Source organism: Zingiber officinale, chromosome 9B, assembly GCF_018446385.1.
Source record: "Zingiber officinale cultivar Zhangliang chromosome 9B, Zo_v1.1, whole genome shotgun sequence".
Taxonomy (NCBI): Eukaryota; Viridiplantae; Streptophyta; class Magnoliopsida; order Zingiberales; family Zingiberaceae; genus Zingiber; species Zingiber officinale.
This window is the reverse complement of record NC_056003.1, coordinates 100,133,926-100,206,014: the sequence shown is the minus strand read 5'-3', so window position 1 is coordinate 100,206,014 and position 72,089 is coordinate 100,133,926. Positions and strand designations below refer to the sequence as shown.

At 41.1% G+C, this 72,089-nt stretch overlaps 1 protein-coding gene across 20 annotated transcripts; it reads right to left on the bottom strand.

Moving 5' to 3' along the window:
• Window positions 1-15,279: 15,279 nt before the first annotated feature.
• On the bottom strand, window positions 15,280-23,647 carry LOC122023427 (YTH domain-containing protein ECT2-like). Of its 20 annotated transcripts, none has more exons than XR_006123127.1 (7): window positions 23,148-23,647; window positions 22,957-23,023; window positions 21,857-21,931; window positions 20,595-20,611; window positions 18,801-20,469; window positions 15,625-16,386; window positions 15,280-15,553 (listed from the first exon to the last, which is right to left on the bottom strand). XR_006123127.1 is itself a non-coding variant. In XM_042581532.1 (7 exons), the coding sequence occupies exons 1-4, from the start codon at window positions 23,174-23,176 to the stop codon at window positions 21,214-21,216; spliced, it is 660 nt and encodes a 219-aa protein (XP_042437466.1). In that variant the 5' UTR covers window positions 23,177-23,647; the 3' UTR covers window positions 15,307-15,553; window positions 15,625-16,386; window positions 18,801-18,842; window positions 20,288-21,213. The 20 variants fall into 20 exon arrangements, 9 of the variants coding, with proteins under 9 accessions (XP_042437466.1, XP_042437467.1, XP_042437469.1 ...); XR_006123133.1 differs by having other exon boundaries at window positions 18,801-20,394; XR_006123136.1 differs by having other exon boundaries at window positions 20,288-20,394.
• Window positions 23,648-72,089: the final 48,442 nt, after the last annotated feature.

Sequence of the window (72,089 nt, the reverse complement as noted above, 5' to 3'; positions counted from 1 at the left end):
TCCGATCGACTTTGATCTGTCTTGGTTTATAATCTCCGGTTTTTCTTATGAAGGCCCGTCCGGGTTACTTCATAGAATTTTCCCGATCGACTTTGGTTTATAGTCTCCGAGTCTACCTATGAAGTCCCGTACGGGTTACTTCATAGGATTTCCCCGATCGACTTTGATCTGTCTTGGTTTATAGTCTCCGGTTTTTCTTATGAAGGCCCGTCCGGGTTACTTCATAGAATTTTCCCGATCGACTTTGGTTTATAGTCTCCGAGTCTACCTATGAAGTCCCGTATGGGTTACTTCATAGGATTTCCCCGATCGACTTTGATCTGTCTTGGTTTATAGTCTCCGGTTTTTCTTATGAAGGCCCGTCCGGGTTACTTCATAGAATTTTTCCGATCGACTTTGGTTTATAGTCTCCGAGTCTTCCTATGAAGTCCCGTCCGGGTTACTTCATAGGATTTCCCCGATCGACTTTGATCTGTCTTGGTTTATAGTCTCCGGTTTTTCTTATGAAGGCCCGTCCGGGTTACTTCATAGAATTTTCCCGATCGACTTTGGTTTATAGTCTCCGAGTCTTCCTATGAAGTCCCGTCCGGGTTACTTCATAGGATTTTCCCGATCGACTTTGATTCATACGAAAGTATAATACTTGGGCTAACCTTGTGTTGGCTTGTAATTCCTTGAGGGGAGCTGAATAGGCCTTTAGGATTTCCCCTTATTTTACTGCTTGAGAAATAGAAAGGAGGCTTCTCCTGATACTTATCAATTTGCATGAACCATATTTATTTCCTGTGTCAATATTTATCTTGCCTGACTTTCATCAAAGAGACAAAGTACATAAACTGCAAGTATCTCAATTCGCCTGGGAATTCTAATAACTGTGAACATATTTAAAGTAATATGATCCAATCAGGCTCGATAGGGTTGCAAATGATTAGCGCTCCAAGGGCGTTCCAACATTCTTCCTTCGGCATCTTGGAGATAGTATGAGCCTGACGCGAGCTTTTCTATCACTTTATAAGGCCCTCCCCATTGTGGTGCCAACTTGCTGACATCTCCCACAGGCTTAACTCGTTTCCATACCAAATCCCCTACTTGGAAGAATCTGGGAATGACCCTTTTGTTATAATTCTGTCTCATCCTTTGTCGATATGATATAAGACGAGTAGCAGCTTTATCCCTTATTTCCTCGATCAAGTCCAGCTCCATAAGTCGTCGGCCTCTATTATCCTCATCATACAATTGTCTTCTGTCAGACTCTACTCCTACCTCAATGGGGATTACTGCTTCTCCTCCATAGACTAACTGGAAAGGAGTGATTCCTGTAGCTTCACGAGGCGTAGTACGATATGCCCAGAGAACACTGGGTAACTCATCTACCCAGCTACCTCCGACATGATCTAGCTTAGTTTTCAGTCCTCTAATAATCTCCCTATTAGTTACTTCTGCTTGACCGTTGCTCTGCGGGTAAGCTACAGAGGTGAAAGCCTGGGTAATCCCATAACTCTGACACCAGTCTAGGATTCTATCGCCTTGAAACTGCCTTCCATTATCAGAGACTAATTTATGAGGAATGCCGAACCTGCAGATTATATTTTTCCATAAGAATTTAATAACTGCGTCTTCTGTAATCCTAGCAAGTGGTTCTGCTTCCACCCATTTAGAAAAATAATCCATGGCCACCAACAGGAACCTCCTCTGTGCAGCAGCCATAGGAAATGGGCCTACTATGACTATACCCCATTGATCAAAGGGACACGAGACTATAAAGGTTCTTAATAACTGGGTAGGGTGATGTAATATATTCTGATGCTTTTGACAAGAAATACAAGTTCTTACCAGTTTAGCGGCATCTTCATGTAGAGTGGGACAGAAATATCCTGCTAAGAGGATTTTACGAGCCAAAGATCTTCCTCCTATATGACTACCACAAGAACCCTGATGCACCTCCTGTAAAATAAATTGTGTGTCTTCTGTGCCTACATACTTAAGCAAAGGTCTGGAAAAAGCCCTTTTATATAATTGCTCCCCCACCATAGTATATTGAGCAGCTCGTTTCTTAAATACCCTGGCTTGTTCTGTATCTCTCGGAAGAAGACCTTGCTGTAAATATAATATAATTCGAGCTCGCCAATCACCCTGAATTTCTATATCAGTCTGTCTTTCGATACAGGAAATTAACAGGGTCTGTTCCACTGGTCGATCAAGACTCCATGGCACTACAGCAGAGGCTAGTTTAGCTAATTCATCTGCCACCTGATTCTCCGATCGAGGAATTTTTTGTATGCTCACATCTTGAAATTGAGACTTCAACTTATCGAATGCCTCAGCATATAACTTAAGCCTGTCATTATTGATTTCAAAATTACCTGATAATTGTTGAGCTGCTAGCTGAGAATCAGAATATATAAGGACTCGAGCTGCTCCTACATGTCGAGCAGCCTGTAAGCCAGCTATTAGAGCTTCATATTCAGCCTCATTGTTGGTAGCTCTGTAATTTAATCTAATGGAGAGTTGAAGTCTGTCTTCTCTTGGGGATATAAGAAGAATACCAATTCCACTGTCTTGTCTAGTTGCAGAGCCATCCACATAAACTTTCCAAGTATCTTCTTCTCTGGGCCTTGAACCTCTATGATGAAATCTGCTAGAGCTTGTGCCTTGATGGCCGAGCGGGGTTGATATTGGATGTCATATTCCCCAAGCTCGGTTGTCCATTTGACTAACCGTCCTGATGCCTCTGGGTTGAGCAATACCCGTCCGAGAGTGCTATTGGTTAAGACAATAATCTCATGTGCTAAGAAATATGGGCGCAACCTCCGAGCAGTCAATATTAGAGCATAAGCCAGTTTTTCTAGTGTAGTGTACCTACATTCCACTCCTTTTAATAAATGACTAGAAAAATATACAGGTTGTTGCTTTTTTCCTTCCTGTCTGACTAATACAGAGCCTACGACGTTTTCATTAGCCGACAAATACACCCACAGAGTCTCTCCTGCTATAGGTTTAGCCAACACAGGGAGGGTAGCTAAATAATCTTTCAACTCCTGAAAAGCCTTATCACATTCTTCATTCCATTGAAACTTATTAGCCTTTCTGAGTATTTTAAAGAAATGAAAACTGCGATCGACTGATCTAGAAATAAATCTAGACAAGGCTGTGATTCGGCCTGTCAATCTTTGAGCTTCTCTCAGGTTGCGGGGTGGCTCCATGCTCTGCAGTGCTTTGACCTTGCTCGGGTTGGCCTCTATCCCCCGTTCGGACACCATATATCCCAGGAATTTTCCTCCCTTCGCGCCGAACAAGCATTTGCTTGGGTTCAACTTGAGCCCATACTGTCTTAATGTCTTGCAAGTCTCCTCTATATCCCTGCACAGATCAGCAGCTTGAAGAGACTTAATTAAGATGTCATCAACATATACTTCCATATTCCTACCAATCTGCTTCTGAAAGACCTTATTCATAAGCCTTTGATAGGTTGCTCCTGCATTCTTTAGTCCAAAGGGCATAACATTATAACAATAAGTGCCTTCAGATGTTATAAAACTAACCTTTTCTTGATCCTCTTTGGCCAAGGGGACTTGATGATAACCTTGATATGCATCCAGCATGGAAATATATTCGCATCCGGCAGTAGAATCAACCAGTTGATCAATCCTGGGTAAGGGATAGTAATCCTTCGGGCAAGCTTTGTTGAGATCTCGAAAGTCAATGCACACTCGCCATTTATTCCCAGGTTTAGAGACTAACACCACATTAGCCAACCAGCTTGGGAATTGCACTTCCCTAATGTATCCGGCCTCCATAAGCTTGGTTATTTCTTCCTTGATAATCTGATTTTGCTCCATACTGAAACTCCTCTTCCTTTGCATGACCGGGCGGGCATCCGGAAAGACATGCAAGGAATGTTCCATAACAGCAGGAGAAATGCCCGAAACTTCTTTGGGAGTCCAGGCAAATACATCATTATTCTTCTTCAAACATTGCACCAACTCAGCTTTAAGATCGTGATCCGGATCACTGCAACGTAGGTGGTAGCTTCCGCCCAATTTGGATTTGAACTTCTTCCTTTTCTTCATAAACCAGGACGGGCTGCTTTTCGCGAATGGCATTAACTTCCATTATTTGCATCTTCCGAGCGGTGTTGGCCTCAGTTCGAATGATTTCTACGTAACATTTTCGGGCTGTCTTTTGATCACCCCGTAGACAGAAAGTAGAAACGACCGCCCTGAACTCGTTCAAGGCAGGCCGACCCAATATCACATTATAAGAAGATGGAGCATCTACTACCATAAAATAGGATCTCCTAGTTCTCATCAGGGGTTCCTCTCCTAGAGAAATGGCCAATTTTATTTGACCCAAAGGTTGCACCTCATTGCCTGTGAATCCATACAGAGGAGTTGCAATCGGTTGAAGTTCACTGGGGTCAATTTGTAACTGATCAAAAGCCTTTTTGAATATAATGTTGACTGAGCTGCCAGTGTCTATGAAGGTACGAGCGATAGCGTAGTTGGCTATCACAGCTTTGATGATCAATGCGTCGTCATGAGGTATTTCTACCCCCTCAAGATCTTTGGGCCCAAAGCTTATTTCAGGACCGGCTACTCGTTCCATGCTGCATCCTACTGCATGAATCTCCAATCTTCGGGCATGTGCTTTTCTAGCTCTGTTAGAATCCCCATTAGTGGGTCCGCCCGTAATCATGTTAATATTACCCTGAGCAGCATTGTTTCTATTCTCTTCCTGACGAGTCATCGTGGTTTCGGAAGGTGCTTTATCTGATACTTGGCTGGTACCAGCTGGGACCGGTATTACTTCTTACCGGGTTTCATCCGGGTGATATTCCGGTTTGAACGGACTTTGCTGCCTGGGGTACTGTTGCCGGTAATAGTTCTGCCTCTGATAGCGCTCTTTATTGACTCGTCTATTTCTCAAAACAAAACAGTCATCAGAGTGATGACTGCTAGTTTTATGATAAGTACACCATCTCCTTGGTGCCTCCGGCTGCATCTCTACATGTTGTACAGCTTGTGGACGATAATCTGGTTGTCGATGAGGTGGATGAGTGGTTCTAGGTCCTCTTGGTGGGGGTACCGGGGTCGGAGCCTTCTCCTTCGCATGAGTAGGAGAAGAGGGAACACCTTCTTTCCTGCGAGCAGCTTGGGCTTCTTCTACGTTAATGAACTCAGTGGCACGTTCAATCAGGGAATCAAAATTAACAGGAGGATTTCTTACCAAATCTTTAAAGAAATTATTATCATTTAAACCCTGAGAGAAAGCACTTACTAATATTTCAGTAGTAGCATTAGGTACATCTATAGCTACCTGATTGAACCTTTTAATATATGCCCGGATGGATTCTTTAGACGTCTGCTTAATTGAAAATAGGCTCCACGGGGTCTTATGATACCTTTTGTTGCTGGAGAAATGATGTAGAAAGACTTTCTTGAAATCTTTAAATTTTCGAATAGAATTTTCAGGTAATCTTTTGAACCAACGCTGTGCTGCTCCCCCAAGAGTAGTGAGAAACATCCGACATTTCACCCCATCGGAGAATTGTTGCAACAAGGCTATATTCTCAAATTTCAACAAGTGATCTTCCGGATCTGTGGTTCCGGTATATTCTCCAATTTGCAGATTCTGATATCGCTTAGGAAGTGGGTCATCTAATACACTTTGTGAGAATGGGGAGATGACCTTTTCTGGTGAACTATCACTAGTTATCATTTTAATCTTACGCTTCTCTCTGTCCGGCGCCTCACCAGAGGACTCTTGGAACACAGGCTTCTTACCCCTTGGATCCAAGGGAGTGCGAAGGAAGGCTCGTGGACGCCTGGTTGGAGAAACAGTAGCTGGAGGAAAATACAAAGGTTCTTCTTCTTCCATCTCCTTTCCTTTCCGATGCTCAGTAGTTGATATCGCCGGATGATGAGCCGTCGGCAGAGTGGCCCCAGTATGAGCTTGCAGTTGTTGTTGCTGTTGTTGTAGGGCTTTCTGAACATGAGAATTAATGAGGAGATCCAAATCTTCGTGGCTGATAGTAAGTAGGTTCGACTTCCCAGCCTCTTCCATCACGTAGTCTCAGATTCAGGCGAAGTTCTCACAGACGGCGCCAAATTTGATCCTGTTTGAGAAGCTGACCGTGAAGGAGATCCGGGAGAAGGAAACCCACTGTACTGATGAAGAATAATGCCGGTGGAACCTCGACCCGAGAAACCCAAAGCGGATCGGAAGAAAACCAGAGTCACCAAAGGAAATCTGATAAGTAGGAAGAAATCCCCATCCAGATAGAAGAAAGTCGAACTATCAAGCTACCGAGGCTCCCTGCGCACAAGAGACCAACCAACACTATCGTCAGTGACCTAAGACCGGGGTGGGAATCCCTGGCTAGGCCCTCCGACGTTCAAGTTAGTGATCTCTCTTGATGTCAAGGAAGGAAGGAGAAAGAAGATGAATAGTAGCCCTAAAATTACGGTTGTGAAAGTACACAATGATGTGAACTTACCTAGCCAACGGAGAGGATTCCCCCTTTTATACCACTTCATGTAACCTCCGTAGCCATGAAGTGGACCCCGGTTTGTTAGAGTCCGTTATGACATCAGCCGCGTACTTGGGGAAGATGATTTTTAAGGAATCTTTTTTGTACCCCAGATGTACCTTCTTTGTCGTTTAGCGCCTGCAAGACAATCAGAAAGCATATTTCCCGCCAAAATATATATTCTATATCATGAATTATTCTATTCGATATGTTCAGGTATGATTCTTCTTCATGTGACTTTTATTTGTATCTTTATTGTGTCAAAAAATAATATTTTATCCAACATGTTTCTGAGGTATTCATTAACCCTTTTGGCCGATATTGGTCTATCTTTGCTCTGGAGTATGTATCGGTCGTTATTGGCTTACCTTTATACGGCAAGCATGTATCGACCGATATTTGTCTACCTTTGTTCTGAAGGTATGTCCCGACCAATAGTGACTTACCTTCATACGGCAAGCATGTATCGACCGATATTGGCCTACCTTTGTTCGGCAGGCATGTATCAGCCGATATTGGTCTATCTTTGCTCTTTTGACTCTTTCTTCCTTTTCTTTCTTCATCTGAAGACCCTTAAAACCTAACCCATATCACATGTGATCCGGCGGTAAGATCGGGGGACCCCCTCTGGAGGGGAGTCAACGCCACGTATAGGTCAAAGGTCAAAAGTCAAAAGAGTCAGCATGAGGTCCGGCCGATCGGAGAAGAGGTGGGTCGACCGGCCGAACAGGTCCGAGCGGGATCAAAGACAGCCCGACGGGGAGTCGGGTTTCCGACGCTCATGGTGGATAGGGTCACCGGGCCGAGCGGGCAGCCCGTTCGGCCGAGACGTAAAGCAACAATGGTGTGAAGGAACAGTCTCAGCCGAGCACGCGATGGAGTGGAATCTTCCCAGTCGGACCAATGCCTGCCGAGCGAATGGACGCTCGGCTCGGGGAAAAAGGAGACAAGGACAAGGAGACATTGGGGAACATCTTCTGACAACAGGCATGTTCGATGACCAAGCCATACGCAGAATCATACGAAGGAAGGTTCTGCTGTCCCATCAGAGAGGTACTCGGATTGTAGCAGTATGGTGTCAGGCATGCTCCTCTGGTAAACCCATGCTGAGGTATGGTAAAGGACACGTGTACGCCTCGACAGGTGTGCACAAGCCTCCCTAGAGCTCTATATAAGAGCCCACAAACTTCACCGGAGGTATGCGATCTCTCATCTTTGGAGCCACTTTATCATTTTCCTCTTGCCTGACTTGAGCGTCGGAGGGTCGTCGCCGGGAACCCCTTCCCGGCTCGACTTCCTTGCAGGTTCGTCGGAGATTGGTGTAGCTGGTCGAAGATAGAGGAGAGCGCCACGTCCCCAGCGCTCGTCGACTCAGCGTTCGGACAGGATCAAATTGGCGCCGTCGGTGGGAACGCACCTGCATCTGAGCGGAAGAGATGGACGAAGCTGGACGACCTCACACCGTAATGCTCTCCCAGGAGGAGCTCGATGCTCTAATCGAGGCAAGAGCAGCTAAGCTTGTGGAGCAACAGAAACAGAAGGCGCAAGCCGAGCGACTGGAGCAACAAGCGACGTCAGCGTCAGGAGGCCGAGCGTGGGGCCGAGATAAGTATCCGATCGGTATCCAAGGAGAAGCACCGCCTTCCCCGATTCCATTTCATCGGGCCCCTTCAAAGTCATCGAAAAGCTCCACTCGGGTGCCTATTATCTGGAGGATGAAGACGGACGGCAACTAGATCGACCATGGAGCGCGAACCACTTCCAGCCTTACCGAGCGGGGTGAAAGGTGCGCCAATGTAATGTATGCTGTATACTTTCCATTCGGATTTTTACTTGAAATGCAGGAGTAAAAAATCGGAGAATTAGCGCAAGTATAGGGCATCGTCAGCTGAATCGGAAGACCGTCGAGCTCCGACGTTAAATATCGAGAGTCTGAGCGGCGACTATAAACCCTCCGCCGGAAGACCGTCGAGCTCCGACGTTAAATATCGAGAGTCGAACCGGCGACTATAAACCCTCCGACCGGAAGACTGTCGAGCTCCGACGTTAAATATCGAGAGTCGAACCGGCGACTATAAACCCTCCGGCCGAAAGACCGTCGAGCTCCGACGTTAAATATAGAGAGTCGGACCGGCGACTATAAACCCTCCAGTCGGAAGATCGTCGAGCTCCGACGTTAAATATCGAGAGTCGGACCGGCGACTATAAACCCTCCGGCCGGAAGACCGTCGAGCTCCGACGTTAAATATCGAGAGTCGGACCGGCGACTATAAACCCTCTGGCCGGAATACTGTCGAGCTCCGACGTTAAATATCGAGGGTCGGACCGGCGACTATAAACCCTCCGGCCGAAAGACCGTCGAGCTCCGACGTTAAATATCGAGAGTCGAACCGGGGACTATAAACCCTCCGGCCGGAAGACCGTCGAGCTCCGACGTTAAATATCGAGAGTCGGACCGGCGACTATAAACCCTCCGGCCGGAAGACCGTCGAGCTCCGACGTTAAATATCAAGAGTCGGACCGGCGACTATAAACCCTCCGGCCGGAAGACCGTCGAGCTCCGACGTTAAATATCAAGGGTCGGACCGGCGACTATAAACCCTCCGGCCGGAATACCGTCGAGCTCCGACGTTAAATATCGAGAGTCGAACATGCGACTATAAACCCTCCGGCCGGAAGACCGTCGAGCTCGGACGTTAAATATCGAGAGTCGGACCGGCGACTATAAACCCTCCGGCCGGAATATCGTCGAGCTTCGACATTAAATATCGAGAGTCGGACCGGCGACTATAAACCCTCCGGCCAGAAGACCGTCGAGCTCTGACGTTAAATATCGAGAGTCGCACCGGCGACTATAAACCCTCCGACCGGAAGACCGTCGAGCTCTGATGTTTAATATCGAGAGTCGCACCAGCGACTATAAACCCTCCGGCCGAAAGACCGTCGAGCTCTGACGTTAAATATCGAGAGTCGGACCGACGACTATAAACCCTCAGGCCGGAAGACCATCGAGCTCTGACGTTAAATATCGAGAGTCGGACCGGCGACTATAAACCCTCCGGCCGGAAGACTGTCGAGCTCCGACGTTAAATATCGAGGGTCGGACCAGCGACTATAAACCCTCCGGCCGGAATACCGTCGAGCTCTGACGTTAAATATCGAGAGTCGAACCGGCGACTATAAACCCTCCGGCCGGAAGACCGTCGAGCTCCGACGTTAAATATCGAGAGTCGGACTGGTGACTATAAACTCTCCAGCCGGAAGACCGTCGAGCTCCGACGTTAAATATCGAGAGTCGGACCGGCGACTATAAACCCTCCGGCCGGAAGACCGTCGAGCTCCGACGTTAAATATCGAGAGTCGCACCAGCGACTATAAACTCTCCGGCCGGAAGACCGTCGAGCTCCGACGTTAAATATCGAGAGTCGAACCGGCGACTATAAACCCTCCGGCCGGAACGATGACGCTTGAAGATAAGCGGCAAGGGAAAGTAGTGACAAGTCATATGCCACCTACGCCCGCTCGGGAGGCCTAGTTGGCGAAGTTGTGTGTCATAGGCCCAGACCAATCACCCACAAGCATGCAAAGTAAAAACAAAGTTGCACAAAGATAAGTTTTTCATTGAAATTAGGGAAATTAAGGCCGAACGACCGAATTACAAAAAAAGGGGAGTTTCTGGCCGAACGGCCGAATTACATAGAGACTTCTATTCTAGAAAATCATAAAGATCCTTCGGGATGGTACTGAGGAGTGTTGCTTGGTCTTGGGCTGGGATGATGGCGGAATCGTAAAGTTTCCCTTTGGAGTTCAGGTAGTTTATCGTGGCAGCCATGGCAAGCTCAAAGGCAGTGTACATCCGTTCGTAAACTTTCTCCAAAAATTCGGCCGAACGGATGTAATTTAGCCTCAAGGCGGCGACCCGACCTGGCTCGGCCTCCTGGTATTCCTTGAGGGCCGCTCGGGAAGCATCGACGGTTGCCTGGTGTTCTTGTAATGCAGTCTCGAGCTTCGTCACCTCATCCGATCGGGCAGCCTTCTCGTTGGCCAGCTGCTCCGTCAGCTCCTTAACCCGTTGCTCCAGGCCCTGAGCCTCGACGTTCTTCTTATCCAGATCGGCAATAGCCGTTTTCTTCCGCTCGGTTGCCAGGCTTATCTTGCGGTCCAGTGATTTGACCTGTCGTTCAAGTTCGGCCAGAGTATGGGCCTGACCAGCCGTCTTCTTTTGCTCAGCCGCCAACAGGTCTTGGGTCTTCTTGAGCTCTTTCTGCAGCTCGGTATATGATGGACCCTGGGAAGGCGCGCCGCCCGAACTCCTTAATTAGCCTTTTTAGCTCCTCGTCCACCATGGTCAGACGGTTGGAGACAGCGATCTCCTCCACCCATCTCTAGCATAAACAAGATCGTTAATGGCCGATCAGAAAGAATGCGTAAAGGACTTGAGAAAATACGCTTACCCCAGTGGCCTGCTGCATGTGGCTGTTGGCCAGATTGCTGAGTGGAATCATAGCGACGCGTGCTCGAGCGTCGACCCACATTTCGGCTAGAGGCCCCTTCAGTGTGATCGTGTGCTCAGGCGCGGTTGGCCGATCGGACTCGGGCATCAACTCTTCGGTGGGGAGATGCAGGGAGACCCTGATGGTACGGTGCCGACCGGGAGTCGTCTGAGCGGAAGCTGGCGCAGAAAACTGGGACAAAATGGCTGAACGTTGGACTTGGCGGGGAGCGGGCGGAAGGGCGCTGACAGGAATGGCCTCGAGGGGGTCCGCGGACGCATCCAGCTGGGATGGGGTCCGATCGGACGAAATCGCCTCAACCGCCGGGGCTTTGCCGTGAGAATCGGTGGTGGTCCGTTCGGACGGCTGGACCGCGGAAGTGGCATAGCGAAGTGGTGTCTCCGTTCGGCGCCTCTTTTGTCGGAGAGGGCGCTCTTTCTCCTGAGCGGAGCCTTCCTCCTGGACAGTTGGCCCCCTGCTAGGGGTGGCGCCTCTGGCCACATCTCGGGTGGAAGCTTGAGCAGCCGACTCCTCGTGAGTCCCGCTCTCCCCTTCGTTAGAGCCGACCGGGGTGATGCCCAATTGCTCCATCTCTTTGGAAGCTGCGGCCTCAAGCGCTGTCGCTTCCACTTCAAAATCCCAGTCATTACGGATTCCATGACAATGTCCGCTGCAAAGGAAAAAGGAGAAAATCAGTTAGCAATCAAGGCGAATGCATAAGTACAATTCTTACCGAAGCCGCTCGGGAGGGGAGTCCGGATCAGACTCAGACCGAATATGTACATCACCCCTTCAGGTAAGAACTTGTTGATATCAAACTTCAGACCGGCTAGCATGTTGGCAACGTGAAGATAGTCTGGTCGGGTCTTGAACCTCTTTAGCTCAGGGGAAATTGGCGGTCCGACCTGCCACTGGATTCGGAAGGAGGCCCGTTCGGGAAGACGAAGATAGAAGTAGTACTCTTTCCAATGTTTATTGGAAGAGATCAGTTTATTAAAGAAGACTAAACTGGGCCGAGCCTGGAACATGTAAGTACCCAGCTCGGACTGTTTAGGGTAATAAAAATAGTAGAAGATCTCCAGTCGGAAGGGAATGTTGTGGATTTTGAACAAGACAACAACGCCGCATAGAAAGCAGAAGGTGTTAGGGACTAAGCTTCCGAGCGGAATGCCGAAAAAGTTACAAACTTCTACAATAAAGGGATGGATTGGAAAGCGTAGACCGGCTATGAACTGGTCGCGAAAAACACAGAAAGCTCCGCGCGGCGGTTTGTGTGGCCGAGCGGAGGGGGAGGGTAAGATAAGTTCAAAAGCAGAGGGGATGTCAAAATTATCCATCAGAATATCGACGTCGCGCCGATCGAAGCGCGACTCCATGGTGGTATACCACGGGCCGAGGGCTTGGTCTTGAGGCTGAGAGGAACTGGCCATTGGCCGAACGGGCGAAACAACAAAAGGCGAAGAAAGGCAGATGATGGAAGGAAGAAGATGACAAACGAAACAGTGCCCAGAAGACCAAAACTCGGGAAAGAAACGCAAAGAAAACAGAAGAACCAAAGATAGAAAAGAAGAAGAACCTTACAGAGAAGAATGAAGATCGACGAAGAACATGGAATCACCGGAAAAAGGAGAACCGAAGCTGCCGGAGCACTGAAACGCCAAAGGAAGCTTCTGGGCACGCGAGAGGAGAAATGCAGCGAAGGAAGAAGGCGAAAGCTTTATAAGGTTGGGCCCGATCGGCCTCAACCGTCCGATGCAGGTCACGGGAACCGAAGCACGCATCGAGCCGTCCATTTTAAACCGCCTCGGTCTCGTCGCCCGCGATGCCGCCGCCGTACGATGACGGCAGCAGCACCACATGGCATTCGGTCACTGGAGTGCATTTAATGAGCGCATGTTCGGCCTTAATGTCGAATATTGACGTAAATTTCGAAGAGATCTGAGGAATGTTGGCGTTGACTGACGTTATAGCTACCCCTGTGGGGGTCGAGCGGAGGATAGTTTCACAGAGACGCCGCTCGGCGTGACTGCGGTCCGGTCAATCGGACTAATCGCCTCCTTCGACTAGACTTGAAGGGAAGGCAAGTGATATGGCGGTAAGATCGGGGGACCCCCTCTGGAGGGGAGTCAACGCCACAAATAGGTCAAAGGTCAAAAGTCAAAAGAGTCAGCTGAGGTCCGGCCGATCGAAGAAGAGGTGGGTCGACCGGCCGAACAGGTCCGAGCGGGATCAAAGACAGCCCGACGGGGAGTCGGGTTTCCGACGCTCATGGTGGATAGGGTCACCGGGCCGAGCAGGCAGCCCGTTCAGCCGAGACGTAAAGCAACAATGGTGTGAAGGAACAGTCTCAGCCGAGCACGCGATGGAGTGGAATCTTCCCAGTCGGACCAATGCCTGCCGAGCGAATGGACGCTCGGCTCGGGGAAAAAGGAGACATTGGGGAACATCTTCTGACAACAGGCATGTTCGATGACCAAGCCATACGCAGAATCATACGAAGGAAGGTTCTGCTGTCCCATCAGAGAGGTACTCGGATTGTAGCAGTATGGTGTCAGACATGCTCCTCTGGTAAACCCATGCTGAGGTATGGTAAAGGACACGTGTACGCCTCGACAGGTGTGCACAAGCCTCCCTAGAGCTCTATATAAGAGCCCACAAACTTCACTGGAGGTATGCGATCTCTCATCTTTGGAGTCACTTCATCATTTTCCTCTTGCCTGACTTGAGCGTCGGAGGGTCGTCGCCGGGAACCCCTTCCCGGCTCGACTTCCTTGCAGGTTCGCCGGAGATTGGTGTAGCTGGTCGAAGATAGAGGAGAGCGCCACGTCCCCAGCGTCTGTCGACTCAGCGTTCGGACAGGATTAGCATGTATTAACTTGGTGGAAGTAGTTACGACGCTCACAAGACAAACAGGATAAAACCAAGATCACCGTTTGGGAGAAGATAAAAAAGGAGATGAAGAGTCTTTTTCTTCCTTTCAATTTCAGTCAAACCTTATTTTAGTGACTTCATGTGTTGATGTAAGGTGTAAGATAGATCAATGATTATACAAAAGAATTTTACCAATTGACCACCTGGAATGATCTATTTAAGACAAAGAAGCAAATAGTGACACTATATTTAGGGGGATTGCATCAATCTTTCTAGTATGTACTCAATTTTCATTCGTTGTGAACATTTTCAAAGGCCTACCAACGTACCCTAGCTATTGGAAAAAGTAAAATAGGAGATAGTGATTAAGGTCAACCAAAATAGTCAACCAGCTCACCCTCAGGATTCATGTCCTATCCAGCAGCCATCGCAGGTTAATTCTAAGCCCACTATCAAGTGTTTTATTGTAATGAACAAAGCATGTGACAATCGATTGTAGGAAACCTACTAATTAAAAGGGCAAAAATTTGTTGATTGAGGAAGACATAGAAGATGAGACCGAGGCGATTAGCTAGTCGGTGTATGATGATGATGAAGTTGACGAGGTGTTTTATGGCGATGACCATGAGACTTTAGTCATTTACAAGAGTCTGTTGACTCCTAAGGGTGGTTCATGGATGATTGGTTGAAAACTAATATTTTTTACATGATCTGTATAGTAGTAGATAAAGTCTATAAGTTAATCATTGACATCGAAAATTGAGAGAATGTTGTATCTGATGAAACTATCTAAAAATTATAGTTGAAGCTGAATCACCACTACAACAAAATTACTAATAGACAATGGTTAAAAACCATTATGAAAGACATAAAAAAAAAAACCCTGTTAATTGATGCGTTGATAAAGATAGGGGCGCTTAAAGACAACGATTAAAAATTATTATCTTTTTACTTTAAACACAACAGTTAAAAAATCATTTTCATTTTAGGAAAAAATCGTTGTCTCTTTATTTGAAGCACAATGATTCAACTTGAATCTTTTTATTTGATGCACAACGATTCAACTTGAAACACAGCAATGAAAAATTATTGTGTTTCATATGAAGAGACCATGATTTTTAACAGTTGTCTTTGAACATCCCTATCTTTTTCAACATATCAATTTACCACCGTTTATTGGATCTTTATCAACAATTTTTAATAATTGTATTTCAAGTGTAGAGACAACATATTGTACCCATTGTCTTTGAATGCTTTCTCTTTTTCAACGCATCGATATCTCATGATTTTTTCATCTTAGACCATAATTTTTAACCATTATCATTTATATTGAAATATTATCATTTTAATCATTTAACTGTTCTTGTTTCTCAACACACTAGAGAATGATAAATCATTATCTACAAACATATATATAATAAACCATTGTCGACAAACATATATATATATCATCCCATTTTAAATGATCATTTCTTGCAAACATATATACACACACAATTGTATACAATACTTATCGTTTCTCAAGTCTAGTAGATTCAGCCTCTCTTGAAGTTAGCAATTAATGGAACTTCTCAGTTTCAGAGTTCTCCAAAGGATGACTAGTTGGAAACTTTGTCTCTTCTACTCCATCAAAGGTTTGACCTGGTGGTGGTGCAAGTATCTGAAAATGTCAACACATTGGATGAACTTAAGAACGAGTAAGAAAGCAGACTAATAGTAACATGTCAATACCCATGCTAATCTCCAATGATTTTCCTCCATATCAAGACCGTTCTTTTTTTCAACCATGCTTCAACTTGAGGAACTTAACCAGCAACAACTAATCATAATCTTTATTATATGCAACCATGAGTTTTATATCTGTCATACACTAATACACAAAATATGTTATCTTTTGAATAGCAAATTCTGAGCTGGATTTAAGGTGCAATCATAAATACAAACATAAATATATTTACCTGCTATTTCCCTCTAAGATAGCATAAATATATATTTACCTGCTATTTCCCTCTAAGATAGCATAAATACAAATATAAATATATTTATTCCTAAAATTATCAACAAGAATGGTTATCTCAAAGGCCAAAAGTGGAAGGAACACAACCTTTAGGTTGATATAACGTCCAGCATTAACTGTATGCGATTCCAAATTAAAACTATGAGTAGAGTTCATATAAATTGACTATTAACCAATTGTGTCTTACCACTTATATTGTGAAGATATATACAAAGAAGTAGTTCAATGGCAATAAATAAAGGTATTTCAACAATAGCATGACAAGGTGCCCACTGTATAAAAAGAAGTATATCAGGCCAGGTTACTAAATTGAATTATTACAAGCCACACCGTAAAAAACAGAAAAAAACATTTGCTTGAATAGACATTAGAAGTTAAATCATACATGGCAATCATGAGACAATGACGGAGTAGGTAAGGAGAACCTCCCTTGTGCTGTAACATCATGAAATAGCCAAAGAGGAACAAATATTATCCTGGCACATATGGAGAAAATGAGACCAATATTATAAATATATGAAGTACTAGATTTATGTAGATTCTCACAACATAAAGGGAATCCAGAATTGGTGACGAAGGAGAAAAAATTTATTGAAATTTATTTTGGAATATAACAAATTAATATTGTTGGTATAGGGAGCACCAGACGATCAAATATGTATTTTGATAATGGCAACGGGTTCAAAGTTAAGGTTACTTGTTGTCTAACAAGTATGATTGATATTGTAGGAAAGTCCTAAGTGTTCTTAGGCAAAAAGTCCTAGTGGATTCTAGGCAAGTGAAAAACCTAGGGGAAGGTAACCATAGATCCTAGGAGGTGGTAACCCTAGGTTATGGAAAGTCCTAGCTGTGGTTAGGAAATGAAGTCTTGGTGGGTCGAGCACTTTGGACAAAATCCTAGAGTTGGGGACTCTAGGTGAAAATCCTGGTGGTCACGGACCTGGTGGAAGTCTAGACGGGTCGTGGAACAGACGTTCAACATGAAGACTTGAAGTTTCGGACGCTAAGCAAAAGTCCAAACGATCTAGAGGACCGATCTGGCAAAAAATTAATTTATCCTGAGAGGAGTAAGTGAGGGCACGTTCCCCGTTGAGGGAATAGTAAGTGTCGGTTCGAACTAGGATTTTTGAGAAATCCAAAAGTCATAACCGGACAGTCCGGAGGCTGTCAAATAATTTATTATTTATATTTTATTGTACTAACTTTGTTTTACAGGATATATTTTATTTGTGGACTAATATGCCTTGCAGGAATGGAGATGCACAAGATAATACTCAGATGAACAGAATCCGAAGTGCCTCCAGGGCTATTGGAGGCGCCTCGGGTGACTTAGCTTAAGCTTCGCATGGAAGGGAGCTGAAGGCACCTTCCAGGTGCTTGAAGGCACCTTGGACCAGGAATGGAAGGTGCCTTCTAGGAGCTTAAAGGCGCCTTCAAATGAATGAAGTTCACAGAAAACAGAGATTATTGGCACCGCATATTTGGGGATAGAAATCCGAGCTAGAGGTGTCTTTAATGGGGTTGAAGGTGCCTTCAACAACCCATAAAAGAGGGTCTCGAGTAGATGGTTCAAGAGACTTGATTTTCATAATCTTTCTCCTATGCGCTACTCTAAGAATAATCTTGCTACTCCACGACACGACTTCAATGATCGGGCAACGCGACTCTGACGATTAAGTGACGCAACTCCGACGATCGAACGATACGACTCCAACAACCGAAAGCACAACTCTCCAGATCCTAAAGTTGTCAGTATACTTTACTTGTTTCAAAGTTGTACTTCAATATTTTTGTAATATTCGAACTGATAGTGGATTGCCCAACAAAAGCGATCAACAACTGTGGACCTTGGAGTAGGAGTTGTCAAAGGCTCCAAACTAAGTAAAAACAAACTTGTTAACATTATTTTTTCTTTCTCTTATTCTTGCTCTTTCGTTGCGTTTTATTCGATTGTGTTTTCCGAAAAAGCGTGAAAAAAGTCACGAGAACTATTCACCCCCTCCCCCCTCTAGCGCGCATCGATCTTACAAATACCGCCTAACTGATAGAGATCTATAAACTATAAAGTTACAAAAGAGACAGGAAAATTATGAGGGGAAATTCCCTTGTTCAATGGTAAGTATAATTCTGTTAGTGGTTATGTTAAAAGATATATGTTACATCTGGACTAGTATGGTAACTAAAATAAGGTGGACTATATATCACATTTATACTAGATAATCCTCATTCAGATTGGCATTTAACAAAGCAACTTGTGTGACATATCCATTTTACTATGCACTACTAGTGAGAGAAAACAACATCCATAGCATGTGACCAAGTTCAGCTATAGAGACAATACCATGCCCAAGTTAAATTTTAGAAACCAACAAATGTCACTTTCCTAGGGCATTGCTGTAATACATACATAAACAGAGGATAATTCCCATTATAAAAGTTCATCTAATTGTGACTACTGGAAGAGCATCACTAGAATGACAACAACATGAAAAATCACCAATAAACATTTGCATTTTGGTTCACGATAATACTGGTATTCTCCTGATTTTAGTTGCTGAAGGAATTTTCACAAATGATAACTACCACCAAATCTAAGAAAAAGAGTTTCCCAAGATAATGCGAATTGCAAAAATAATCAAAGAAAGTTAGAAAGAGAAAACAAGAAAATTAAAATGAAACATAATTCAAGTGAATGTGGAAGAATGAAAGTCACAAGATATGAAGAGCCAAAAGTAGGGTATTTGATGTCACAGACAACCAATCCTACTTTCCTTTTCCAAATAAATGAATTACAAATTAGCTACTCTATAATCCATTAGTATACATATCAAACTGAAACTTGAAAGAGAGATAGAATAATAAACAGGAGAGAATCATCAATGAGTCTTACCACTCTAGTAGCTTTTGCCAAGTGTTGCAATAATAGATGGAACTAAAAGATACGAGAGGCATAAAAACTAGTTAATACACTTTTCCTTTAAGATAAAAGCTATATTAGGTGCATACGAGTTATAATAAACTAGAAAAATTAATAAAAATACCAAAAAAAGAAGATAGAAGTATGTTATAGGGCTGTAGTGGTATAACATCTCTCAGATGCTAGAAGAATCATTAATATAACTATAAACTCAAATTTAAAAGCTATGCTTAATCTGTGAATCAACCCTTTATCAGAAAGTCAAACCTTATATTTTGCTAGCACATCATCCACATGTGCAAAGATGGCCAACAAGATATACTTCAGTGCACAGTGTGCACGGACAAGAGATTGGGGAGCATTCTGATAGGGAGATTGAGGATAGAGTCAGACTAACTATGAAGCATGGCAATAAGCAAGTCTAATGGAAATAACATAAAACAAACAGGATTAGAAATCTTTCATGTGCATGAAGGAAGAATATAATATTATTTGTTTCAAAAATTCGGTAGATGGTAGATGATTTGGGGGAAAAGTTGGGAAGTGTCAGAGTGATAAGATGTTGTGGTAAGAAATTAACAAAATGAACTTACTTGAATAACACCCAAGAGGCCCTCTATGAGTTCAATTGCAATATCAACTTGAAAAAAGGGGGTGGTAGTAGTTACATAACTGAATTGATTCATATAAGATGGAGACTCATGATGGGGAACTATAACAAAACCTTTGTAATTGTAGGTATCTTTGGTGATAAAGGCCCAGAACATAGATTAATAAGCACACAAGCTGTTGTTGCCTAATAATTTGAAAATAAATGGCATGCTTAGATAGCTTTATTTATAATGCAAATTTGATAGAAACAAACAAACATGAGATGATAGAAAAGAAGACAGATATCTCACACAAGCATGAAGAAGAGGATGATATACTGATGACGATGACATAGTCATTACCCATAGTAACAATTAGTAGTAAGATATTGATAGTTTAGGGAAAAAATAAACACATTTTTTATATACCATGAAAATGCAAAATTTATGAACTTGAGAAAGAGTGCAATGCACAGAAGGATGTTTCCACTGTGAAAAACTATCATCAACTCGATCAAGGGGGCAGGTGATTGGAGGGTGAAGTGTGTTGTCAGATCAAAGACAAAAAAAAATCTAATTTAAAGAAAGAAAGCAACAAACCCAAATGTATGAAAAACATATAATGATTTCACCTGGAAGTAGAGCTTGTATCAGTGTTAAAATAGGGTCAAATTTTGAATTACTATTTGCCAATTTGCAACATAGGAGAGGCTGAATATTTTTTATAAAAAGGATATAAACACTTGAAAATTTAATAGATAAGATAGATTTCATGCGGAAAGAAATCATTTGGATGAATATAGGGTAAGGCTCCTTTAATTGGGGTAAATAATTAAACAATACAAAAAATAGAAATTTCATGACACATACTTGTGAAGCACATCCAAATAGGACATGGAGAATGCCTTCTTCAATTACAGCAACATCCAACACATTCAAGTAAGAAGCATCCCATTGGTCATCAGGTAATTTAAGTTCTGGCCCAAACAAGGTTGAGTAATCAGTTAGCTCAACATGACTATTGGCTTCACTCTTGGCAATCTCCTCAGAAACTGAAGATAAAGTGGAGTCATTTGTATGGAAATAATATTAATATCATGGCAATTTATTTTTAGATGTAAGTATGTTATCGGACTACAGTAGTATAACATCCCTTAGAAGTATGTTACCAGACTACCTTAAACTTCATACCACCTGCATAAACAAAATACCAAATCATACAAAATTGTTCAATAAAAAATTAACTATATAAATAAAGGGGCATAGATAAGTGAATAAAATTTAGATGAGCCGATAAAATTCAACTCTTGGCGTTTTGTTTGATTATGTGCCTATTGAATCTTCTATTAAATTAGCATCTATTTTTTTCCTTTTCCTTGTCAAGGTTTTTATCTCCTCTTTTTCTTTTTTTTTTATTACCATAAAGTTGTTTGTTAATCATAAAATCTGGAGGATCATTCAACAATGCTATCACTTGGGAAGAATTTTTTTTTTATAAATTCTAGGGCACTAAAATATCATCTATTATAATGTCCTAGGGCACTAAAATATCACCAAGTTAAAGTTCAGTGACAAGTGTTTGGTTTGCTACTAGATTGTTATGAGTGCTAAGATTAATTATTAGGAAGTACTAATCTGGTTCATTTAAATGCATAATAAACAACTCAATTAATAGAACCTATTAGTGATGTGCATACCATAAGATGAGGAATGGGATGAAAGTTCTGATTTCTAATAGATGTAGTATTCGCAACATAAGGAGACATTGAAGAGGCATTATTAGCGGTAGTGTGTCTCTACTGCCCATCAGCAAATATAGAACCATCATACCATGAAATAGGTGACCACATGCTATCAAACCCATATCTTAGGTCTTGATAACCTGAAGGTGATTGTCCACCAGATGAAATGCTTTTACCAAATGCACCACCTATATTTGATGCAATATTATGTTGGCTTTGTATTATTTTTGTAACTCTGTTGTTGTTACTTGTACTTTCTTTAGCAATACCATTTGAACTAGCTTGTGTTGTATCTATTGGAGTAGGAGCAACATCAGTTGCAGTAGATGTAGAAATATTCACTTTGGAACTAGGATTTTGGCTTGTGTATGGAGCATTTGTAGGCAGCGGCGGTTGGAAATATGTGGCTTGGAACTGGTAATGTTGGGATGTGTATAACTGATTGTTGTGCCTCAAAGTTGGAACTGGTGAACCAGGTGAAGGATATGGACTATATTGTGCATAGCCATATCCATGATGATACATGTCTCCATAAACCCCCTGCTAAAAACTAGAAATGCTATCAAAACCTTGACATGCATATACAATTACAAAACAATTTGTGAGTACAAATTTGGAAAAAAAATGATCAATAATAAAGTAAGGCTATCATCAAAATGAGACGCTCAAGAGAGCATAGGGCTTTGATACAACTTACATGTGGAGGCACCTCTTCCATCATCGTTAACATATCTAGAATAATCCTCCCAATATGCCACTGAACCATTATAACCTGAACCGTTCACAAATATATTCACTTTTCTACAAAGAGACACTACAATCTCAATGAAACTAAAGAGATTTAAAAAAAGCAAGACTAAAAAATAATTTCATCAAGTCATTAAAGGAAAAAAATCAATCATGTTTAGATAACTAATGTTTTAAAAAGCATAAGCAGTCAAGACACCATGCAACAAGTAGACACATTTATTCTTTTTTTTAAAAAAAAAAAAAACTAGTTCTATTGATAAAAAATATGTAGTAGAATACATAAAAAATGAGGACACATTTCATGCATAGTATATCAAATTAATTTAACTAAATAATAATACAAACAAAACCATAAAATCTACTTTCTATACAAAATGTTGCTTACAAATACAGCCAAGCATAAAGCAATAATTGCAAACTAAACCATAAAGCATAAAAAAAGAAGCCCATGGATCAAACAAATAATGAACCAAATTAAGAGCTAAAGTGAGTAACAAATTGAACAAATAGAAAACTCCTCTAGGTAAAAATATGCCAGATGGAGCGAAGAAAAAACAACTTTCATCTATTGTTGACCAACAAATATAGTAATAAAATTAAGTTTACATCGACGATGTCGTTAATATCAATTTCTCAATTCCCTAAGGACGAAAACTAGAAAGTCAAAGGAAAACAATCAGCGCAACAAAAAACCTAACTCCACTCTCGGTACCATGAAATCCACAGAGCAATCAAGAAATGAACACAAAGTTTTACAATGAAAATAAAAGGAGCACCTCACACGAACCAGACGAAGCAAGTGATTAGGGACAAGAGACGAATGAACAAAGAATTCAACTTCCTCGCTTCACCACGATCCAACAACAGAGATGGTTGAAGTTAAAAGAAATAGAAGGATCAAACAAGAAAAGAGTGGGATCATGACAGTTTGCTCCGTTCGCCACTTTATTCATCTCACAAGTTATACAACATTGCAATCGATAATCCCCCCTATTATAATGAAATGGAGCAATCTCTTTTTCTTTCTTTATGTTGTGGCAATGTTACCTCATGCTTTGCATCCCAGATATTTTCATCGAAGTTTATCGAGGAGCTCTCCAAAATCTTTGACAATCTGACACAGTTTTATTCGCAAGCATCATTAGAGTCTCAAAGTTCACTTACCACACAAAAAAATGAGCCAAAAAAGGTTTTCTTTTCTTTCATAAGAAAAACAAACAGATCGTGTGCAAACTCACATTGTGGAGGGGCTGTAGTACTCGAACATCTTGCCAGAGCTTCAGAATATGACAACAGAGACTTGCTCTTCGTAGAGGATGCTGATCTTTCTCATCTACTTAATGATCCCATTGCGGTGCTTAGAGAAGGTGACCTGCTTGTTCGTGGAATTCTCGATCTGCTTGATCTAAATCTTCTCACACCACATGTCCTCCACCACTAGCACCGTTGCCGCCACTCGGCACCAACTTGTAGAGGAATAAAAGAAGAGGAGATTGGAGATCGAGAAGGACTTTCTATACTGAGGTTGAAGGGGAGGAAACTTTTGGTGAAGTACCAAAATTGCTCACCACTGACTTGTAAACCCGAAAGACAAATAGGAAGAACTCTTAGCGGGAGAAGAGAGCAAGGAGATGAGTCATAGGAAGAAGGAGGCAGCTCTAAAATTAGGGTTCATGGAGGGGAGATGGAGAAAAGGTTATAGGGATGGAGGTGTCACACTGAAGTTAAAGTGAGGAGAAGTGTGGTCATTAACCCTCTGTTTGGGAGGGAGGAGGTGAGTAAAGGAGAGAGAAAGGTAAATATGGGTAAAATGAATTTTTATCCTTGTTTGGGAGAGAGTGAGCTATGAAGGGGAAGGGGAGAGAAGGGTAAAGCCTCCCCTTGCAATGCTCGGGAATAAGCGAAATTCCTTACACTCCAAATTGGGGTGTAAGGAAGGGTAAGGAGAAATTATTACAATTATATCCTTATTTATTTTTTCACATGCAGATTTATTAAAAAAATAAAAGGATATTTTTGTAAATTTGTATATTTAACCTTCATTCCATCCCTTTCCTCTCACATAAACTTTCCCTCCCTTCCAAACAAGGGTAAGATAAATATATTACTTTTCTTTCCTTTCCCTCCCTTCCCCTTTCATCCCCTTCCATTAATGAACCTTACCTCACCCCATCCAAACAGAGGCTAAGAGTTTATTGGTTTAGGATTTTGACGAGGGGAAACACAATGGTTAGAATTTGATTGACAACCATTTATAATCATTATTTTATTATCACAACCATAACAGTTTATGAAATGTTATTTTAAGTGTTGTAAAAATATTTTTATTGATAATAGTCTATTGTATTATTGTCTCAATTATTATTAAGATTATTTTTTGGGGTAATTATTGCATCAAAGACAATGACTTTATCAAAAATCGTTATCTTTTGCCAAATTTACAATAGTTTTTCTTAAAACCATTATCTTTGTGGTATTGTCTTTATGCAATTTTGTTGTAGTGCTCCATCCTAAGACATACAAGTTATTGTGGTTGAATAAAGGTAGTGAGGGAACAATCGATAGGTGATGTTCATATTTTTTTCAATTGATAACAAATATTATGATAATGCTTAGTGTGATATTGTGGCTATAGATGTATGTCATATATATTGGATTGACCTTGACAGTATGATCGAAGTGTTATTCACGATGGATAAAAGAATACGTATACCCTTAGCATCATGTATTATTAGATCAACCTTGGCAATATGATCAAATTGTTATTCACAATGGATTTAGCATCAAGGGAAAAAAGATTATGTTGATTCCCCGGCGAGAAGGAACCACTCCTATTTCAGTAGTGAATGATATAACCTACTTTTTTGTCCAGATTTTTCAATGAGATAAAGTATGGAGACATAGTATATGCTTTGTTACCTTGTAAGAACAATGCAATAACCATATACCTTGATTTACCAGTAGAAGTGCAGCAGCTACTAGGAATTTTTGCCGAGTTGATGCCAAATGATTTTCCTCTTAGGTTACCACTTATGAGAGATCCAACATTTAATTGACATTGTTCTAGGGGAGTTTACCTAATTAACAAGCATATCATCTCAGTCCCAAGGAGGCTAAAGAATTACAATGACAGTTGATATAGCTATTGGAAAGGGGTCATATTCATGAGAACAATACCAAGTATAAGATTCGGGTTGATAGTCATTGTCGCCATTTAAAAATTGAAAGATTAAAGCTTGTCAGATATTATAGAAGATCAATGATAATGTTTATAGGTTGTACCTTTCTAGTCACTTGATGACATTTGATGTCTTTAATATGAAACACTTAAGTCCTTGTTTTGTGGATTCTAATAACACTAGTTTAAACTCAAGGATGAATTCTCTTCAACCCGGAGTGACTGATATAAGGGGACTCAAGTTTTGGGAGGTCATAATTTTTAACTTGGGTTGAGTCATAGGATGCGCAATATATGAAATTAAAACATGTTCAGATATCTACAATTGATTGTTGGTGCGGGAAGCATCCGACGATCGAACCCGAGTTTTGATAATGGCAAAAGGATTCAAAGTTAAGGTGTGGTGTTATTTGATATGTTGATTGAGCTTTGCAGGAAAGTCCTAGCTGCGGTTAGGCAGATGGAAAAACCTAGGGGGCAGTAACCCTAGGTCCTAGAGGGTGGTAATCCTAGGCAGAAAGTCTTGGCAGGTCGGAGCTTCGGGAAAAAACCCTAGGGGCGGTAACCCTAGGTGGAAATCTTGGTGTCGCGAACCAGGTGAAAGTCTGGACGAGTCGTGGAGCGGGCGTCCAGCATGAAGACCAGAAGATTCGAGCGCCGAGCAAAAGTCCAGTCGGTCTAGAGGACCGAACTGACAAAAGGTAACTTCTCCTGAGTGGAGTAGGTGAGGACGCGTTCCCCGGAAGAGGGAACAGTAGACGTCGGTTCGACCTAGGATTTCCGGTCAGAAATCTAAAGTCAGAATCAGACAGTCCAAAGACTGTAAATCTATTTACTTATATATCTGCTATATTCTAACTCTGTTTTACAAGAAAACGTTTCTAACAAATTCTGTGCAGGGTCAAAATTGACCAGGATCGATCGACCGAACCCCCAAAGCAGCTAATCGGACTTCCAGCGAGTGGACTGGGCTCGACCAGGGGATCGGTCGACCGAACCAGGGTTTCGGTCAACTGAACCAGGGATAACTCTTGACCAGATCGAAGCGGAGCAAGCAGATCGGGCGGATCGGATAGGAGGAGACCGCTTGATCGGTCGACTGAACGCGGGGATCGGTCGACCGATCTGCCTCGGGTCAAACCTGATGCCAAAACTTGGGGATCCGGATCAGTCTTGCAGAGCCTATAAAAGGGAGCCTCGGGAAGTAGCCTAAAATCAACTCGATCAGAACATCCTGTGCACTCATATACTGCTCCGAACGCTCAAGCAACACTCTGCTGCTCTGACAACTAACGACTAATTTCCATTCATCTCTTGTACTGTCGGTACTGTCTTAATTTGAGCTGTAAACTGTTATACTTGTACACTTTCTCGATATTATAGTTGTTGCCCACCGAAAGCGATCAACGATCGCGGGCCTTGGAGTAGAAGTCACCCTAGGCTCCGAACCAAGTAAACTCTTAGTGTCTCTCTGTGTTTGTGGTTATTCTGTTTATCATTTCCGCTGTTTCTAACTCGAACATTTTTCTGAATCCAAAACAAGTGAAAGCCACGAGCGATATTCACCCCCCCTAGTACTTTCGATCCAATAATTAGTATCAGAGCGGGGTAGCTTCGATTTGGTGCAACCACCAATCAAGCAATTTTTTCGTGGTGTCTTTTAAACTTTTCGGAGTCGATTGGAATTAGCATAATTGCTATATTCCAATCTGTTTTTTTTCGAATAAACTTTCGCTCGAAGTTGGTGCAACACCACTCAAGTTCATTTTTTTATTATACATCCCGCACTACTAATTCAAGACCAAGTCTTGGAACAGATTTTTTTTCCCCCTTTCTCTGTGTGCAGGCGTTAAAATGGCACTTCAAGAAGATTATAGCACTGCTCGACCACCGCTTTTCACCGGAGACGATTTTGGGTACTGGAAGGGTCGGATGGAGGCGTACCTGCAAACCCAGTTCAAAGCCTAGATGATCACCAAGACAAGCCTCGAACTCCCACTTGACGGCTCAGGCAAATTAGTATCATACCAGAACTATGATGCATCCTTAATAAAGAAAGTAGAGGCGAACGCAAAGGCAACCTGCATACTCCAGTGTGGTCTGACAAAGGAGGAACTCAACAGAGTAGGACTGTTCTCAAGTGCAAAGGAGCTATGGGAAAAACTAATCGAACTACATGAGGGCACATTAGAAACCAAGGTAAGTAAGCGAGATCTGCTTTTCAATAAATTATATAACATCAAAATACAGGAAGGAGAGACAACAAGCCAGCTTCATGCCAAAATTCAAGATCTGCTGAATGGACTCCATGCAATAGGACAGAAAGTGGAGAACAGAGATGTAATAAGGTATGCACTCAACGCCTTCCCTAGGAATACCTTGTGGATATCTATGGTAGATGTGTATAAGGTATCCAAGGACTTGTCTTCAATTAAATTAGACGAACTCTTCTCTGAATTTGAATTGCATGAGCAGACTAATGCACGCCCGATCGAGAAGGGTATAGCTTTGGTTGCAGGTAGCAGCAGAATGCGCGAACCGAAGTCGAGGTTCAGAACTGAACCAGAGTCAGAAGAAGAACCTGACTCAGACGATGAAGAAGATGAACTTACGACTGAACTCGTTAACTTAGTAAAGAAACTCTACAAGAAAAAGAAAGGCTTCATCAAGAAGGACCTCAAGAAGGCAATTCAATCCAAGGAGGCTCAACCAAAGTCAAAGGTAAAATTCGAAGTGACATGCTACGGCTATAATCAGAAGGGACACATCAAAGCCAACTGCCCAAATCAAAAGGATGCAAAGAAGCAGCAACGGAAAAAGAAGGCTTTGAAGGCGACCTGGGACGAGTTATCCTCGGAAGAATCCGACGACGAAGAACTCAAACAGATGAGTTTTCTCGTGATGATAGCCCGGGGACTACATCAAAGAATCTAGAAGCAAGGACGAATTGGAAGCTGAATCCGATAGAAGCCACAGATCCGTATCCGTTTCCGAAGGGCCTGACCCCGCTGTAAGTATCCCGCGTTTACACAACTTAGTAAATTATTTAATGCGAAAATTAGTAAAATCAAATATTAGGATCAAGTTACTTCTAAAGGAGGTAACAACCCTTAAAGAAGTGACCAACTTCGAATCCTTGCTTGACCCAGTTCAGACTGGAAACTCAACTCAAGTCCAAAAGCTCGAGGAAGAAAATTCCAGCGTGAAAACTCAGGTCAAGGATTTGAAGAAAATGTTGGAACGGTTTTCTTTGGGCTCCAAGAACTTTGACCTAATTCTTGGAAAACAAAGAGTCATTTACAACAGATTCGGATTAGGATTTAAAACTAAATATCGATCCTATCTATCTTTAGTTAATAGACCAAATAGTAAGATAGTTCAAGCCTAGGTACCCAAGTCCAACTTAGTTAATCAAGTTGGACTTGGTCAATATTGGGTTCCCAAGGATCAAATACATTACATTGATAGACCATATCGAGGCTATGATCCAGGGAGAGCTAAAAGAAAAACTGTATTAATAAACAGATAAATCATTAAAAGAATATAATTAAAATATAATTAAAAATCTAATCTATAAATTAAATAAAATATATAAAATTATCAATAATTTAGGTGGAAGCTCCAGAATAGCTGGCACCTCCAAAATTAACCTACTCGATAGGATAACCCAAACCAAGCTACCCGACAGCGTAATTAGAACTAATTAGAAAGGGAACGAGTTTAACTTGCCCTATAGTACTGGTGAAATTTTGGATGATAGTATGTTAGGGAAGCTTAGTCTATGCATGTCTAGGAAGATATGGATTCGACCTGTGCATTTAGCTAAGTGGAACTAACCGAAACTACCCTTTATGGATCATAACAAGTTAGACCAAGGTTTTGTATTAAGTTCAGTGAATAGGACTATTTGGAAAACCTCGAAGGCATGGTTACTTTAATGATGTCCAAGTGACTCACCATAGCCCAGAAGTTTATCCGAAGAATGTCAATTTGTTGATCTCAAAACTAAACCTGAATCTAACACAAAGTTAAACCAAACCCTATAATTTAACCTAATTCATCTCATAAAATTATAAGATCCCTTAATTGAAAATTTTAGATTGGGTGAGACGACTAAGGATAAATTAAAATTAAATTAAAATTTAATTTAAATTAAATTAAATTAAAATTAAAATTAAAATAAAAATAAAAATAAATTAAAATAAAATTAAAATTAAATTAAAATTAAATTAAATTTAATTAAATTTAATTAAATTTAATTAAATTAAAATTTAAATTTAAATTAAATTAAATTAAAATTAAAATTAAAGTTTCAAATTAACTAACTTAAAGTTAAAAAAAAATAATTAACTTAAAATTTCTCAAAATTAATTACCTTAATTATTCTTCAAAAGGTACTTAACTCAAACAAACTCAACCATCTCACAAAATTACTTTTGATTACCTGATTGATAACTTAGAATCAGGTGAGATGGATTTAGGTTGAATTTAGTCTAACAATTTAAAATAAATTCAATTTAAATATCTTCACATCAATTCAATCTAACTAATTTAATATACCATCTCACAATGTAACGACCCGCCTTCTACTGGCTAGGCTGTAAAACCGGACCGTCACATTATGCTGTGCTAAACTATATCCATGACTATCACTAAATCTAGATGTGGAAGCTGTACTAATTAAAAACTTGGCTAAGCTATTATCATTTCTTTATTCTATGTGTGCTAAGGGGTGTAATCTAACTATTCATGACATATTCTACATCCCCCATGGTCAAGGAACTGAGCTAAGGGTTTTCCAGCTGTTATCAGGCCTCCCAATCGATTCACGGATCGATTGGAATGGTCGAATCGATCCAGTGATCGATTCAGCTCGTTACTGTACTCGGGTAAAATTTTGGATCGATCGGCTGATCGATCCAGGCTAATCAATCGATCTAAGAATCGATTCGGGAGCTCTCTGTTCGCGAGGCTAATTCCCCCGATCGATCCAGCGATCGATCCCAGGGCCTTCTGTTGCGACAGACTGCATCCGGATCGATCGGATGATCGATCCAGAAGCTTTCTGTTCACGGTACGAAATTCTCAATCGATCGGCTGATCGATTGAGAAGCCTCCAATCGATCGACCGATCGATTGGGGTTTCTGATTTCGCAATAAACTCTGATTTCAGCACTATTTCATGCCAAATTCACATATACAAGTTCTAACCTGGTTATAAGTATGCTAATAACGATTAACTGACATTATAAGCATGAGCACTAACAATCTAACTAGGCCTTTCGTGATTCAAACATTAAAATAACTAGAAGTGCGGAAAATAACACTATATGAAAACTAAAGTCTTAGTTTGCTAATTTCTCCAAGATCTTTACTCCAAGTTCCTTCCACACACATCTTCATCATTGCATTGACCTCCAGCCTCCGCTAGTCCATTTTCCCTTTACCTTTATCTGCAGTATAAGGAAAATAGTATCTGTAAGCTTGAGAGCTTAGTAAGAAACCATCTACCTCACAAAAACATGCATACAATGCAATTTATGTTTTTAAAACATGCTATTTGAAACACATACTGAAAATGCTAAGCATGGCAAGGCATACAACACATAGGACTAAGAAACTGATCATGGCAATAAGAGCTAGTCATAAACTATCATGTTGTATCAACAGAAAACTAAACTGGTACAAAAGCTGAGTTAAGCTAATACTATTCTGATGCTAAAGCTGTCCTGAATTCACATGACTATTTTATGAAATCTTGAAAACTATATTTATAAGTAGATTAAAATAATAATCATGCTGCTGATGGGCCCGACATCTGTACGTGCTACGCGCGCATCCCTAACTAAACCCGGGGTTGCAAATTCCGAATCTAGTAGGGTTTACTAGGTTAGCTGAACCTAGGGATGACTATGGGAGCCTAACCCAATGGATATCTAATCCAGTACAGTGCCACTGAGAAAGTAAAATACTAAACATAGCTAATTATTTCTCGTCTTGCTATTCTTAGGTTATCTGAACCTAGAGCTAGGTTGTCTGAACCTAGAGGCGACTGTGGGAGCCCACCCATTGGACATCTAGTCCCATAAAAGCTGTAGCAAGACTACATGAGCTGTAAAATGCTTCTATTGCATTTATCTAGGCTATTAAAATGCCTAAGGTGGCATTTACCTGAGCTAAGCATTTAATCAAGCACTCGGTGTGCACAAATTGCACACCCTGTGTGCCTAAAACTGCATATAATTAAACTAATGCATAAAAATCATACGGAAGCTACTTATACTGCAGGTGAGGGGTTTCTTACCTCCTGTTCGGATTTTTTTACAAATCTAATCGCTAGGCTTTCCGGAGGAGAGATCTCTTCGACGATCTACTCGCGTCTATGCGTTCCTCTCGCGGAGGGGAGCGTCCTCGTGTCGGAGTCGTCACCGAAAAGTACTCCTATGGCCCTAGGGACGGAACCCTCGGTGTGCTTGTGGTTGGCGCCGAGAGAAGAAGAGGAGAAGGGGGCAGCGTGGCTAGGGTGAGGGTGAGGAAAGGTTACGTTAAAAATAACTCTTCGCTTATTAATTCCCTATTTATATTAAGTGGGTAATTTCGCCCAACTCTAATATAAATTTAATTGCCTCCCTTTTCTTTCAGCACGGCCCTGCTGGGTTCACTTGGTTACTAGAGTCCACCATAAGTCGTAGGACCCAATAGGTCTCGGGTTCAATTCCCCCGTAGACTATTTTACGATTCTATTTATTTTTGCTACTTCTGCTACTCTAAAAATTCCCTAAAAATATTCTAAAATTCCAGAAAAATCATAGAGTATTTCTAAAATAATTTTGAGAATTTTCGAGCGTTACAATCCCCCATACCTTATAAAAAGTTCGTCCTCGAACTTAGAACAATTCTGGGTACTTCTGTCTCATACTGGCTTCTGTCTCCCAAGTTGCCTCTTCTGCTGTGTGACTTTGCCAGATGACTTTTACTAATGGTACCTCCTTGTTCCGTAATTTCCTAATTGCTCGGTCTATTATCTGAATAGGCCGACTGTCATAGCTGAGGTCTTCGCGGACTGGTACCGACTGGGGCTCAATCACTTGGGTGGCATAGAGACATGAAATACATTATGGATGGCTGACATCTCCTGTGGTAGCTCTAGCTCATATGCTACCTTGCCAACTCTTCTAGTGATAAGGTATGGTCCCACATATCTGGGACTTAGTTTGCCCTTCTTCCCAAAACGCATTACTCCCTTCATGGGAGCTACTCTGAGGAACACTGAATCCCCAACTGAAAACTCTAAGGGTCTGCGCCGTGTATCAGCATAGCTTTTCTGGCGGCTCTGAGCTGTCTCTATCCTCTGGCGGATCTGCTGTATAGCTGCTGTGGTATCTGCCACTAGATCTGTCTGAAGTTCTAGTTCTTTCTGTTCACCACTCTCATACCAGCAGATTGGAGATCTACACCTCCGCCCATAGAGAGCCTCGTAAGGTGCCATACCGATAGTGGCCTGATAGCTATTGTTGTATGCAAATTCTGCTAAACTCAGATATTTGCACCAACTTCCCTTGAAGTCTAGGGCACATGCGCGGAGCATATCTTCGAGTACCTGATTTACTCGCTCCGTCTGACCATCTGTCTGAGGATGGAAAGCTGTGCTAAATTTCAACTTAGTACCCAATGCTGACTGTACACACTCCCAGAAGTGAGAGGTGAACCTACTGTCTCTATCTGATATAATGGTCCGTGGGACTCCATGCAATCTGACGATCTCCCTGAGATACAACTGAGCTAGCTGTTCCATGGAGTAGGATATTCTGATAGCTAAGAAGTGGGCTGATTTAGTCAACCTGTCAACTATTACCCAGATGGTATCAAAATCATTCGTGGTTTTGGGTAGTCCCACTATGAAATCCATAGAAATATCTTCCCACTTCCATTCTGGGATCTGGATAGGCTATAGAACTCCTCCTGGTCGCTGATGTTCTGCCTTGACCCTCTGACAGGTCAGACAGGTGCTAATATATCTAGCGATGTCTCTTTTCATCCCGGGCCACCAAAAATGTTTCTTCAGATCTTGGTACATCTTGGTGGAACCTGGATGCATCGCATAAGGAGTCCTGTGAGCCTCATCTAAAATCTTCCTCTTTAGTTCCTCCTGATCTGGAACACAGAGTCTGTCACCGAAGTATAGTACCCCACTATCGGACACTCTGAATTCTCTATTTTCTGATTCTGCTAACCCCTGCTTGATTTTCTGAATTTCAGGGTCCTGCTCCTGAGCTGTCTGAATGCCACCAAGCAGGGTAGATGCTAATGTTATAGTAGAGAGCTGTCCCACTATAAGTTCGAGACCAAAATCTGTGATCTCTCTCTGTAGGGGCGGTGACATGGCTGCTAGGGATAGTAAGGTAGCATCGGACTTCCTGCTAAGTGCGTCTGCCACCTTATTGGCTTTTCCTGGGTGGTAGAGGATGTCTATGTCATAATCTTTGACCAGCTCGAGCCATCTACGCTGTCGCATATTCAGATCCTTCTGAGTGAAGAAGTACTTCAGACTCTGAGGATCTGTATACACTCTGCACTGAGCTTCATACAAGTAATGTCTCCAAATCTTGAGAGCGAACACCACTGCTGCAAGCTGAAGGTCATGAGTAGGGTAATTCTTCTCATATTCCTTGAGTTGTCTGGAGGCATAGGTGATCACCTTGCCATTTTGCATCAGTACTGCTCCTAGTCCTAATTTAGAGGCATCACTATAAATATCAAAGCTGTCTGTGTTTTCTGGTAGAGTCAAAATAGGAGCACTGGTCAATTTCCTCTTTAGCTCGCTGAAGCTGTTCTCACAGTCCTCTGTCCACTGAAATTTTCTGTTCTTTCTGGTGAGAGCTGTCAGTGGGGAGGCTATCCTGGAGAAGTCCTCTACGAATTTTCTGTAATAGCCTGCTAATCCCAGAAAGCTTCTGATTTCACTAGCGTTCTTAGGTCTCTTCCAGTTACTCACAGCTTCTATTTTACTAGGGTCTACCATGATACCATCCCTTGAGATGATGTGACCCAGGAAGGCTACCTGATCTAACCAAAATTCACATTTCGTGAACTTGGCGTACAACTGGTTCTGCTGGAGGATCTGCAATACTATTCTCAGGTGCTCTGCGTGTTCTTCCTGAGTTCCTGAATAGATAAGAATGTCATCGATAAACACAATAACAAATCTATCTAGGTAGTCCCTGAATACTCTGTTCATGAGGTCCATGAAAGTAGCTGGGGCATTTGTCATGCCAAAGGGCATGACTATGAACTCGTAGTGTCCGTATCTAGTCCTGAATGCTGTCTTGGGTATATCCCCTTCTTTAACTTTCACCTGATGATAACCTGATCTGAGGTCTATCTTAGAGAACACTGCTGCTCCCTTTAGCTGATCGAACAGGTCATCTATTCGGGGAAGAGGATACCTGTTCTTGATGGTGACTTGGTTCAGTGCTCTGTAGTCTATGCACAGGCGCATGCTCCCGTCCTTCTTCTTCACAAACAATACAGGCGCTCCCCATGGTGAGTGACTCGGACGTATGAAGCCCTTGTCAAGCAGCTCGTGTAGTTGCTCATGAAGTTCCTCCAGTTCTGCTGGAGCTATGCGATAAGGTGCTTTGGAGATAGGATTTGTGCCGGGAACGAGTTCTATCTCGAATTCAATCTCCCTGTTTGGTGCTAGGCCTGGTAACTCTTCAGGGAAGACTGCTGGGTAGTCACATACGACTCGGACCTCTGCTAGCCGTTGGTCCTTGTCCTGACTGACATTGACTACATGTGCTAAAAATCCCGTGCATCTTGAACCCAACAATTTCTGTGCCTTCAGAGCTGAGAGAAATTTCTTCGCTTTTCTCTTTGATTCTCCGCTATACTCAAATTACACTCCTGCTTCAGGTTGGAATATGACTTTCTATTTACGGCACTCGATAGAGGCACCGTATCTGATTAGGAAGTTCATTCCAAATATGACATCATAATCAGTCATATCTAGCACTATCAGATCACAAAAGAGCTCCCTGTCTGCTATAATGACTGGCACTGCTCTGAGCCAGTGCGTGGATGCCATAAGTTCTCCTGAAGGTAGTGTTGTCAAAAACTGACCACGGAGTACCTGTGGAGGTATTTCTAACTTTTCAGAAAATGCCCTAGATACATAAGAATGGGTTGCCCCAGTATCGAATAAGACAGTTGTACTTTGCTGTAAAATACTAATCTAACCTGTAACAACTGTCGAGGTATTTGCTACGTCCTCTCTGGTGAGTGAGTAGATCCTCGCATTGGTCATAGCTGGAGGGGCTTCTAGTCTGCCCTGGCTGATGTGTGGACCATCTAGAGCGGCTTGCATCTGATGTAATTGAGCTGGCTGGCCTCCGTACTGAATCGGCTGTGGTTGAGGAAGACTAGTCTTGTTTGGGCACTGCTTAGCCATATGCCCTTCCTGTCCACACTCAAAGCATCCTCGTGTGCCCTTGCGACAAACTCCTGGGTGAAATTTCCCACAAGTAGCACATTTGGGATAGCTAGGCTGTTTGCTGGCTGGTCCTCCCTTTGGGTAACTCCCTGGTTTGCGCTTGTTGCCGGAGTTCCCCTTCCAGTTAGAACTGTGGCCCTGTTGTTTCTGAGTACCTGAGCCTCCTTGCCCTTTGGATTCTGAGAGAACTTGTTTCTGCTGCTTGATATTGTTCTGATAGTGCTCGGTGGTCAGAGCACTGTTGACTAATTCCTCAGTGGTTTGCGGCCTATGAACGCCGCCTGCCACGTTCATTGCTATTTCCGGCCTCAGCATCTTGAGCATCAACCGGACTCGTTCTTTTTCTGTGCTGACTAGTTCAGGGCATAGACGAGCCAGTCTGTTGAATTTCTTCACGGCTTCCTCTACTAATAGGTTGCCCTGACGAAACTCAGTGAACTCGTCGTAGTGGCGGTTTGTGACCCGCATGTGAAAGAACTCCTCGAAGAATTCTTTCTCGAAGTCTGCCCATGTCATCTGGTTCACTGGGTGCTTCGCTCTGATTCTCTCCCACCACATACGTGCATCTCCTGTCAAGCCGAAGGAGGTGCACTTCACCTTTTCATGTTCTAGCCAGTCCAGAAGCTCCATCGTACTCTCCAGTGTTTTGAACCAGGCTTGAGCATCCCATGGTTCACTGGTGCCTGAGAAGTTCTCGGGCTTGACTCTCTGCCATTGGATCAGATAGGCTTGTCTCTTTGCCTCTGCTGCTGGGGCCACTGGTGCTGTAGGCTGGACTGGTGGAACCTCCATAACTACTGGGGTTGCTAGATTTGGTTTCGGGGTGACAGTGGGAGTATTCTGCTGATTAACCTTTAAGGTGGCTATCTCCTGTTGCTGTTCTGCTAGCTGCTGCTGTAACTGAGCCACTAATGCTGTAAGGTCTGGGGGAGGCACTGAACTGCCTGCCTCGTGCTGGGGCTCAGTAGCTGGTGCCCTTCTAGCTGGGCGTGCTCGTGCCATTTCTAAAGGAACAAAGGACATACATAACTAAAGCAATCATGTTTATACAACTACTACCACTATCATGTTAAGCACTATCACCAATCAACATGCTACAATATCTATAAACATGAAAGAAAGAACATAATAAAGTGAGAGACGTTTCTTACTTGGAAGCTGTAGGTTCAATGCCGATGTGTGTGTAGGAAGTATGGATTTTTCTGCTCTGATACCACTCTGTAACGACCCGCCTTCTACTGGCTAGGCTGTAAGGCCGGACCGTCACATTATACTGTGCTAAACTATATCCATGACCATCGCTAAATCTAGATGCGGAAGCTGTACTAATTAAAAACTTGGCTAAGCTATTATCATTTCTTTATTCTATGTGTGCTAAGGGGTGTAATCTAACTATTCATGACATATTCTACATCCCCCATGGTCAAGGAACTGAGCTAAGGATTTTCCAGCTGTTATCAGGCCTCCCAATCGATTCACGGATCGTTTGGAATGGTCGAATCGATCTAGTGATCGATTCAGCTCGTTACTGTACTCGGGTAAAATTCTGGATCGATCGGCTGATCGATCCAGGCTAATCAATCGATCTAAGAATCGATTCGGGAGCTCTCTGTTGGCGAGGCTAATTCCCCCGATCGATCCAGCGATCGATCCCAGGGCCTTCTGTTCGCGACAGACTGCATCCGGATCGATCGGATGATCGATCCAGAAGCTTTCTGTTCGTGGTACGAAATTCTCAATCGATCGGCTGATCGATTGAGAAGCCTCCAATCGATCGACCGATCGATTGGGATTTCTGATTTCGCAATAAACTCTGATTTCAGCACTATTTCGTGCCAAATTCACATATACAAGTTCTAACCTGGTTATAAGTATGCTAATAACGATTAACTGACATTCTAAGCATGAGCACTAACAATCTAACTAGGCCTTTCATGATTCAAACATTAAAATAACTAGAAGTGCGGAAAATAACACTATATGAAAACTAAAGTCTTAGTTTGCTAATTTCTCCAAGATCTTTACTCCAAGTTCCTTCCACACACATCTTCATCATTGCATTGACCTCCAGCCTCCGCTAGTCCATTTTCCCTTTACCTTTATCTGCAGTATAAGGAAAATAGTATCTGTAAGCTTGAGAGCTTAGTAAGAAACCATCTACCTCACAAAAACATGCATACGATGCAATTTATGTTTTTAAAACATGCTATTTGAAACACATACTGAAAATGCTAAGCATGGCAAGGCATACAACATATAGGACTAAGAAACTGATCATGGCAATAAGAGCTAGTCATAAACTATCATGTTGTATCAACAGAAAACTAAACTGGTACAAAAGCTGAGTTAAGCTTGTTGGTTGCTACTCGGAAAACCTAGAGGTTCCACTGTACAAAAATTTTGTACAAAGGTCTGAACCTTTTCCTAGCTACCATGTGTTCTTTTAAATTAAATTTTGGATCGCCTGCGGAACTTAACACGTTTGATCCAAAACTTAATCTATTTGTTCTTTTAGGTTTTGACTTGGATCTCCTGCGGAACTTAACACGTTCGACCCAAGTCACCTTAAGTTATTAATTCCATTAAATATTAATTTCCATAATTGGTTCCCTGTACTGATGTGGCGAGGCACGTGACCTTCTTGGATATGGGAGCAACCACCACCGACTAGACAAAACCTCTTATGGAAAGCTAATATTTAATTTCCTAAAATAACTTTAGGTTAACCGAAAAGAACAATAAAATCACAAGGAAAAATAAAACAAAAGAACACAACATCGAAAAACATATTCGAAATACTAGAATCGTAAGCCTCTTGTATTTGGTATTATTTCTATAAATAACTAGTATGATGCGGAAAGAAAAATTACTAGTTATACCTTTTAGAAAGACCTCTTGATCTTCTACCGTATTCCTCTTCTAACCTCGGACGTTGTGTGGACAACAATCTTCCGAGATGAGAAACCACCAACCACCTTCTTCTCCTCCTAGCTAGGTTCGGCCAACAATAAGGAAGCTTCACCAAGGAAGAAGATCAAAACACCAACCAAGCTCCAAGAAATGCTAGCTTTCTCTCCTTCTTCTTCTTCTTCTTCTCCAAGTAGTATCCGGCCACCACAAGAACTCCAAGAGGGATGAAGTATTAGGCCACCACAAGAGGAAGAGAGGGAGAGGACGATGGCCGGCCACAACACCAAGGAAAAGAGGGAGAGAAAATAATAGAGGTTGTCTCATGAAGGCACTCTCACCCCTTCTTTTATATTCCTTAGCCTTGGTAAATTAGGAAATTTATTTATAATAAAATTTCCTTAATTTTCCTTGACAACAATTAATTAAGAAAAATTAAATAAATTTTCCTAATTAATTGTATGTGGTCGGCCACCTCATGTAGAGCAAATAGGATAATTTTAATCAACAATTAAAACTTCCTTATTTGTCTTTGGAAATTTAAAAAAATAAAATTTCCTTTTAAAATCTCTTCATGGTTGATAAAAAGAAATTTTCATAATTTTAATTTTACAACATGTGAATAATTTTTAAAGAGAAAATAAAATATCTCACCAATCTACAAATAAGGAAAGAGATCTAATTGTTGGGACCTTAGATGGCTAGAGGGGGGTGAATAGCCTCTTTGAAAAACACTAAACACAAATTACTTCAAGAACTTTGTTAGCACAGCGGAATTAGAAAACTAAAATAAGAAAGCACAGCACACTAACTCAGAGATTTACGAGGTTCGGGGATAACTTGCCCCTACTCCTCGGCGTGTCCGTAAGGTGGACGAATCCTCTTGATCTTTCGGTAGATCACACCCCGGAAGCTATCCGGCTAAAGGATTCTCCTTCTCGGTGGAGTAACCTCTCCACAAAGTCTTTAACAGCAGTAAGAAATTAAGCACAAGACTTACAGTAGTGGCTCAAGTGAAAATGATCAAAGGAAGCTCACAGCCACAATCAGCGAAGAACAATCAAGCACACTGCTTCAATCTTCAGAGTTTTTCTCCACAGTTTTTCACAGCAAGAGCACAAAAAGCATTGTCCCGAGAGCCTCTCCTCTCCACCTTCATATGCCTCTCTGCTCTGTAACGGATCTCTGCCAAACCTGCAGCAAATCCCTGCAAATCCCTGCAACCGTCCACGACGTCGCCAATCACGCTTCTTCCTTGTCTGATTGTCTCAGCTCCCACCAATGGCATCCTCGTTTCCACTGGTACCTCTGAGCTTGAACCTATCAGCACAAGTCAAGCTGATTTCGACCAAACGGCTGCCAGCAGATCGCAAGCGAGACGTTGCTACCAAAACTGGTTTGTCCGCAGCGAGACACAGCAAAAGCTTTTTCGTCGCCTTCTACTAATGATCCTTAATTTGAATTCACCCAACATCAAGTAATCTGTAACCTGTAACTTCGAGAAAGCTTGCAGCAGATGGTTAGAAACGAAATAGGTAAAAGCAATTGCGAATCAGAAACAATAAGAGAAAGCGCATGCAAAACAAGCCATACTGTGGATCGGTGCGGACCGATCCATGCTGATCGTCTACGATCGGTGCGGACGATCAGGAACTATCGATCGGTCCCGGCCGATCGGTGTCGCTCTTTCGAAGGTGTGTAGCCACGATCGGTGCGGACCGATCGAGCCTAACTGATCGGTCCCGGACCGATCGGATGTCGCTCGTCGGTGCTTAAAGTCTCACGATCGGTGCGGGCCGATCAATAAAATCTCGATGAGCTCGGTTGATTTCGATCGGTCCGCGGACCGATCGGTAAAATCCGATGGGCTCGATCGATTCGATCGGTCGCGACCGTCGATAGCGCTCGATAGCCATCGATTAATTCTGATCGGTCGGCGGACCGATCAGTCTAATTTCCGGATCGGTCGGCGGACCGTCCGGTGTCAAGTTTCCTGGATCGGTGCGGCCGATCCGACTTCTGTTTCGATCGGGTCGAGCCCTCTCGACCTAGTCGAGGAACGAGCTCCTAGCTCTCTCCGACTTCATCGGTCCTAGAGAACGAGCTACCGAGCCCTCTTCGACTTCGCATGCCAAGCTTTCTTCTTGGACTTTTCAACACGGATGTCCGATCACCCTTGATCCATCTGGATTTTCCCTGCCGCTTCACTCACCGGGACTTGCACCTAGCTTCACTCACTAGGGTTTTCACGGCTTCACCAGGATTTCCAATCTGCGGCTTCACTCACCAGGACTTTAACCGCCTAACATCCAGTTAGGACTTTCTCAATCAGGTCAACCTAGTCAACCTAGATTAGTAATTAATCTGAGTTAAATATCTGATACAAACTTAAATCAGTGTCAACAGCAAAACAACATCCAGGTCAGACTGTATCAACAATCTCCCCCTTTTTGTTGTTTGACAACACGATTTAAGTTTAGATCAGAAATGCTCATTTACCCATAATTTTAGGGAAATCGGGATCCTCCCCCTAAGACGGATACACCACCAAGTGAATGACGGGAATCAGGATCCTTCCCGTTATCCTCTCCCCTAAAATCAAGCTTTCATACATTTCTAAACTTAGGTATCCTCTCCCCCTTTGTCAAACACCGAAAAGGTGCAAATGAGGTGACAAAAACTCAAAAGGCTCCCCCTAAATCCATACTGCCTTCTCTTAACCGACCTAGAGTTCCCTCTAAGGTCTCAATATGACAGTAAGAAAGACAAAAGATACAATCAAATCATGGCATAGGAACAGCATAAAAAATGAAACATAATAAGGAGCAAGCAAATATAAAACCGAGTAGCATAAATATATGAGTAGCATCAGAAGTACAAACATCCAGGTCCGACATAAGGACCAACAAAGAACATCCAAAATACAGACAGCCAACAAACAAACTGTATCAATCAACATCCTCACACTGAGGAACACTGCTATCATCGGCAGGAGGGGTGAAATCCTGAGGCGGCACGCTGGAGGATGAATAGCCTGGGTAAGACTGCGGAGGCGGGTAGCGTGCCATCCATCCGAGTAGCAACTGCTGTGTCACCACCTGATGACTACGCATATCATCGAAGTCAATATGCCACGCATCGTAGCGCTGGTCAATCCGTAAGCATAGTCCATCGAACTGCAGCCACCATCTCCTCGTGACGATCAAATCGGCTCTCCAACTCAGCGATCCGCCAGCGCAGATCAGGATCCGCCTCGCTAGGAGGAGCTGCAACCTGTCGTGGAGGTCCCGTGGTAACTCACCTAAAGCTCTCCCATCCTTCCACCGAACATCCCATTTTGCCCTATGATTCCGGACTTGGAAAATGCCCTTTTCCAAGTCGGCAATCCTGACCATTTTGATTATTCTACCCTTAGAGACATCAACCTGAAGAGTCTCAAGCCAATCAGTAATTATATGCCCATAAGGCATATAAATAGTGAAGCCGCTAGGCTGAGAATATGATATGATTGAGGAGTAGATGCTCGACATGATATCAAAATCGAGACGCCGACGCAAACCATAGAGTATAAGACAATGATATGGTCGGATCTCAGATAAGGGTTTAGATGTGATAGGTAGAAGGCAGTTCGTGACAATTTTAAAAAGAATGTAATCTTGAGGAGATAATCTCAAGGCTGCAAAAGTAGGGAAGTCAACATCTAGCTCATCTAGCCCTTGTCTAGGCTGTCTGAAGAAGTACTCGTATATGTCGTCAGGTGAGATATCAAACGGTGGAAGTAATTGTTCTGGTAGGTCAGGAAATATCGAAAAAACCTCACCGGAACACCTCCGACAATCGAGATACTCAAAGAAAGACGAGATACTGAAATCAAGAGTCCGCTTAGCAACTCTTGTTTTAAAACCTTGATCACTAGTCTCATGAAGGTTATTATAGAACTCAGAGACCAGGTCATAGTTGATATCTCGTTCCAAGTAGACTAGTGAATCGAGTTTATAGTATGCTATGATTTCGGACACTTGTGGGCAAAATTCGTCCATGAATTTTCTATCCACGGACCTACAAGGGAGTAATTTGAAAGTCCTCTGTTGAAAAGCTTGCTCAGACTGGCGGTTTGGGAATCTACTGGAACTAGCTGGTTGGGGTCGGGAAGAAGCAGCAGGAGTTTTGGATTTGGATGTCTTGGTTGGTTCCTTAGAGGTTCCCTCACCATCAGTGGGTTTCTTCCTAAGGGGATACAATGGGGTAAAATGGGGCAATGAGTGAGCACCGGAGCCACCAACAAATAAGAACCGAGACAAACACAACAACAGAAGATGAGAAATGAAAACACAATGCCAAGTTCTATAGAGGTAGGAGTTACCTTGGAGCCATGGAACTCTCGGCTAGGGCTTCCGAGGGCTGGAGCTCCGGCGTGCAAGGAGAAGAGAAAGGGTGGGCTGGTGGGAAGAGTCGGCTAGGGTTCGCGTGAATGAGGGAAAGAGGGGATCGGGAGGTTTTAAGGGTTAAGATGGGTGTACAGTGAAGAAATGATCGGACGGTTGTCCGATCAGAAGGTATCCGACGCCCCTGATCGGTCACCAGACCGATCAGGGAACCTCCTGACCGGTCTGTGGACCGATCAGAAGGTGATCAGTAGCATTCAGCGAAGCCCCTGATCGGTCACCAGACCGATCAGGGAACTTCCTGATCGGTCCGTAGACCGATCAGAGATCGAGCAGTAAGCCCCTAAGTCACAGCCTTAACCAATGGAACCACTGATCGGTCTATGGACCGATCAGAAGAGCCTTATGCGTATCAGATTATCCTGATCGGTCCCTGGACCGATCAGTGAGCCGCACAAAAATAACCTGATCGGTCCCTGGACCGATCAGATTACAGACAGAAAGATTGGGAAGTTTTTGGATCGGTCTGTCGACCGATCCATATTCTCCTGATCGGGCTGTAGCCCGATCAGTGTCTGATACTGAAATTTTCAGTGATTTCAGTAACCGAAATCCTTAGATATGTTTGATAGTTCGTAGAAGTTTCTCCAGTAAAACTTTCAAAATCAATATCTAGAACCCTGAGAGTCTACAAGCATAACTATGTCCTAACGATGAGCTCTTATGGTGTGAATTTGTTTATAATTTGTGACTTTCAAATCCGACTACAAACACTGAGATTTCAGACAAGTTTCAAGTTTGTCAAAATATATCTAATTTATTATTATTTCCTTTAATAACCTATCGTTTTATCAATCAAAAGTCATGACATGAACCAAACAACAATACCAATCAACACATCAACCATCAACCATCAACCATGATTAGAAAAATTTCTAGGCAAAAGTCCAACCAAGATTCCTTGGTTGGAATATATGAGTAAGATCTAGGAGTCAAATACACATGAATTATGTAATGACCTTCCCCATACTCAATTTATGTCTCTTCAACCTACTTATTCAAGGGATGCATAATACATTTTGAATAAATTGGTTGTTCCTAGCATCTCACCCCATTTCTAGCAAACAAAAACAATTTGTTAAACCTTATCGTTTGTGTGAGATGTCCCCAAATTGCCCAAATCAGTTTCCCAATTACTCTTGTCATTTTAATAGTCCTTATTGATCATGGTGAAGTTCTAATGACCTAAGGAGCCAAACACATTCCCAACTCCCTCCTTAAATGACTAAATTCATTCTCCGGAAGGGGTTTTGTGAAGATATCGGCTAGGTTTGACTTTGACTCAACATATGTGAGCACAATGTCTCCCCTAGCTACGTGATCTCTTATGAAGTGATGACGCACTTCAATGTGTTTGGTCCTCGAATGATGGACTGGATTTTTAGTTAGGTTGATTGTGCTAATGTTGTCGCATAGCACTTGTACACCCTTATAAGAGAGTCCATAATCCTCTAGGGTGTGGATCCGGCGCACCCCCAGTGATACACTCTCTCCCATGGCAATATATTCAGCCTCGGTCGTGGAGAGAGCAACACAATGTTGCTTCCGACTTGACCAACTAACTAAACATGAACCTAAAAATTGCAACCCCACTCGTGCTTTTCCGATCCAATTTGCATCCATCGGAGTCGGTATAACCTATCAAGTCAAATGATTCATACGAGGTACCAAAGACCTACTCTAATTGTGCCTTTAAGGTATCTCGAATTCTCTTAACTGCAATTAAGTGAGATTCCTTGGCACGGACTTGATACCTAGCGCACATGCCCACAAGAAAGAGTATGTCTCGACTAGCTGTGAGATATAGAAGACTACCGATCATGCTTCTATATTGCGTTAGATCAACTGATTTTCCACTCTCATCATTGTCAAGACGAGTGCTCGTCGCCATAGGAGTGGATACTTCCTTAGAATCACTCATTTTGAATTTCTTAAGCATCTCTTGAGTGTATTTTGCTTGATGGACATAAATGCCATCTCTAGTTTGTTTGATTTCTAGTCCAAGGAAGAATGTCAATTCTCCCACAAGACTCATTTCAAACTCACTTTCCATGTGAGTGATAAATTCATTTAAATAGCCCTTGTTATTTGAGCCACAAATTATGTCATCGACATATACTTGGGCTACAAAAATATTTTCACCATCTCGACGAAGAAATAGTGTTGGGTCTATTTGGCCTCTCACAAAACCCTTTTCTAGTAAATATGTCGACAACCTTTCGTACCAAGCTCGTGGTGCTTGTTTAAGCCCATAAAGTGCTTTCTTGAGCTTGTACACGTGGTCTGGAGCTTCGGTATTCACAAACCCCGGTGGTTGTTCAACATAGACTTCTTCTTTAATGAAACCATTTAAGAAGGCCGATTTAACGTCCATTTGATAGAGCTTGAAACCTCTATGTGCAGCAAAAGCTAGCATTGAACGAATGGACTCCAATCGTGCCACAGGAGCATAGGTCTCATCATAATCGAGGCCTTCAACTTGACTATAGCCCTTGGCTACTAGTCTTGCCTTGTTTCTTACTACCTCTCCCTTTTGGTTTAACTTATTTTTGAAGACCCATTTAGTTCCAATAATGGTGGTCTTCTTAGGTCTAGGAACCAAGTCCCACACTTGGCTTCTTTCAAATTGACCTAACTCATCTTGCATAGCTATGACCCAATCAGGATCATGCAATGCCTCATCAACTAGTCTAGGTTCGATTTCTGAGATCAAAGCAACCTCATTCGACTCATTTCTGAAGAATGATCTAGTCCTAACCCCTTGTTGAATGTCTCCCACAATTTGGTCTTGGGGATGACTAGAGGCTATCTTAGATTGTCTTGGTGTTGATGGTGCCTCATGAATGGTCTCACTCGGCACAGGCAAGAGATCAGATTAAGCCCTTTCTTGCCTTTGCTCATCATCTTCAGATTTAACTTCGACTCTTCCAATGTTTTGATCATTCAAACTTAGATTTCTAAGTTCGAATTGAATTTCTCCTACATCCCTTGATTGATCATTTGATTTAGGGATTTCTTCAAATGCTACGTCTGAGGACTCTTCAATCAATTTAGTCCTCTCATTGTAGACTCGATAGGCTTTGCTGGTAAGAGAATACCCGACCAGTATCCCTTGATCAGCCTTAGCCGTGAACTTCCCAAGATGGTCCTTGGTGTTTAAGATAAACACTTTACAACCAAACACCCTAAGATGTTTAATTGTAGGCGGTTTCCCAAACCAAAGTTCATGAGGAGTCTTTCCTAAAAACCTATGTATTAAAACTCGATTTTGCACATAGCAAGCTGTATTCACAGCTTCAGCCCATAAGTAGCTCGGTAGTGAGTACTCATGAAGCATGCTTCGTGCAGCCTCTTGTAGGACTCGGTTCTTTCTCTCCACAACCCCATTTTGCTGTGGGGTCCTTGGAGTAGAGAACTCATGCCTATATCCCTTTTCTTGACAAAACGCTAGAAACCTATGATTTTGAAATTCCCCACCATGATCACTTCTAATGGTTTTAATTGTTGTCGATTTTTCATTTTCAGTTCTTCTACAAAAGGAAATAAAAATATCTATAGTTTGGTCCTTATGTTTCAAGAAGAAAGTCCATGTGTATCTAGTAAAATCATCAACGATTACAAACAATATCTACTTCCATTCAATGATATTACACTACTGCAATCAAATAGGTCCATGTGCAATAAATCTAAAGCAATAGATGTACTTACATTGCTTTTACCTTTATGGACAACTTTTGTTTGCTTACCCTTTTGACATGCATCACATAGTTTGGTCTTGTGGAACTTGATGCTTGGTAAGCCTCGCACTAATCCTTGGTTGGCCAACTTCCAGATGTTCTTCATGTTTACATGTGCCAATCTTCTATGCCATAACCAAGACTCTTCTTCTTTCGACATGAAACACTTAATCAAAGCATTAGTAGCACTTTTAAATGATACTTGATAAATATTGTCAACCCTTGTGCCTACTAGTACCGTGTCAAGTGTGTCAATGTGTTTAACCAAACATTGACTTGAATGAAATTCAATTGTGTAACCCGTATCACACAATTGGCTGACACTTAGGAGATTAAAAGTCATCCCTTGACTAGAAGGACATTCTTGATATGAAGACATTCGGATATATGAATGTCTCCAATTCCTACAACCTTAAGGCTACCATTATTACCAAAAGACACATTACCTCTACTTTTGTTTTGAATGGTAGTAAACGATGATTTGTTCCCATCATGTGCTTGGAGCATCCACTATCAACAAACCAAGTTGATAGATGCTCCCCTCGACCAATGCCTACAATACACGAAAAATAGAGGTTTTAGGTACCCAAATCTTGGGACCTAATGCTTCTACAACGAAAGACCTAGGAACCCATGCCTTGGTCATACCTTTCCTAGTTCCATGAACTCTAGAAACATGTGATCTACTATTTTGAGTTCTAGACATTAGAGAAATGAAACTCGACTCCTTGGGTTGATACCCTAACCCGGCTTTGTTGTAAACTGCCCTTTGGGCATTTAGAATCATGTCTAGAGTCTTAGAGCTAGTTGAGAATTTCTCAAGCATTTTCTTGAGTTTCTCAACCTCACCCTTTAAGGCCTTGTTCTCATCCTCAAGGACTTCTAGATGTAGGTCATCGACCTCATCTTCCCTAAGGATCCTTAAGGTTTTTACTTCTTCTTTCAACAATTTATTTTCTGTTTTTGACTTTTTAAGCAATGTAGATAAGTGAGTGATAGTTTTATAACACTTTTCTATATGAGAAGAGGTTACCTCTTCATCATCCGAAGATGATGAAGCCGTGGTTGAAGCGCTTGAGTCATCACTCTCGGATTCTGACTCTTCCCTTGCCATGAGTGCCAATTGCCGAGTGCTCTTTTCAATCTTCTCTTCTTCCTCCGATGAGCTTGATGAGGACTCATCCCAAGTGGCCTTGAGAGCCTTCTTCTTCTTGGCTCTTTCCTCCTTCTTTTTGGCTCGTTCCTCCTTCCTCTTTAGTTTCGGACACTCGCTCCGAATGTGTCCTTTCTTGCTACACTCATAACATGTAACATTAGATTTATCAAAATTTTGATCATTAGTTTTACCTTTTCCTTTGTATCTTTGGCCTCTTCTCATAATCCTCCTTACGAAGTTCGCCATCTCGCTTGATGATGATCCACTTTCATCATCGGATTCGGAAGAAGAGGTGGATGAGGAAATCTCCTTTTCTTTCTTCTTTTCCTTCTTCCTTCTTCCATCCTTGCTCTTTGGTCCTGCAAATAAAGCAATACCCTTCTCTTTTGACCTTTGTTAGCAAGCTCATGAAGTTCCATCTCACAGAAAAATTCATCTAGTTTAACAATGGAAAGATCCTTGGATACCTTGTAGGCATCTACCATGGATGACCACAAGGCATTCCTAGGAAAAGATTTAAGAGCGTACCTTACTAGGTCACGGTTTTCTACCCGTTCATCCACGGAGTGGAGACCATTGATGATCTCCTTGAATCTCCCATGAAGTTCACTCACCGTTTCATTGTCCTTCATGGTTAGATTTTGGAGCTGATTCAAGAATAGGTCCCTCTTGGCAATCCGAGAATCTCGAGTTCCCTCTTGGAGCTCGATGAGCTTGTTCCATAGATCCTTCGCACTTGTGAAAGGACCAACCTTGACAAGTTGATCCTTGGCTATCCCACATTGCAAAGTGACAACCGCCTTGGCATCGGCTTGTCCCTTGCGAGTTTGCTCGGTTGACCATCTCGATGAGTCAAGTTCCTTACCTTCTTCGTCCTTTGGAGGTGAGAATCCCTCCTTGACCGAGAACCACATGGAGATATCAGTCTTGAGGTAATACTCCATGCGACTCTTCCAATACTGGAAATCTGCTCCATCGAAGAACGGTGGTCTGTTGGTGCTGAATCCTTCCTTCATGGCCATCTTGTTGCTCCTTGGAATGTTAGTCCAGATGAAGAGCACCAGGCTCTGATACCACTTGTTGGGACCTTAGATGGCTAGAGGGGGGTGAATAGCCTCTTTGAAAAACACTAAACACAAATTACTTCAAGAACTTTGTTAGCACAGCGGAATTAGAAAACTAAAACAAGAAAGCACAGCACACTAATCGATTTACGAGGTTCGGGATAACTTGCCCCTACTCCTCGGCGTGTCCGTAAGGTGGACGAATCCTCTTGATCTTTCGGTAGATCACACCCGGGCTATCCGGCTAAAGGAGTTCTCCTTCTCGGTGGAGTAACCTCTCCACAAAGTCTTACAGCAGAAGAAATTAAGCACAAGACTTACAGTGGCTCAAGTGAAAATGATCAAAGGAAGCTCACAGCCACAATCAGCGAAGAACAAGCACACTGCTTCAATCTTCCAGAGAGTTTTTCTCCACAGTTTTTCACAGCAAGAGCACACGAAGCATTGTCGCGAGAGCCTCTCCTCTCCACCTTCATATGCCTCTCTGCTCTGTAACGGATCTCTGCCAAACCTGCAGCAAATCCCTGCAAATCCCGACGTCGCCAATCACGCTTCTTCCTTGTCTGATTGTCTCAGCTCCCACCAATGGCATCCTCGTTTCCACTGGTACCTCTGAGCTTGAACCTATCAGCACAAGTCAAGCTGATTTCGACCAAACGGCTGCCAGCAGATCGCAAACGAGACGTTGCTACCAAAACTGGTTTGTCCGCAGCGAGACACAGCAAAAGCTTTTTCGTCGCCTTCTACTAATGATCCTTAATTTGAATTCACCCAACATCAAGTAATCTGTAACCTGTAACTTCGAGAAAGCTTGCAGTAGATGGTTAGAAACGAAATAGGTAAAAGCAATTGCGAATCAGAAACAATAAGAGAAAGCACATGCAAAACAAGCCATACTGTGGATCGGTCTGCAGACCGATCCATGCTTTCTGGATCGTCTCTGATCGGTCTGCGGACCGATCAGGAACTAATCTGATCGGTCCCCAGACCGATCAGGTGTCGCTCTTTCCGAAGGTGTGTAGCTTCTGATCGGTCTGCGGACCGATCAGGCACTAACCTGATCGGTCCCCAGACCGATCAGATGTCGCTCGTCCCAGTGCTTAAAGTCTCCTGATCGGTCTGCAGACCGATCAGTAAAATCTCAGTAGGCTACTGATTGATTTCTGATCGGTCCGCAGACCGATCAGTAAAATCACAATGGGCTACTGATCGATTTCTGATCGGTCCGCAGACCGATCAGTAAAATCACAGTGGGCACGATCGATTTCTGATCGGTCTGCAGACCGATCAGTAAGCAGACCGATCCGGTGTCCAAGGTTTCACTGGATCGGTCCGCAGACCGATCCAGCTTCTTGACTCAGTCCGGGTCGAGCCCTCTCTGACCTAGTCCGGAGGAACGAGCTCCCTAGCTCTCTCCGACTTCATCTGGTCCTAGAGAACGAGCTACCGAGCCCTCTCTGACTTTGCATGCCAAGCTTTCTTCTTGGACTTTTCAACACCAGATGTCCGATCACCCTTGATCCATCTGGATTTTCCCTTGCCTGGCTTCACTCACCAGGACTTGCACCTAGCTTCACTCACTAGGGTTTTCACCTGGCTTCACTCACCAGGATTTCCAATCTGCCTGGCTTCACTCACCAGGACTTTCCAACTGCCTAACATCCCAGTTAGGACTTTCTCAATCAGGTCAACCTAGTCAACCTAGATTAGTAATTAATCTGAGTTAAATATCTGATACAAACTTAAATCAGTGTCAACAGCAAAACAACATCCAGGTCAGACTGTATCAACACTAATCTCTTTCTTTAATCTTTTACAAGAGAGATATTTTAATTTTAATTCTCTTTAATAAATTATACCTTCCACATAATAAAAATTAAAATTAAAATTCTTTTTTTTAAATAAATATGGCCGGCCCCTCTAGCTTGGGTTCAAGCTAGGGCCGGCCACCCCAATTCATGCTTAGGCCGGCCCTAGCTTGGTTCCCAAGCTAGCTTGGCTGACCCCCTTTAGATGGGTATAGAAAGTGGGTATAGGTGGGTATAGTACTCTATAAATAAGAGGCTACGATAGGGACCGAGAGGAGGAATTGGTTTTGGTCTCCCGATAAAATTAAGCATCCCGTGTTCGCCCCGAACACACAACTTAATTTTATCAATAATAATTCATTCCACTAGAGAACTATTATTGAACTACCGCACCAATCCCAAATTACATTTTTGGACTCCTTCTTATTATGAGTGTGTTAGTTTCCCTGTGTTTAAGATATCGAATGTACACTAATTAAGTGAGTTACTGACAACTCATTTAATTAATATCTTAGTCCAAGAGTAGTACCACTCAACCTTATCATCATGTCGGACTAAGTCCACCTGCAGGGTTTAACATGACAATCCTTATGAGCTCCTCTTGAGGACATTATCAACCTAGTATCTCTAGGACACAGTTTCCTTCTATAATCAACAACACACACTATAAGTGATACCATTTCCCAATTTATCGGGCTTATTGATTCATCGAACTAAATCTCACCCATTGATAAATTAAAGAAATAAATATCAAATATATGTGCTTGTTATTATATTAGGATTAAGAGCACACACTTCCATAATAACTGAGGTCTTTGTTCCTTTATAAAGTCAGTATAAAAGAAACGACCTCAAATGGTCCTACTCAATACACTCTAAGTGTACTAGTGTAATTATACAGTCAAGATAAACTAATACCTAATTACACTACGACCTTCTAATGATTTGTTCCTTTCCATTTTGGTCGTGAGCTACTGTTTATAATTTATAAGGTACTGATAACATTATCTTCTGCATGTGACACCACATGCTATGTTATCTACAATATAAATTAATTGAACAACTACAAACAAATGTAGATAATTTAACCAAATGCGATTCTTTATTCAAAACAAATGTTTACAAAAGCTTAGGCTTTCAGTATACACTCCAACAAAGCTAATACTATTTTGATGCTAAAGCTGTCCTGAATTCACATGACTATTTTATGAAATCTTGAAAACTATATATATAAGTAGATTAAAATAATAATCATGCTGCTGATGGGCCCGGCATCTGTACGTGCTATGCGCGCATCCCTAACTAAACCCGGGGTTACAAATTCCGAATCTAGTAGGGTTTACTAGGTTAGCTGAACCTAGGGACGACTATGGGAGCCCAACCCAATGAATATCTAATCCAGTACAGTGCCACTGAGAAAGTAAAATACTAAACATAGCTAATTATTTCTCGTCTTGCTATTCCTAGGTTATCTGAACCTAGAGCTAGGTTGTCTGAACCTAGAGGCGACTGTGGGATCCCACCCATTGGACATCTAGTCCCATAAAAGCTGCAGCAAGACTACATGAGCTGTAAAATGCTTCTATTGCATTTATCTAGGCTATTAAAATGCCTAAGGTGGCATTTACCTGAGCTAAGCATTTAATCAATCACTCGGTGTGCACAAATTGCACACCCTGTGTGCCTAAAACTGCATATAATTAAACTAATGCATAAAAATCATACGGAAGCTACTTATACTGCAAGTGAGAGGTTTCTTACCTCCTGTTTAGATTTTCTTACAAATCTAATCGCTAGGCTTTCCGGAGGAGAGATCTCTTCGACGATCTACTCGCGTCTATGCGTTCCTCTCGCGGAGGGGAGCGTCCTCGTGTCGGAGTCGTCGCGGAAAGTACTCCTATGGCCCTAGGGACGAAACCCTCGGTGTGCTTGTGGTTGGCGTCGAGAGAAGAAGAGGAGAAGGGGGCGGCGTGGCTAGGGTGAGGGTGAGGAAAGGTTACGTTAAAAATAACTCTTCGCTTATTAATTCCCTATTTATATTAAGTGGGTAATTTTGCCCAACTCTAATATAAATTTAATTGCCTCCCTTTTCTTTCAGCACGGCCCTGCTAGGTTCACTTGGTTACTAGAGTCCATCATAAGTCGTAGGACCCAATAGGTCTCGGGTTCAATTCCCCCGTAGGCTATTTTATGATTCTATTTATTTTTGCTACTTCTGCTACTCTAAAAATTCCCTAAAAATATTCTAAAATTCCAGAAAAATCATAGAGTATTTCTAAAATAATTTTGAGAATTTTCGGGCGTTACACACAATCACCCAATATAATAAATAATAATACATAAAATACTAATTCAAGAAACACGGAAGATGATGACGAAATTCAACCTGAAGTTAATGAATCACAAGAACCAATTACCAACTCAAATATAAGACCAACTAGAACAAGTACTCATCACTCACCTGACCAAATTTTGGGTGACCCAACTCAAGGAGTTAGAACTGTAAAATACCGGAAAATAAGCGGATATTAATAAGGGAATTTTTAGGAATTTTTCCGAACTTGTACGGACGAGTTGACGGGGATAAAAAACGGGATCCGGAAAAGCCTGTTTAGGCTACGTATTTAAGCGAGGAAAAATTTGCTTTTTCTTTTATTTCTTTTCTTTATTTGTTTTTCTTTTCCTCCAGTTTTCTCATTGTCGCCGTTTCCCTCTTCCCCTGTCGAAGCCTTGCGCCCGAGCCCTCTTCTCCCCGACGCCGCCTTGTTTTTTTTCTCCTCTTTGCCCTAACCGCCGGCTGTAGCGGTTTCTCCCTTCATCTTCTCCTCTTCTCGGTGAAGCCAAGCATGTCCTCCCGACGCCACCCCATGCCCTAGCCTCTCCTCCCTCACGCGCGCCGATCGCCTCTTTCCCCCGCCCGGAGCAGTGCCGCTCCTCTCTGTGCCTCTGTGCCCTAGCGTTGGCCCGCCGCCGAGCCTTAGTCGCCTCGCCGCCACTCCGACCCGCCGCCGTGCCTAGATCCACCGCCGGCCACCTCTGCCCTAGCCTCTTCACTGCTGCACACTGCCGCCCCCAGTTGCTGTGCCCTAGGTCTTTGTCACTGGCCAGCGCGAGTTCTAGCCGTCTTCACGGCTGTATTTCCCTCCTCTGTGCCGAACCCCAGTGCCAACACCACCTTGCCTGCCGAGTTTGATCTCTGCCCTAGTTCCTTTCTGCTGAGCCAACAAGGTGAGTTGGTTGTGACACTTGATTTCACTCTTGATTTCCTTTCTGACCTGGTCTGCAGGTGTAGGGTTTAGTGGATCACTGAATTTGAAGGTAATCTTGTGTTGTTGTTGTTCTTGGGTAGTGATGGCAACAAAACTGAGATAGCAGTAACTCCGGCCACAGTTTCCAGCAGCTGCCCCTATTCCGGCAGCCCTCATTTTAGCAGTAAACGATCAGCAACAATCAGCGGCTGTAATTTGAGGTAAAGTGTAGGATCGTGATACATTTTGTAGTGAATTTGGATTATATGGTTAGTAGGTTAGTTTAGGGTTTTGCCCTAAATAGTTCTTAAGAATTTATTTAGCTATTTATGTAAATTGTAGCTAAATAAAATATATCTGTTTGTTCGTGACTTAGGGTTTTGACGCGAGACGAGTATCTCGATTACCGGATTGGACCATTTTATCGGAGGTGGGTACTTTTGACTTATTGTCTTTGATATGCTTAGTAATGAAATTAACATGTTGCATTAATTGTGTTTCTTATTTGTTTCGGTTAATCACTGCCCAATACATGTGACCTGTTTAATTGATTGTTTGTTTGCATTTCAGGTTGATACCTATCTGATTTCACATGCTCATGGGTAGTGATATAACCATGTTTTACCATGTCAGGACCTAGGTTTGATACCTTATGTGATCAGTATACCTTGATATGATTTATTTACTTTGGTGCACATTATCATATGTCCAGAGATTGATTTAGCATATTACCATGCTTAGTGACATGCATCATTCGCATGATTGCATGCTGTGTGAGAGATTGCTCCATTATTGTCGAGCACTTTGTCAGTTTTCATCACTGTTCGGTGCTCCGTTGTGACGCTCATGGGTAGCGTAACACAGCGTGGTAGCATGTCAGTTTGACTCTTCCGGTGCTCCGTTGATCCGCTCATGGGTAGTGTGACGCAGCGTGTAGCACGTTAGAGATTCCTCCCCGTCATAGCGTACCGGTTTGGGGTAGGAGTACGTATGTACTCCGACAGCATCCCGTCCACTCGGTCACTTATCAGGGGTAGTGATGCAGAGTGCACGGTTGTCACAGCTCTACCCACTCGGTCCCACTTTTGTTATGAGTTGGCTGACTGGCGTCAGGGGTGACCATGACATTGGCATCATATGCATGATGCATTTATTGTTTGTGATTGTGTTTGCTGCATTTATATGCTGCATATTGTTTGGATACCTATGTTTGACATGCATACATGTCTTCTATACCTTTCGGACTGTTTGTCCTTATACCGGGTCCTGGTTAATACAGTTCCTCTCCTGTTTACTTCAGATGCATATTTTTATCTTTCTTATATCAGGAGACTGTATGCATGATTAGTGTTAGGTGTTATTTCTTTACTTTGCATATCAATTGTACCTGCTGAGTGTTGGACTCACCCCGCCTCCATCGTTGTTATTTTCAGGTTGATGCTGTCCAGAGAGAGTTCCAGTCGCTAGTCCTCACTGCACGTAGTGCTAGATCCCTGCAGACCTCGAGGATTTATTTACCATTTGGTTTGGTTCTTATTTGCTTATGTGTGTACTTGGTTATTTGGATACTTGGACATCGTATGTTTTTCTTTTGATATTGATGGATGTTCTATTCAATATTTTTTTTACGACATGCCTGCCTGGACGACAGAAGAGGTGAGTTTGTCGGATTTGAGCTTTACGAGTGTAGTTGAGTAGGGTGGATTTCGAGTCAGAGTACTATTGTTTGTGATTACTATATTTAACTGCGTGGTTGTGACAGCCAGAGGCTGAATATCTATATAAACTGCGTGGCGATTGTTTTTTTATTTATTGTTATTATTTCAGCCGCCTGTGGCTGAGGTATATGTGTTATGTAGAAGTTTCAGATTGTCCGCCGTACAGGGGAGATGCTGCCGAAATTTCTTCGGACAGGGACTCCTCTGGGGCGTGACAAGAACTAGGTCATCTTACAAGAACCTAAGCCAAATAGCTCTAATTTGCAAAATTGAATCCAAAACTATAGATGAAGCCCTACCAGATCCAGACTGAACCTTAGCAATGCAAGAAGAATTGGCCCAATTTGAAAGAAATCAAGTCTGGGAATTAGTGTCTAAACCCATTAACAAGACTATAATTGATACTAAATGGGTCTTTAGAAATAAATTAAATGATCAAGGCAAAATAGTTAGAAACAAAGCTAGGTTAGTAGTTAAAGGATTCAATCAAGTAGAATGGTTAGACTATGACGAGACCTATACCCCTGTAGCCAGACTTGAATCCATTAGGATGCTGCTGGCCTATACAACACATAAGGGATTCAAGCTATTTCAAATGGACGTAAAATCCGTATTTTTAAATGGATTTATTAAAGAAAAGGTATATGTAGGTCAACCCCCGGATTTGAGGACTTAGAACAACCAAACCATGTCTTCAGACTAAAAAAGATCCTATATGGACTAAAACAAACACCTAGGGATTGGTATGAACGTCTGTCTAATTATCTAATATCAAAAGAGTTCAACCAAGGTCAAATAGATCCAACCCTTTTTGTAAAAACCTTAGAAAAAGATATTTTTATAGCCAAAATTTACGTAGACGACATTATTTTTGGATCAACCAACTCTAAATTTTTAAAAGAATTCACCAAACTAATGGAAAATGAATTTGAAATGAGTCTGGTAGGTGAACTTAATTTCTTCTTAGGATTACAAATTAAACAAACCAAAGATGGAATTTATATTTATCAAACTGAATATGCTAAGGAATTAATTAGAAAATTTGGAATGGAAAACTCAAAAATATTAATACACCAATGGCTACCAATGTTAAAATTGACTCAGACTTAGAAGGTAAACCAGTAGACTTGAAATACTATCGAAGTGCGATAGGAAGTCTACTGTACTTAACTGCGAGCCGACCAGACATTCTTTTCACAGTAGGTATGTGTACAAGATACCAATCTTCTGCAAAAGAGACTCACTTAACCTTTGTCAAAAGAATCCTAAGGTATATTAAGGGAACCCTAAATGTAGGACTATGGTACCCTAGATCTTGCACCCTTGACCTAACCAGCTACTCTGACTCAGACTATGCCAGGTGCAAGCTAGATAGAAAAAAGCACAAGTGGTAGCTGTCAATTTCTAGGTCAATGCCTAGTAAGTTGGTCAAGCAGAAAGCAACACTGTGTTGCTTTATTTACTACTGAAGCTGAATATATAGCCCTAGGTGAATGTGCATCTCAACTGCTATGGATGATGCATACCCTTAAAGACTATCAACTAAAATATCAGAAAACAAAAATTCCAATTGATAATATAAGTTCAATAAATCTAACAAAAAACCCAATTCACCACTCAAGGACTAAACATATAGAAGTAAAGCACCATTTTGTAAGGGATCACGTAACTAAGGGTGATATTGTACTTGACTATGTTGAGTCAAAATCAAACCTAGCTGACATTTTTACAAAACCCTTACCTGAACTTGAGTTCAGTTCACTTAGAAGACAAATAGAGATGTGCTTAGTAGAATAGGACTTATCTTTACTTGAAAATTTAAATCAGTTTGGTTTTAAAATAATAGGAAAAATATTTTTCAAAGTTCCAAATTTTGTTAGTTTTTCAAAAAAACCGGTTTAGCCTAGGACTTTACCCCCTAGAAATCATATACCCCTAGTTTCAGCCAGAGCATCTCATAAGCACACTAGGACTAACTTGCTTGTGTTTGAAAATACTTAGAATGGTGTGAGATGCATAGGGTACTGCCTGGACTTTAGAATGCTTATGTTAGTGCATCGACATAAGTCTGGGCGTTAAATACTAAAAAGACATTAATCAAGTTAAGTAATCTTGTCTTAGTCAAATCTAACTGGATCACTGACTTAATTTGATTAACCAAGTGAAAACTGTTGCCCTTTAGGTAAACGGCGAATAGCAAATGGTTAGACATGTGGCTAAGGAATTGAAGTTACTCATGCTTGAACTGTAGGACTCTTTGAATGTTAGCTGTGAAAGTGGCCTTAACTAAACTTATTTAATCAAGGAGTTTTAAATCGATTTCGTTTCTCTCTCCTGTTAAACATCTTTTATCCTAAAAGTTTTTACATCCTTTTTCAAATCCTTTCTGCTAAATTATTTTTCAACCTTCCTTTAGCCAAATTTTTTTCACTTATAATAAAACTTTTCCACTTAGCTAAAAAGTGTTACAACGAAATTTATTCATCTAAATTTCTTTTTAGCTAAGTTATACTAATAACTTAGGGGGAGAGTATAAGTAAGTTTTGATATATGGCAAAGGGGGAGAGTATAAGAAAATTCAAAAGAAGTTAAGAAAATTCAAAGAAATTTGAAGAGGAGCTTTTATTAAGGGGGAATTCTTCACTTACTGTACTTAATTTATACTATCATGCTTGTATTGTTCTATGAAAATTCTTTATAGCATTATTTTACTTAACTTTGAATTTTTGTTGTCATAATAAAAAAGGGAGAGATTGTTGGTGCGGGAAGTATCCAACGATCGAACCCGAGTTTGATAATGGCAAAAGGATTCAAAGTTAAGGTGTGGTGTTATTTGATATGTTGATTGAGCTTTGCAGGAAAGTCCTAGTTGCGGTTAGGTAGATGGAAAACCCTAGGGGGTGGTAACCCTAGGTCCTAGGGGGTGGTAACCGTAGGCAAAAAGTCTTGGCAGGTCGGAGCTTCGGGCAAAAACCCTAGGGGGCGGTAACCCTAGGTGGAAATCCTGGTGTCGCAAACCAGGTGAAAGTCTGGACGAGTCGTGGAGCGGGCGTCCAACATGAAGACCGGAAAATTCGTGTAACACCTATAGGGTCCTTAGCAAAATTCTAGAATATTCTATCATGAATAAAGAAAAATATATATGCTTTAGTTGAATTTTAGGGTTCCTCTTAGTGCAGACCAAGTGTACGATAGGTCGACCGAACCAAAGGTTAAGTGACTAATCGGTGGATCGAACCAGAGGTAAAGTGGTTGATCTGTCGACCGAACACATTGATCGATCAATCGAACCAAGTTGATTCAATCGAAGAAGAGTTGTTAAATTGATTGATCGGTCGATTGAACACATTAATGGGTCGATCGAACTAAGCAAACATGACACAGATTAGATCGAGCTGAAGTGAAGAAGGAAGCTAGACTAGACCGAACCAGGGATGGGTCGATCGAACAAGACGGTGGTGGACTGAACCAGAAGCATGATGACATAGTAAGTAAATAATTTATATTTTTAAATATGCATAGTTTCCAATCATATTTAGAATTATGTTTATTGGCTAGATTGTGGTATTTATTGATATATGTTCATGAATATGATCAGATGATGATCATGTTATATCCAATATGATTATACCTTATAACATATTATAATGCCTTATTTCATTCATCTCATATCTTACATTTCTGCTCCAATTATACTCCACAACCAAAATATCAACTTTCTCGATATTATAGTTGTTGCCTACCGAAAGCGATTAACGATTCGGGCTTTGGAGTAGGAGTCGCCCTAGACTCCGAACCAAGTAAACTCTTGGTGTCTCTCTGTGTTTGTGCTTATTCCATTTATCATTTCCGTTGTTTCTAACTCGAACATTTTTCCGAATCCGAAACAAGTGAAAGTCACGAGCGCTATTCACCCCCCCTAGCGCTTTCGATCCAACATTGGTTACTAGGTGCAATCCAAAAATATCGTTTAAAATCTTTTTGGAGGTTTTAAATAATTTTTGTCATTTTTAGGCATTTTCACCTTTTTATTAGGATTTTAAGAGTTTTTAAACTTGTGGTTAGTTGATGTTAGAACTATATCTTTTGTTTTGAATCAATTTTATTCGGTTAATCCGGGACATGGCGTCTCTGCATGTAATGCCCAAAAATTCTCAAATTAATTTTAAAAATATTCTATTATTTTTCTGGAATTTTAGAATATTTTTATAGAATTTTTGGAGTAGCAGAAGTAGCAAAATTAAATAAAAACATAAAACAGCCTAAGCGAGAATTGAACCCGCGACCTATGGACTCTATGACTTATAGGGTGACTTAGTAACCAAGGGGCCCCAGCAGGGGTGTGCTGAAAGAAGAGGAGAACAATTATATTTAAGATTTAGTTGGGTTGTATTAATCACTTAATATAAATAGGGAATTAAGTGGGAGATTATCATTATTTTCTGATCGACAACTCCTCCTCACCCTCAAACCCTTACCACCGAACCTCTCTCCTCCTCACCCTCTCGACGCCCAAGCCCCAAGAGAACTAGGGTTCCATCCCTAGGGTCGTAGGAGCACCTTCCGGCGACAACTTCGATACAAGGACGCTCCTCTCCGCGAGAAGAACTCGTAGACGTAAGAAGATCGTCGAAGAGATCTTCTTCTCCGGGAACATAGCGATCAGATTGTAAGAAAACTTAGCGCAAGATGTAAGTAACCCCTCACCTGCAGTATAAGTAGCCAATCGTATGCTTTTATGTTCTTAGTCCACATTATGTTCTTAGTGCAGCCACGTGTAGAGATAGAGCACACCTGGTATTCGATAAAATGAATAGTATAGTTATATGCTACAGTAGACATTTTAATAGTTCAGCTAAATGTCATAGTTGCATTTTAAATAGCATACATAGCCTTGCTTCAGTTTATATGGGACTACGGTCCAATGGGTGGGCTCCCATAGTCACCTCTAGGTTCAGATAACCTAGCTCTAGGTTCAGATAACCTAGTAAAAGTAAGATGAGATAAATCAGTTATAAACAGTATTTTACTTTTATCAGTGGCACTGTACTGGACTCTCAGATGTCCTTGGGTTGGGCTCCCATAGTCGTCCCTAGGTTTAGATAACCTAGTAAACCCTACTAGATTCGGGACTAGCTACCTCGGGTTTAGTTAGGGATGCGCGCATAGCAAGTACAGTTGTCAGGCCCATCAGCAGCATGATTAGTATTTTTATCTATTTATGAAAAATAATTTTCAAAACTTCACAAATTAGATATGTGAATATGGTACAGCTTCAACATGAACCTAATATTAATATTAAGTTAGATTATGTATCAGTTTAGTTTTCTTGTTGATACAACAAATAGCTATATTAGTAGTTGATTGCCATGTTTCAGTATTCTAGTATGATTCTCATCATGTATATCAGCATAGCATCTTTTAAAAGACAGCATGATTTCCTCGAATGCATGTTTTTGTGAGGTAGATGGTTCTTACTAAGCTCCCAAGCTTATAGTTTCATTTTCCTTATACTGCAGATAAAGGTAAAGGGAAGATGGATTAGTGGAGGCTGGAGTTCAATGCGACCAGATGTGTGTGAGAAGGAACCTGGAATAAAGATCTTTGGGAACTAGCAACTCAAAAATTTAGTATTTCCTTATGTTGTTACTTTCCTGCACTTTTAGGATGCTAAGTATCATGAATTGTGAAACTAGGTATTATGCCATGCTTAGACTGCTTATTATCTTGATATTAGCTAGCAAAGTATAAGTAATAATCTGTCTAGTGGTATTGTTTTATGTTTAGTTGAGTTCTGAAAAGTTCTGTATGAATTCGTGGGGGATTTCAGTGAAATCAGAAACCCAATCGATCAGTTGATCGATTGAGAAGTCCTCAATCGATCAGCTGATCGATTGAGAGGTGATTCCCCGCGAACAGTGAGCAGCTGAGTCGATCAGCTGATCGATTGAGAAGTCCTCGATCGATCAGCCGATCGACTGGGAAGCGATCTGCCGCGTACAGAAAGCTAATGAATCGATCAGCTGATCGATTGGCTATGGATCGATCAGCCAATCGATCGGGAATTTAATTTTTGTGAACACAGAGCCTCTGAATCGATTATCGGATTGATTACCCAGGCTGGATCGATCAACCGATCGATCCAGAATTGACCCCGTGCACAGTAGCACGTTGAATCGATCAGTGGATAGATCAAATAACTCCAATCGATCAGCCGATCGATTGGAATGTCTGATTTCAGCTAGAAGTGTCTAATTTCAGCTTTTTGATCAAATAGAAAGTTTAGATTCCCCTCTTTAGCATATGTACAACTTCAGAAGTGTATTCTGAATATAAATTCTAGATTTTATAGTAAATAGCAGAGAGTTTTAAATTAGTTCAGCTTTTCCGCACCTTATTATTCAGTGATAGCCCAAGAATAAGTTTAGCATAATGTAACCCCCGGCCTTACAGTCTAGTCAGTAGAAGGCGGGGCGTTACACTGCATTTGGCAATTTCTTATGTTATCTCTGAAATTCCTTGTTGAAAATCGACCTCCAGAATAATCGCTATTCCGCCTTGTGTTAGAAACACAATTATCCTATAATATTTTCCATATCATGTTATGGTTCTTATAATGGATTTTATTAGAAATTGTTTTGGAGTCTTATGAGAAATGTGTTAGGACAAGTAGAGAGATAGAAAAGGGGGTGAATAGTTTTGTTCGTTTCTTTAATAATGTTTTACAGCAAATACTTCAAGCAAAGACTCCATAATGTTAACACCTCCGATTTACTCGGTCTCCAACTCCTTAAGATGAATAATCCAAGGATTCACACCATGTATACAACTCAACTATGAACACACTCCTTCTCAAAAACTTTTCGGGGGTGGAGAAACCTTGTACAAGCTCACAATAAGAAAATACAACAAGAAGCACAAACTAGGTCACAAAAGAAATAAAAAATGATTACAACTATGATCCTTGCTTTGATTGCTCTTTTCTTGCTTTGGATTGCCTCTTGATAAGTTGGAAATGCAGTAACTCTTGTTCCTTAACGTCCTAAGAATCGATAATAAAAACCCTAGATGAACTCTGTGTAGGACCGATGCACGTGAGAGGGGGAGGGGGTGAATCACGTGATTTTAAAAACTTATCTTCTGTTTTGAAATTAAGTATGCAGTGAAAAAATTAAACTAAGACAAGAAAAGAAATGAAGACACAAGCGATTTACTTGGTTCGGAGCCTTCGGCGACTTCTACTCCAAGACCTAGGTCCCTCGGATATATTGGTGGGCAATCCACTAAATTCTCTTCTGGAACCGCCGGAAGAGTAATATGAATAAAAATGAAAGGGAAAAGTGTAACAATCATACACTTTTTCTTTTGCAAGTATATAAATTCCCTTCTCGACTTTTGGCCAGTCAAGAAGATCCATTGTACTCTCCAGTGTTTTGAACTAAGCCTGGGCATCCCAGGGCTCAGTAGTGCCTGAGAAGCTCTTTGGTATCAGTTTCAGCCACTGTATGAGGTAAGCTTCTTGTCTCTGAGATGCTGTGACGACTCCCAGGGTAGCTGCTGGAACCTCGGTTACCCCTGGAGTCTCCACAGTTACTGTTGGAGGAGTGGGAGAAACTAGTTGCTGATTTGCCATCAGATTGGCAATCACTTGTTGCTGCTCTGCTACCTGTTTCTGGAGTTGAGCAATAACTTCAAAGAGATTGGGCTCAGTTGCTCTGGGCACTTTATTCTCCTGAGCTGGTTCCTCAGTACAGGGGTGTCCTCTTCTTTCCATCTAATTATGCAAGGAAAAATGCTTGATATCTTCTCTATCCTTTCTAAACAAACATATGTATGAATAAATAAAAACAAAACTTCTATCTTACTAAAGCGCATATATATAAGCTATTACTCTCTATTGCAAATAATAAAGAAAGCATAAAAGGAAAAAACTTAAATACTTTCTTACTTGAAGACGGCAAGGCTGATGCTGATGTGTGTGTGATGCTGGAGAATGGGAACTGCTCTGATACCAACTGTAACGACCACCCTTCTTACTACTACTCTTTAAGGTGACCGTTACTTAACTACTAACTCTATTTAACCGGTGTGATCGAAACCACGAGGAATCCCTACCGAAAAATTTCGACAGAGTCTCCCCTGTACTGGTGACCATAAACTGGAATACAAATATAATATACATCAGCCACAAATGGCTGGAACATATAACAAACTCTCACGCAGTTTAATAAAGGTCAAACACCAAAATAACTACTTATTAAACAAGATTCATCACAGCATGCAATCTAAGACACGAATAAACTCAATAAAATAAGGAATAAAAATACAATCTCAAATGACATAAACCATAAAGTACAACTCAACTATTTCTTATCCACTAAACATGAAAACTCAAAACTTCCCAGATCTCTTCATAGTCCTGGCATCACACACCCCTCATGCATCTTCCTTGTCGCCTTGCCCTTTATACTTTAGCTTTTCCTTTATCTGCAGTAGGAGGAAAATAAATCTATAAGCGAAACGCTTAGTAAGTACTAAACTATCTCACAAAAACTCGAAAGTGCATAAGATGCAAAGGATGCTAAAACTGAAATGCTAAAAAGAAAAGCTACTCATGCTCATCTAATAGCAAAACACTAAAATAATCTGCATACTCATGATATACAAGAATAAATCTGCATGCTGGAAATAAAGCTAATCATGCTCAATAAACTCATAAGGAAAGCAAATGAAAACTAATACGGTATGCTTAGAATTAAAAGAGCTAAACCTTGCCAGTTCTAAACATAGGTGATACTTGTTTCATTTACTTATAGCCTTATACTTGAAATTAAGATTTAACTTTCTTCTTCTCTTTCTTGGGCCCAGGCTTAGTACCAAAATGCGCGCTCTCTAATAGAGACTGAGGTAGCGACCCTCTAGTCCTATGAGGGTAAAGACCTCGGTCTTACCAGGGCCAAGACTTTACAATTGGTCACCTGGATTCGTTTAACGACAACCTCCGAAGTCGGGTACTAGCCTCTTATTTTAAATTACTTGTTATCTTTTCTAACTAGACCTTGGTCTTTTCTCTACTCATAACTTCTCATAATCCCCTAAGAGAGCTTACTCGAACACTGTAAGTATATCTAACAAGTAGGGAATTGTAACTAATTGAACATGCTATAAAAATAAAGCAAAGGAAAGCAAATCTGACTTCTTTAAGTATGCTACAATAAACATAAATCAAAGGAAAGCAAATCTGAACTCTCTAAGCATGCTACAATAAACATAAATCTAAGAGGACTGCTCATGCTCAATGATAACCATGATTTTACTATACTATTCTCATTCATATAATCATGGTTTGATGTAATTTTCATATATAGAACTCATATTTACACTACATTTTTATACATTGTATTAATTTTGGACTTAATTGCAAATTATGTTATTACAGCTTTATTTGATGCTAATATTTGTTTGTTATTTTGTAGACATCAAAGGTTCTTGGATTGGGATGAATCTGAACCAAAGTTGTGCTCAGACCGGAGTGTTAATGAGGTGATCAAGCTCCAGAACAGTCGTAGCCGTCCATTGAAGATCAAGCAGATCTGAGCCATCCGTCAAGCATCCGGCTCATCCAATCTAATAAGGAGTAGATCTGGACCATAGATGAAGATTAGTACTTCTAGATCATATTTTGGGTGATTTTCTATCGTTGATCGAGCTCCGAAGTATCTCAGTCGTTGGATCGAATCTAAGGAGATTTAAAAGGCCGCGTGAGAAGCTACAGTGCTCGGGCTTGGCGTGTTCGCGATTTTGCTACAGTCTTCATCTCTTCTTCTTCCGCGACGCCGAGTTCCCGCACTCCACTTCCAGATCTAAGAGCAGCATTCTTCACCGACGGCGATCTCCAAGCTTCGACGTTCACCTTCCGGGACAAAAGAGTGGCAGAGGGGGGTTTCTCAGCCGCGTCTTGGGTTCTTCTCATTTCCGCGATCCTATTTGAGGGAGTTCTTCTTGATCAGCGATCTTCACATCCACCAGAGCTTTGAGGGAGGTTTCTCGGAGTTTCTGAATGTTTTCCGATCTCCATTATGCAGCGAAGCTAAGTAGATCTGATCACCCGAATTAGTTTCGCAAATTTCAGAATCTAAACTTTGTTCCTCGGTTGATGAGATTGCCAGTCGGGCGTGAGCTTAAGGGGAGGTTTCCAAGAGCTGTGAGCGTCACCTGGTAATAGTTGGAGCTTGTACATTGTTCGTTGGGTGTTAAGGGGAGGTTTCCGATGCACCTCTGTTTCCCAGCAGGGTGAATGAGCTTGGTTTCGGTTTTGGGATGTGGAATGATTAGGGTTTAGATTTCTTTGTCTTTGTCTTAGAATTGTGCTCGATTTTCTCAGATCATCAGATCTGATTCATTACATTGTGATTTCATTTTTTTTTGAATCTTGTATTTTCGATTTTGATTACATGCTTTCCAATCCCGACCTCACTAACCCATTAGAATTGATTTAGGTTTTGTTATGTTTCTGACAATCTATTACTGCTTGTTTGTAGATTAGGATAATTAGTTAGCAATTTTATCCTCTATACAATCAATCTTTGTAACTATGAATTTCATTATGAATTCGAGTGGAATGTTAACTTGGCTTCTACAAGTTTGATTGGTGGTTGTATTTGCTGTTACTGAATTGTGAACGAAAGAATCCGAATTCCATTGAAACTAATTTTGTGAGAAAGAATTGGATCATGATTATTTTCTTAGATGAAGCCAATTTGTTATGTGAATCAAGTGGAAATGTCATACAAAACTTGTCGATGTAGGAATTCAATTTCAATTTAAATCAATTCTATAGCAATCACACATTTACTAGTCATCCTTGGAAAAATACGACTTGGGATTCCTTACTACACGTGTTGTTTTAATTTTAATGAGTTTCAATTTTAATTAATTTGGAGCGCCTTGTGACATGCAAAATGGCCAACACCAAATTTTGGCGCCGTTGCCGAGGAACAACTAACTAGTAGTGTGTGTCTATTTTAGATTGAGCATTGAGTGATTTTATTTTGTTGGCATCTTGATTGATTTGATTGCTTATTTCTTTTTGTATTTTCATGTTGGATTGTTCTTGAATTGTTTAGTGATTTTACTGTTCATATTTTCATGTGATTGAATCTTTATGCTCTTGAATCTTCTAATCTTGATTTTTAGTGTTGTAGTGAAGAACAGGAGATTTCTTTAGCATGAATCCATATTTTCAGAATTTTGGAGGTGGAATGGAGAGTTATCAGTGTTTTCAACCTGAGTATCAGTTTTACCCAAGCATGGATCAACAAAATAGGTATGAGTCATTTTCAAATGATTTTAATGCTAATTGGGTGGATAATTCATGTTTCAGGTATGAAAATGCACAAGGACCATTTATTGAACCATATCCAGTCTACCAGAGTTCATATGGGTTTCAAGAAGTTTTAACAAATTTTATGCCACAACCTTTTCAACAAAACGATCCTCAGATGGATGAGTCAACATGGAAACTCAAGGAGATCATGCAACAAATGAATGAACATCAAGAGCGACAATTTTCAAGGATACAGAACTTACAGTTACAGTTGGATCAAATTGTATCATCCATCAAACAGCTGCAAGCACGTAATTCCAGTGGAGAGATGGAAAGTAGTGATTCTGTTAGGCCTGACCCTACTTCTATTAATTCACATGATTTTTCTAGTATTTTTTGTGATGATTATGTAATTATGCAAATTTATGATCCTACTGATATTGTTGATGAAGATGTTGTTAGCGATTCATGTTCTGAACATGTTTTTGAAGATGATTTAAGTGTAGGGGAATGCTTACCGGAAGCATTACCTCAAGAATCACCTGATGATGTTGAAGATGTAAGTATAGGGACTTGTGCTATGGAGCCAAGCACCCAAGAATCACTACATGAGGATGAACATTCACTAGAGCAAGAGCTTGAGTCATATCTTGATGAGAAGGAGGTAACAATCACCACTCCAGGTACCTTTCAACATGAAAAGGTGAGTTTTTCTTGTGATTTATCAGAAAATTTCATTGAGGTACCAATTGTTGACTTTATTAGATGTGATTCATTTCTTGATACATATTTTACCCACACTAATATTCTCCTATCTTCTTTTTACCCCACATGCGTGTGGGAGACGTTTTCTTTGATTGATGTTGTAGGAGAACATAAGCTTCCGGAGTGGATGCTTACATTGAACCGCCTGAGACCTCCAGAGAGAATTTGCAATGGAAAAATGGTCAATAAAAAGAAGTTAATCGCAAACAAAGATACTCCACTTTCGGCATGGATTATTCTTCTCAATCTTCTTCGACCACCGGAATGAAAGGGGAGTTGGTTCCAATTTCACTTGCTTTTGCAATTTTAATTCATGTTTTGTTAATAAATTCTTTTTGTGCAACTTTCTTTCGTTTCATACTTTGCATTTGCATTTTACTTTCACACTTTACTTTCATACTTTACATTTTGTTAGTACATAGCATTTTCATTTTGAATAAAAGTCTTCATGGGAATTTCTTAAGTAATATTTTTAAGATGGTAAAAGATTCTTAAATTTGATCATCAATTTTAGGTTATCTAACATGATTGGATGCTTTTCTTGCATGATATTGGTTAGTTTGGTGGTGGATTCTATTTTGATCAATTAAGCTTGATTGCATGAAAATTACCTAGTGAGAACCACTTTAAGCCTATACCTCATTATTTTATTTGTGTGACATGCACTTACAACAATTGAAACTCTAGAACTTGCTTAGTTTCTTTTCAAAGTCACAATGACATTTATATGCATGGAAATGAAGGATATTTATCATTCTTGCTTTCTCATAATTTCCCATTTCTTTCTCACAATTTTCTTTCAACACCAAATTTTGGCGACGTTGCCAAAATTGAGCCACTGAATTTTTCTTTTCCTTGTTATTGTGGCTGTTGATGTAATTTTGAAATGGAAGTTGAATCATTGATATAAATTCAGTGCTATTATCAGAGGATAAAGCTAGGTAGCAGTAAATGTAATTTTTTGATTAGTGAAGCTCGTTACTAATCTGATGGTAGCTGTCGTTTGAAGAGTAAAGTGGCACACAAAGAGATATATGTGAATTCAATTTGGCTCTATTTAGAGGTCTGAATTTTTGAATTGCTCTCAGAAAAGTTATCCAACAAACTGAAACAGAACACAAAAGCCAGACAAGAAACTAGAAGCATCAAGTATATGAAAATAGAAGACCAATGAAGCTGTAAATGAGTTGCAAAATTCTGTTTGCAGGTTGTCAGATTTTGAATTCCTAGTAGTGATGGTTATTATGTAGAAGTGATTTCTACATTTTCCCTACAGAATTGATTTTTGAACAAATTGCATATGCATTTCTCTATGTTTTCCTTATTCTCTTCATGATTTTTTCTATTCTTTTGGAACTTAAGTCCAAGAATCTGCAAGCTGTTGACAGCAATTGAAGGCTGATGATAGATGTAGAAGCAGAAATTTCAGTAGCAACTTGTGGAAGCCTAATGCTGAAAAATCTATTGTGAATCTCAGAAATTTGGTTTACAGTTTCAAGGTTTTGAAATTTGGTTTGCTGATATTGGTTTGCTGAAGTAGAAAAGGTTGTTTGATACGGATGAAGAACATGAATTTACAGAAATTGCCAACCAAGGAACACGAGTTCAAGACACATGAAAGAACAATGGCAAAAGGCTGAAAGGTTGTAAACTGTAGAATGAAGCAAACAGAATTCAGATTTAAAAGTGTATCAAGTTTGTATCAGCTGTTCATCAGAAACATATCAGAGAGAAGTATGCAGAAGCTAGGAAATGCAGAAATGCAGGAGTAGCTGGATTGTTTCCATTCTGTTGGAAGAGAAAGCTTCAAATTTGTAACGGGCTACAAACTCAAGGAATTTCAGCTAGAGGATTATTCTGCAGTTGTCGAGTGTATGACAATGCTGAAGTAAATGAGAATCCATTTTAAAAAATAAAAGAGTCAGTAAATGATAAGTTCGAAGGAAGGAGTTGCTGAAAATTGTTCATGAACAGCACTTTTGCCAAGTAAATTCTATTTCACCATTAGTTGCATATACTAATTAGTGCTAAATGAGATTCCTTATTAAACTTGGCTCCACATGATTCAAGTCGGAATTTCTTCAAGTTCTAATTTCTGAAACTGAGATTACAGTAGCTGGTTTCAATTATGAAACTTTTGCACCAGAATGATAACACTCTAATCTTCAAGCATTTTAAGTAAATTAAAGGGGCTGGGGTCAAAAGCTATAGGAATTGAATGAAAAAATTGATGGGAATTTCACAACAGAAGCTATATCAGAAATCAAATTCTTGGAACTCCATTGAACTTGAATCCAGGAAGCTATAGCTTTTCTTGCTGCTGTAATTCTGGTATTGAGTATCTAAGTACTTGAGTGTGTTGTGACATAAATTTTGTTTTGTTTTTTGCATATGTGCAGCAATATCAGAATCCAGAATTCAAGTTTTCATACTATTGAATGTTGAATTGAATGGATTTTGTGATGTGGTAAATCTGAAGGAATTTATGTTCCTGATTTGATGATGCTATATTTTCAAAAGTATGATTTCTGAAACGTAGTTTAAGAATCTGATATCTATTAGTTTTCATCTCCTGATTGAGATTGTTAATTGAGCTATGGAAACAATTCACATGAAGGAAATGGGGCTACAGTGGTAATGGGTCTATTAAGAATCTGCTGCTGCTGAGATGCAGGAATTCAGAAGTGAAAAACCTTAAGTCTCTGAGAATTAATATCTAGAACTGATTCTGTGAGTTGCATTACATATATGAATTTCTAATGTTGAAATTGCAGAGAAAGTTTTCTGTTGAGCTTTATTTCAGTAGTTACTAAGATTGATGAATTAACTCAAATTCTATTGCTGAAATTGTAATTTCAGATTCTAGCACTGCATTCTAAACTGATCTGTGAAGTGTTGGTTTGTAATTGATATTTGAATGATCTACCTATTCAAATCTGTTGTGTGAAAAACTACATTCTGCTGTAGTATATTTCTGAAATTTTGCAGAAATTGGACCTAAATTCCTATTTCAATACTGTGTGAAGTGGTAGGAGTGTAAACAACCTGTTAGTTTGCTGGAATTCGTAGTCATTAGTGAAGTTCAGTGAAACTGAATTTAATTCCCTGGATTTGAAGTGCAGAAGGTTTCAGCTGGTTTCTGCAGTAGGCATACTTTGAAATATAGTGGTGGTAGAACTTCAGATGGTTGCTTTGGAAATTTAACTTAGTTGTTTTTGTGGAGCTTCACTGCTGTAAAATCAGCTGGATTTAAGTCTTTGTAAAATTGCAGTATTAAAATTGTGATTTGCAGATATAGATTTGAATTGCTGGTTTTGGATTATTGCTGAATTTTGCAATCAAGTAGGGAATTGCAACTAATTGAACATGCTATAAAAATAAAGCAAAGGAAAGCAAATCTGACTTCTTTAAGTATGCTACAATAAACATAAATCAAAGGAAAGCAAATCTGAACTCTCTAAGCATGCTACAATAAACATAAATCAAAGGAAAACAAATCTGAACTTTCTAAGCATGCTACAATAAACATAAATCTAAGAGGACTGCTCATGCTTAGCTAAGGAAAAAAATGAACACAAACCATGCCCAGCTAAGGGTAAATGACAACAAAACAAAGAAATCGATGTTGCACAGCCAAAGGGCCGGCTGGTTATACCTGTCGAACTAACAGGGAAATCAAAACAACCTAGGATGCATAGTAGGGAAATATCAAAATCTGCAATACTTAGAAAGAATCTGTTCATGTTCAAGAAAACCAAGAAACTAACACTACATGCTTTAAATAAAGGTTATTCTTGCCTTTTTGAGTAGCAAGGAAAATGTTAAACCCATTCTAACTAAATAAATGTTGTTCTTGCCCTTAAAACAGCAGCAAAAGATCTATCCAAACATACTAGTGTACCAAATTGTGCATGCTCATTAAGTAGCAAGGAAAACTAAACCGTGCATGCTCAAGTTAATGACTATTCATGTTCACGGAGGTAGCAAAGCAAAAACCAAAAACTGCACACTAATTAATGAGGCTGTTTATACACTTTGATTTGCAAGAATGCACACTGAAAATACTACCAAGAAAATCTAAGGCAGCATATTAAGGTAGTAACAAAACTTAAACTACATGCTACTGTAATATAACTGTATACGCTTACTAAATAGCCAAAAGAACCTAAAAACCGCAATACGGCATACAAGCAATTCATACAAATGGAATGGAAAGGAAAGCAATTGCACTATATAAGCATGCTGTGAAGTAAAGGGAAACAATTCATTGTCCCAGAACTACTCTTTAATCTCTAACCAGTTTTAACATAAACTAAATCTTTCCACAACCATACAA

Excerpts from the sequence above, each read along its gene's own strand:
- LOC122023427 (XM_042581531.1), bottom strand. The coding sequence starts at position 23,176 with ATGTTCGAGTACTACAGCCCCTCCACAAT. Across the intron at positions 21,932-22,956 it reads TCTGGGATGCAAAGCATGAG|GTTATAATGGTTCAGTGGCA; the intron begins GTAACATTGCCA and ends TGAACGGTTCAG. Across the intron at positions 21,703-21,856 it reads TGGAAGAGGTGCCTCCACAT|CAGGGGGTTTATGGAGACAT; the intron begins GTAAGTTGTATC and ends TCTAGTTTTTAG.